This window comes from Anopheles merus, unplaced genomic scaffold (genome assembly GCF_017562075.2).
Source record: "Anopheles merus strain MAF unplaced genomic scaffold, AmerM5.1 LNR4000034, whole genome shotgun sequence".
In the NCBI taxonomy this organism is placed as follows: domain Eukaryota; kingdom Metazoa; phylum Arthropoda; class Insecta; order Diptera; family Culicidae; genus Anopheles; species Anopheles merus.
This window is the reverse complement of record NW_024427614.1, coordinates 112,209-174,294: the sequence shown is the minus strand read 5'-3', so window position 1 is coordinate 174,294 and position 62,086 is coordinate 112,209. Positions and strand designations below refer to the sequence as shown.

The 62,086-nt window shown below is 37.4% G+C and overlaps 19 protein-coding genes across 21 annotated transcripts; 8 read left to right on the top strand and 11 right to left on the bottom strand.

Annotated features, from left to right (window-relative positions):
• Positions 1-16,609: 16,609 nt before the first annotated feature.
• Positions 16,610-17,029, bottom strand: LOC121601168 (histone H4). Its single transcript, XM_041929965.1, has one exon. The coding sequence runs from the start codon at positions 16,985-16,987 to the stop codon at positions 16,676-16,678; it is 312 nt and encodes a 103-aa protein (XP_041785899.1). The 5' UTR covers positions 16,988-17,029; the 3' UTR covers positions 16,610-16,675.
• Positions 17,030-17,188: 159 nt separating this feature from the next.
• On the top strand, positions 17,189-25,151 carry LOC121601185. Its single transcript, XM_041929986.1, has 5 exons — positions 17,189-17,647; positions 19,120-19,470; positions 23,772-23,970; positions 24,059-24,077; positions 24,239-25,151. The coding sequence occupies exons 1-5, from the start codon at positions 17,243-17,245 to the stop codon at positions 24,726-24,728; spliced, it is 1,464 nt and encodes a 487-aa protein (XP_041785920.1). The 5' UTR covers positions 17,189-17,242; the 3' UTR covers positions 24,729-25,151.
• On the bottom strand, positions 18,358-18,909 carry LOC121601161 (histone H2B). The gene has a single exon (XM_041929959.1). It carries the CDS (start codon positions 18,817-18,819, stop codon positions 18,445-18,447), a length of 375 nt encoding a protein of 124 aa, XP_041785893.1. The 5' UTR covers positions 18,820-18,909; the 3' UTR covers positions 18,358-18,444.
• LOC121601159 (histone H2A) lies at positions 19,020-19,881 on the top strand. Its single transcript, XM_041929954.1, has one exon. The coding sequence runs from the start codon at positions 19,102-19,104 to the stop codon at positions 19,474-19,476; it is 375 nt and encodes a 124-aa protein (XP_041785888.1). The 5' UTR covers positions 19,020-19,101; the 3' UTR covers positions 19,477-19,881.
• On the top strand, positions 19,043-41,781 carry LOC121601160 (histone H2A). 3 transcript variants are annotated; one of them, XM_041929958.1, is made up of 2 exons: positions 19,043-19,093; positions 40,603-41,781. In XM_041929958.1, exon 2 carries the CDS (start codon positions 40,611-40,613, stop codon positions 40,983-40,985), a length of 375 nt encoding a protein of 124 aa, XP_041785892.1. In that variant the 5' UTR covers positions 19,043-19,093; positions 40,603-40,610; the 3' UTR covers positions 40,986-41,781. The 3 variants fall into 3 exon arrangements, with proteins under 3 accessions (XP_041785892.1, XP_041785891.1, XP_041785890.1); XM_041929957.1 differs by lacking the exon at positions 19,043-19,093 and adding an exon at positions 26,301-26,370; XM_041929956.1 differs by lacking the exon at positions 19,043-19,093 and adding an exon at positions 40,461-40,509 and having other exon boundaries at positions 40,580-41,781.
• Positions 23,685-24,144, bottom strand: LOC121601167 (histone H4). The gene has a single exon (XM_041929964.1). It carries the CDS (start codon positions 24,060-24,062, stop codon positions 23,751-23,753), a length of 312 nt encoding a protein of 103 aa, XP_041785898.1. The 5' UTR covers positions 24,063-24,144; the 3' UTR covers positions 23,685-23,750.
• On the bottom strand, positions 25,295-26,156 carry LOC121601163 (histone H2B). The gene has a single exon (XM_041929961.1). The coding sequence runs from the start codon at positions 26,095-26,097 to the stop codon at positions 25,723-25,725; it is 375 nt and encodes a 124-aa protein (XP_041785895.1). The 5' UTR covers positions 26,098-26,156; the 3' UTR covers positions 25,295-25,722.
• On the top strand, positions 26,379-26,753 carry LOC121601184 (histone H2A). The gene has a single exon (XM_041929985.1). The coding sequence runs from the start codon at positions 26,379-26,381 to the stop codon at positions 26,751-26,753; it is 375 nt and encodes a 124-aa protein (XP_041785919.1).
• Positions 30,785-31,202, bottom strand: LOC121601169 (histone H4). Its single transcript, XM_041929967.1, has one exon. The coding sequence runs from the start codon at positions 31,160-31,162 to the stop codon at positions 30,851-30,853; it is 312 nt and encodes a 103-aa protein (XP_041785901.1). The 5' UTR covers positions 31,163-31,202; the 3' UTR covers positions 30,785-30,850.
• LOC121601183 lies at positions 31,164-38,930 on the top strand. Its single transcript, XM_041929984.1, has 6 exons — positions 31,164-31,177; positions 31,337-31,820; positions 33,468-33,845; positions 37,921-38,119; positions 38,208-38,226; positions 38,388-38,930. The coding sequence occupies exons 1-6, from the start codon at positions 31,164-31,166 to the stop codon at positions 38,875-38,877; spliced, it is 1,584 nt and encodes a 527-aa protein (XP_041785918.1). The 3' UTR covers positions 38,878-38,930.
• On the bottom strand, positions 32,311-33,286 carry LOC121601162 (histone H2B). The gene has a single exon (XM_041929960.1). The coding sequence runs from the start codon at positions 33,193-33,195 to the stop codon at positions 32,821-32,823; it is 375 nt and encodes a 124-aa protein (XP_041785894.1). The 5' UTR covers positions 33,196-33,286; the 3' UTR covers positions 32,311-32,820.
• On the bottom strand, positions 37,834-38,273 carry LOC121601166 (histone H4). The gene has a single exon (XM_041929963.1). The coding sequence runs from the start codon at positions 38,209-38,211 to the stop codon at positions 37,900-37,902; it is 312 nt and encodes a 103-aa protein (XP_041785897.1). The 5' UTR covers positions 38,212-38,273; the 3' UTR covers positions 37,834-37,899.
• Positions 39,583-40,317, bottom strand: LOC121601164 (histone H2B). Its single transcript, XM_041929962.1, has one exon. The coding sequence runs from the start codon at positions 40,256-40,258 to the stop codon at positions 39,884-39,886; it is 375 nt and encodes a 124-aa protein (XP_041785896.1). The 5' UTR covers positions 40,259-40,317; the 3' UTR covers positions 39,583-39,883.
• A 3,043-nt stretch (positions 41,782-44,824) lies between the features above and the next one.
• On the bottom strand, positions 44,825-45,284 carry LOC121601172 (histone H4). Its single transcript, XM_041929970.1, has one exon. It carries the CDS (start codon positions 45,200-45,202, stop codon positions 44,891-44,893), a length of 312 nt encoding a protein of 103 aa, XP_041785904.1. The 5' UTR covers positions 45,203-45,284; the 3' UTR covers positions 44,825-44,890.
• A 119-nt stretch (positions 45,285-45,403) lies between these two features.
• On the top strand, positions 45,404-52,884 carry LOC121601182. Its single transcript, XM_041929981.1, has 4 exons — positions 45,404-45,862; positions 47,334-47,684; positions 51,886-52,191; positions 52,375-52,884. The coding sequence occupies exons 1-4, from the start codon at positions 45,458-45,460 to the stop codon at positions 52,840-52,842; spliced, it is 1,530 nt and encodes a 509-aa protein (XP_041785915.1). The 5' UTR covers positions 45,404-45,457; the 3' UTR covers positions 52,843-52,884.
• Positions 51,799-52,205, bottom strand: LOC121601173 (histone H4). The gene has a single exon (XM_041929971.1). The coding sequence runs from the start codon at positions 52,174-52,176 to the stop codon at positions 51,865-51,867; it is 312 nt and encodes a 103-aa protein (XP_041785905.1). The 5' UTR covers positions 52,177-52,205; the 3' UTR covers positions 51,799-51,864.
• Positions 52,885-53,558: 674 nt separating the features above from the next.
• LOC121601170 (histone H2B) lies at positions 53,559-54,061 on the bottom strand. The gene has a single exon (XM_041929968.1). It carries the CDS (start codon positions 54,006-54,008, stop codon positions 53,634-53,636), a length of 375 nt encoding a protein of 124 aa, XP_041785902.1. The 5' UTR covers positions 54,009-54,061; the 3' UTR covers positions 53,559-53,633.
• Positions 54,062-54,769: 708 nt separating this feature from the next.
• On the top strand, positions 54,770-56,188 carry LOC121601181. The gene has a single exon (XM_041929980.1). The coding sequence runs from the start codon at positions 54,770-54,772 to the stop codon at positions 56,186-56,188; it is 1,419 nt and encodes a 472-aa protein (XP_041785914.1).
• Positions 56,189-60,545: 4,357 nt separating this feature from the next.
• Positions 60,546-61,964, top strand: LOC121601180. The gene has a single exon (XM_041929979.1). It carries the CDS (start codon positions 60,546-60,548, stop codon positions 61,962-61,964), a length of 1,419 nt encoding a protein of 472 aa, XP_041785913.1.
• The last annotated feature ends 122 nt before the right edge of the window (positions 61,965-62,086 follow it).

Sequence of the window (62,086 nt, the reverse complement as noted above, 5' to 3'; positions counted from 1 at the left end):
AAAATCATGAGTAACAAAAGTATTTCTTCATCCAAAATGGCTAGAAACTAAAAAAATCATGAGTAACAAAAGTTATTTTCTTCATCCAAAATGGCTAGAAAACTAAAAACTCATGAGTAACAAAAGTTATTTTCTTCATCCAAAATGGCTAGAAAACTAAAAAATCATGAGTAACAAAGTTATTTTCTTCATCCAAATGGCTAGAAACTAAAAAATCATGAGTAACAAAAGTTATTTTCTTCATCCAAAATGGCAAACTAAAAAATCATGAGTAACAAAAGTTATTTCTTCATCCAAAATGGCAAAAACTAAAAAATCATGAGTAACAAAAGTTATTTTCTTCATCCAAAATGGCTAGAAACTAAAAAATCATGAGTAACAAAAGTTATTTCTTCATCCAAAATGGCTAGAAACTAAAAAATCATGAGTAACAAAAGTTTTCTTCATCCAAAATGGCAATAAACTAAAAATCATGAGTAACAAAAAGTTTTTCTTCATCCAAAATGGCTAGAAACTAAAAAATCATGAGTAACAAAAGTTATTTTCTTCATCCAAAATGGCTAGAAACTAAAAAATCATGAGTAACAAAAGTTAGTTTCTTCATCCAAAATGGCTAAAAACTAAAAAATCATGAGTAACAAAAGTTATTTTCTTCATCCAAATGGCTAGAAACTAAAAAATCATGAGTAACAAAAGTTATTTTCTTCATCCAAAATGGCAATAAACTAAAAAATCATGAGTAACAAAAGTTATTTTCTTCATCCAAAATGGCAATAAACTAAAAAATCATGAGTAACAAAAGTTATTTTCTTCATCCAAAATGGCTAGAAACTAAAAATCATGAGAAACAAAAGTTTTTTCTTCATCCAAAATGGCTAGAAACTAAAAAATCATGAGTAACAAAAGTTATTTTCTTCATCCAAAATGGCTAAAAACAAAAAAATCATGAGTAACAAAAGTTATTTTCTTCATCCAAAATGGCTAGAAACTAAAAAATCATGAGTAACAAAAGTTATTTTCTTCATCCAAATGGCTAGAAACTAAAAAATCATGAGTAACAAAAGTATTTTCTTCATCCAAAATGGCTAGAAACTAAAAATCATGAGTAACAAAAGTTATTTCTTCATCCAAAATGGCTAGAAACTAAAAATCATGAGTAACAAAAGTTATTTTCTTCATCCAAAATGGCAATAAACTAAAAAATCATGAGTAACAAAAGTTATTTTCTTCATCCAAAATGGCAATAAACTAAAAATCATGAGTAACAAAAGTTATTTTCTTCATCCAAAATGGCTAGAAACTAAAAAATCATGAGTAACAAAAGTTATTTTCTTCATCCAAAATGGCTAGAAACTAAAAAATCATGAGTAACAAAAGTTATTTTCTTCATCCAAATGGCAATAAACTAAAAAATCATGAGTAACAAAAGTTATTTTCTTCATCCAAAATGGCTAGAAACTAAAAAATCATGAGTAACAAAAGTTATTTCTTCATCCAAAATGGCTAGAAACTAAAAAATCATGAGTAACAAAAGTTATTTTCTTCATCCAAAATGGCAATAAACTAAAAAATCATGAGTAACAAAAGTTATTTCTTCATCCAAAATGGCAATAAAACTAAAAATCATGAGTAACAAAAGTTATTTTCTTCATCCAAAATGGCAAAACTAAAAATCATGAGTAACAAAAGTTATTTTCTTCATCCAAAATGGCAATAAACTAAAAAATCATGAGTAACAAAAGTTATTTTCTTCATCCAAAATGGCAATAAACTAAAAAATCATGAGTAACAAAAGTTATTTTCTTCATCCAAAATGGCTAGAAACTAAAAATCATGAGTAACAAAAGTTATTTTCTTCATCCAAACTGGCAATAAAACTAAAAAATCATGAGTAACAAAAGTTATTTTCTTCATCCAAAATGGCTAGAAACTAAAAAATCATGAGTAACAAAAGTTATTTTCTTCATCCAAAATGGATAGAAACTAAAAAATCATGAGTAACAAAAGTTATCCTCTTCATCCAAAATGGCTAGAAACTAAAAAATCATGAGTAACAAAAGTTATTTTCTTCATCCAAAATGGCTAGAAACTAAAAAATCATGAGTAACAAAAGTTATTTTCTTCATCCAAAATGGCAATAAACTAAAAAATCATGAGTAACAAAAGTTATTTTCTTCATCCAAAATGGCAATAAACTAAAAAATCATGAGTAACAAAAGTTATTTTCTTCATCCAAAATGGCTAGAAACTAAAAAATCATGAGTAACAAAAGTTATTTTCTTCATCCAAAATGGCAATAAAACTAAAAACTCATGAGTAACAAAAGTTATTTTCTTCATCCAAAATGGCAAGAAACTAAAAAATCATGAGTAACAAAAGTTATTTTCTTCATCCAAAATGGCTAGAAACTAAAAAATCATGAGTAACAAAAGTTATTTCTTCATCCAAAATGGCAATAAAACTAAAAAATCATGAGTAACAAAAGTTATTTTCTTCATCCAAAATGGCTAGAAACTAAAAAATCATGAGTAACAAAAGTTATTTTCTTCATCCAAAATGGCTAGAAACTAAAAAATCATGAGTAACAAAAGTGTTTTTCTTCATCCAAAATGGCTAGAAACTAAAAAATCATGAGTAACAAAAGTTATTTTCTTCATCCAAAATGGCAATAAACTAAAAAATCATGAGTAACAAAAGTTATTTTCTTCATCCAAAATGGCTAGAAACTAAAAAATCATGAGTAACAAAAGTTATTTCTTCATCCAAACTGGCAATAAACTAAAAAATCATGAGTAACAAAAGTTATTTTCTTCATCCAAAATGGATAGAAACTAAAAAATCATGAGTAACAAAAGTTATTTTCTTCATCCAAAATGGCAATAAACTAAAAAATCATGAGTAACAAAAGTTATTTTCTTCATCCAAAATGGCTAGAAACTAAAAAATCATGAGTAACAAAAGTTATTTTCTTCATCCAAAATGGCAATAAACTAAAAAATCATGAGTAACAAAAGTTATTTTCTTCATCCAAAATGGCTAGAAACTAAAAAATCATGAGTAACAAAAGTTATTTTCTTCATCCAAACTGGCAATAAACTAAAAAATCATGAGTAACAAAAGTTATTTTCTTCATCCAAAATGGATAGAAACTAAAAAATCATGAGTAACAAAAGTTATTTTCTTCATCCAAAATGGATAGAAACTAAAAAATCATGAGTAACAAAAGTTATCCTCTTCATCCAAAATGGCTAGAAACTAAAAAATCATGAGTAACAAAAGTTATTTTCTTCATCCAAAATGGCTAGAAACTAAAAAATCATGAGTAACAAAAGTTATTTTCTTCATCCAAAATGGCAATAAACTAAAAAATCATGAGTAACAAAAGTTATTTTCTTCATCCAAAATGGCAATAAACTAAAAATCATGAGTAACAAAAGTTATTTTCTTCATCCAAAATGGCTAGAAACTAAAAAATCATGAGTAACAAAAGTTATTTTCTTCATCCAAAATGGCAATAAACTAAAAACTCATGAGTAACAAAAGTTATTTTCTTCATCCAAAATGGCAAGAAACTAAAAAATCATGAGTAACAAAAGTTATTTTCTTCATCCAAAATGGCTAGAAACTAAAAAATCATGAGTAACAAAAGTTATTTTCTTCATCCAAAATGGCAATAAACTAAAAAATCATGAGTAACAAAAGTTATTTTCTTCATCCAAAATGGCTAGAAACTAAAAAATCATGAGTAACAAAAGTTATTTTCTTCATCCAAAATGGCTAGAAACTAAAAAATCATGAGTAACAAAAGTTATTTTCTTCATCCAAAATGGCTAGAAACTAAAAAATCATGAGTAACAAAAGTTATTTTCTTCATCCAAAATGGCTAGAAACTAAAAAATCATGAGTAACAAAGTTATTTTCTTCATCCAAAATGGCAATAAACTAAAAAATCATGAGTAACAAAAGTTATTTTCTTCATCCAAAATGGCTAGAAACTAAAAAATCATGAGTAACAAAAGTTATTTTCTTCATCCAAACTGGCAATAAACTAAAAAATCATGAGTAACAAAAGTTATTTTCTTCATCCAAAATGGATAGAAACTAAAAAATCATGAGTAACAAAAGTTATCCTCTTCATCCAAAATGGCTAGAACTAAAAAATCATGAGTAACAAAAGTTATTTTCTTCATCCAAAATGGCTAGAAACTAAAAAATCATGAGTAACAAAAGTTATTTTCTTCATCCAAAATGGCAAGAAACTAAAAAATCATGAGTAACAAAAGTTATTTTCTTCATCCTTACTGGCAATAAACTAAAAAATCATGAGTAACAAAAGTTATTTTCTTCATCCAAAATGGCAATAAACTAAAAAATCATGAGTAACAAAAGTTATTTCTTCATCCAAAATGGCTAGAAACTAAAAAATCATGAGTAACAAAAGTTATTTTCTTCATCCAAACTGGCAATAAACTAAAAAATCATGAGTAACAAAAGTTATTTTCTTCATCCAAAATGGATAGAAACTAAAAAATCATGAGTAACAAAAGTTATCCTCTTCATCCAAAATGGCTAGAAACTAAAAAATCATGAATAACCAAAGTTATTTTCTTCATCCAAAATGGCAATAAACTAAAAAATCATGAGTAACAAAAGTTATTTTCTTCATCCAAAATGGCAATAAACTAAAAAATCATGAGTAACAAAAGTTATTTTCTTCATCCAAAATGGCTAGAAACTAAAAAATCATGAATCAAAAAGTTATTATCTTCATCCAAAATGGCTAGAAACTAAAAATCATCAGAAACAAAAGTTATTTTCTTCATCCAAAATGGCTAGAAACTAAAAAAATCTTGAGTAACAAAAGTTATTTTCTTCATCCAAAATGGCTAGAAACTAAAAAATCATGAATCAAAAAAGTTATTATCTTCATCCAAAATGGCTAGAAACTAAAAAATCATGAATCAAAAAAGTTATTCTTCATCCAAAATGGCTAGAAACTAAAAAAATCAATCAAAAAGTTATTTTCTTCATCCAAAATGGCTAGAAACAAAAAAATTATGAATCAAAAGTTATTTTCTTCATCCAAACTGGCTAGAAACTAAAAATCATGAATCAAAAGTTATTATCTTCATCCAAAATGGCTAGAACTAAATATCATGAGAAACAAAAGTTATTTTCTTGATCCAAAATGGCTAGAAACTTAAAAATCATGAGAATCAAAAAAATATTTTCTTCATCCAAAATGGCTAGAAACTAAAAAAATCATGAATCAAAAAAGTTATTATCTTCATCCAAAATGGCTAGAAACTAAAAAATCATGAATCAAAAAAGTTATTTTCTTCATCCAAAATGGCTAGAAACTTAAAAATCATGAATCAAAAAGTTATTTCCTTCATCCAAAATGGCTAGAAACTTAAAAATCACGAGTAACAAAAGTTATTTTCTTCATCCAAAATGGCTAGAAACTTAAAAAACTTGACTCAAAAAAGTTGTGTTTCTCATCCAAAATGGCTAGAAACTAAAAAATCATGAATCAAAAAAGTTATTATTCTCATCCAAAATGGCTAGAAACTAAAAAAATCATGAATCAAAAAGTTATTATCTTCATCCAAAATGGCTAGAAACTAAAAAATCATGAGAAACAAAAGTTATTTTCTTCATCCAAAATGGCTAGAAACTTAAAAAACATGACTCAAAAAAGTTGTGTTTCTCATCCAAAATGGCTAGAAACTTAACAATCATGAATCAAAAAGTTATTATCTTCATCCAAAATGGCTAGAAACTAAAAAAATCATGAGTAACAAAAGTTATTTTCTTCATCCAAAATGGCTAGAAACTAAAAAATCATGAATCAAAAAAGTTATTATCTTCATCCAAAATGGCTAGAAACTAAACAAATCATGAATCAAAAAGTTATTATCTTCATCCAAAATGGCTAGAAACTAAAAAATCATGAGAAACAAAAGTTATTATCTTCATCCAAAATGGCTAGAAACTAAAAAATCATGAATCAAAAAAGTTATTATCTTCATCCAAAATGGCTAGAAACTAAAAAATCATCAGAAACAAAAGTTATTTTCTTCATCCAAAATGGCTAGAAACTAAAAAAATCTTGAGTAACAAAAGTTATTTTCTTCATCCAAAATGGCTAGAAACTAAAAAATCATGAATCAAAAAGTTATTATCTTCATCCAAAATGGCTAGAAACTAAAAAATCATGAATCAAAAAAGTTATTATCTTCATCCAAAATGGCTAGAAACTAAAAAAATCATGAATCAAAAAAGTTATTTTCTTCATCCAAAATGGCTAGAAACAAAAAATTATGAATCAAAAAGTTATTTCTTCATCCAAACTGGCTAGAAACTAAAAAATCATGAATCAAAAAGTTATTATCTTCATCCAAAATGGCTAGAAACTAAATAATCATGAGAAACAAAAGTTATTTTCTTGATCCAAAATGGCTAGAAACTTAAAAATCATGAGAATCAAAAAGTTATTTTCTTCATCCAAAATGGCTAGAAACTAAAAAAATCATGAATCAAAAAAGTTATTTTCTTCATCCAAAATGGCTAGAAACTAAAAAATCATGAATCAAAAAAGTTATTTTCTTCATCCAAAATGGCTAGAAACTTAAAAATCATGAATCAAAAAGTTATTTTCTTCATCCAAAATGGCTAGAAACTAAAAAATCATGAGAAACAAAAGTTATTTTCTTCATCCAAAATGGCTAGAAACTAAAAAATCATGAATCAAAAAGTTATTATCTTCATCCAAAATGGCTAGAAACTAAAAAATCATGAATCAAAAAAGTTATTATCTTCATCCAAAATGGCTAGAAACTAAAAAAATCATGAATCAAAAAGTTATTATCTTCATCCAAAATGGCTAGAAACTAAAAAATCATGAGAAACAAAAGTTATTTTCTTCATCCAAAATGGCTAGAAACTAAAAAATCATGAATCAAAAAGTTATTATCTTCATCCAAAATGGCTAGAAACTTAAAAATCATGAGAATCAAAAAGTTATTTTCTTCATCCAAAATGGCTAGAAACTAAAAAAATCATGAATCAAAAAAGTTATTTTCTTCATCCAAAATGGCTAGAAACTTAAAAAACATGACTCAAAAAAGTTGTGTTTCTCATCCAAAATGGCTAGAAACTTAACAATCATGAATCAAAAAGTTATTATCTTCATCCAAAATGGCTAGAAACTAAAAAAATCATGAGTAACAAAAGTTATTTTCTTCATCCAAAATGGCTAGAAACTAAAAAATCATGAATCAAAAAAGTTATTATCTTCATCCAAAATGGCTAGAAACTAAACAAATCATGAATCAAAAAGTTATTATCTTCATCCAAAATGGCTAGAAACTAAAAAATCATGAATCAAAAAAGTTATTATCTTCATCCAAAATGGCTAGAAACTAAAAAATCATGAATCAAAAAAGTTATTTTCTTCATCCAAAATGGCTAGAAACAAAAAAATTATGAATCAAAAAGTTATTTTCTTCATCCAAACTGGCTAGAAACTAAAAAATCATGAATCAAAAAGTTATTATCTTCATCCAAAATGGCTAGAAACTAAAAAATCATGAGAAACAAAAGTTATTTTCTTCATCCAAAATGGCTAGAAACTTAAAAAACATGAGAATCAAAAAGTTATTTTCTTCATCCAAAATGGCTAGAAACTAAAAAATCATGAATCAAAAAAGTTATTATCTTCATCCAAAATGGCTAGAAACTAAAAAAATCATGAATCAAAAAAGTTATTTTCTTCATCCAAACTGGCTAGAAACTAAAAAATCATGAATCAAAAAGTTATTATCTTCATCCAAAATGGCTAGAAACTAAATAATCATGAGAAACAAAAGTTATTTTCTTGATCCAAAATGGCTAGAAACTTAAAAATCATGAGAATCAAAAAGTTATTTTCTTCATCCAAAATGGCTAGAAACTAAAAAATCATGAATCAAAAAAGTTATATTCTTCATCCAAAATGGCTAGAAACTAAAAAAATCATGAATCAAAAAAGTTGTTTTCTTCATCCAAAATGGCTAGAAACTTAAAAATCATGAATCAAAAAGTTATTTTCTTCATCCAAAATGGCTAGAAACTTAAAAATCACGAGTAACAAAAGTTATTATCTTCATCCAAAATGGCTAGAAACTTAAAAAACATGACTCAAAAAAGTTGTGTTTCTCATCCAAAATGGCTAGAAACTTAACAATCATGAATCAAAAAGTTATTATCTTCATCCAAAATGGCTAGAAACTAAAAAATCATGAATCAAAAAAGTTATTATCTTCATCCAAAATGGCTAGAAACTAAAAAAATCATGAATCAAAAAAGTTATTATCTTCATCCAAAATGGCTAGAAACTAAAAATCATCAGAAACAAAAGTTATTTTCTTCATCCAAAATGGCTAGAAACTTAAAAAACATGAGAATCAAAAAGTTATTATCTTCATCCAAAATGGCTAGAAACTAAAAAATCATGAATCAAAAAGTTATTATCTTCATCCAAAATGGCTAGAAACTAAAAAATCATGAATCAAAAAGTTATTATCTTCATCCAAAATGGCTAGAAACTAAAAAATCATGAGAAACAAAAGTTATTTTCTTCATCCAAAATGGCTAGAAACTTAAAAAACATGAGAATCAAAAAGTTATTTTCTTCATCCAAAATGGCTAGAAACTAAAAAATCATGAATCAAAAAAGTTATTATCTTCATCCAAAATGGCTAGAAACTAAAAAAATCATGAATCAAAAAGTTATTTTCTTCATCCAAAATGGCTAGAAACAAAAAAATTATGAATCAAAAAGTTATTTTCTTCATCCAAACTGGCTAGAAACTAAAAAATCATGAATCAAAAAGTTATTATCTTCATCCAAAATGGCTAGAAACTAAATAATCATGAGAAACAAAAGTTATTTTCTTGATCCAAAATGGCTAGAAACTTAAAAATCATGAGAATCAAAAAGTTATTTTCTTCATCCAAAATGGCTAGAAACTAAAAAAATCATGAATCAAAAAAGTTATATTCTTCATCCAAAATGGCTAGAAACTAAAAAAATCATGAATCAAAAAAGTTATTTTCTTCATCCAAAATGGCTAGAAACTAAAAAATCATGAGTTACAAAAGTTATTTTCTTCATCCAAAATGGCTAGAAACTAAAAAACCATGAGTAACAAAAGTTATTTTCTTCATCCAAAATGGCTAAAAACAAAAAAATCAAAAGTAACAAAAGTTATTTTCTGCATCCTAAATGGCTAGAAACTAAAAAATCATGAGAAACAAAAGTTATTTTCTTCATCCAAAATGGCTAGAAACTAAAAAATCATGAGTAACAAAAGTTATTTTCTTCATCCAAAATGGCTAGAAACTAAAAAATCATGAGAAACAAAAGTTATTTTCTTCATCCAAAATGGCTAGAAACTAAAAAATCATGAGTTACAAAAGTTATTTTCTTCATCCAAAATGGGTAGAAACTAAAAAATCATGAGTAACAAAAGTTATTTTCTTCATCAAAAATGGCTAAAAACAAAAAAATCAAAAGTAACAAAAGTTATTTTCTGCATCCTAAATGGCTAGAAACTAAAAAATCATGAGAAACAAAAGTTATTTTCTTCATCCAAAATGGCTAGAAACTAAAAAATCATTAGTGACAAAAGTTATTTTCTTCATCCAAAATGGCTAGAAACTAAAAAATCATGAGAAACAAAAGTTATTTTCTTCATCCAAAATGGCTAGAAACTAAAAAATCATGAGTAACAAAAGTTATTTTCTTCATCCAAAATGGCTAGAAACTAAACAATCATGAGTAACAAAAGTTATTTTCTTCATCCAAAATGGCTAGAAACTAAAAAATCATGAGAAACAAAAGTTATTTTCTTCATCCAAAATGGCTAGAAACTAAAAAATCATGAGTAACAAAAGTTATTTTCTTCATCCAAAATGGCTAGAAACTAAAAATACATGAGCAACAAAAGTTATTTTCTTCATCCAAAATGGCTAGAAACTAAAAAATCATGAGTAACAAAAGTTATTTTCTTCATCCAAAATGGGTAGAAACTAAAAAATCATGAGTAACAAAAGTTATTTTCTTCATCCAAAATGGCTAGAAACTAAAAAATCATGAGAAACAAAAGTTAGTTTCTTCATCCAAAATGGCTAGAAACTTAAAAATCATTAGTGACAAAAGTTATTTTCTTCATCCAAAATGGCTAGAAACTAAAAAATCATGAGTAACAAAAGTTATTTTCTTCATCCAAAATGGCTAGAAACTAAAAAATCATGAGAAACAAAAGTTATTTTCTTCATCCAAAATGGCTAGAAACTAAAAAATCATGAGTTACAAAAGTTATGTTCTTCATTCAAAATGGCTAGAAATGAAAAAATCATGAGTAACAAAAGTTATTTTCTTCATCCAAAATGGCTAATAACTTTAAAAGCATGAGTAACAAAAGTTATGTTCTTCATTCAAAATGGCTAGAAATTAAAAAATCATGAGTAACAAAAGTTATTTTCTTCATCCAAAGAGGCTAGAAACTCAATAATCATCGATGAGAATCTTCGTTTTTCTTATCCTGACTGCTTTTGAAAGTAAAAAATTTCAATCAGTATTGTTGTTAACAATAAAATTGTTTCTTAAAAGCTGGCTGTGATATACGGATTGCCAAAAGCCGAAGAGAATGGATAAAACCATTATGTCCTTGATTGACCATTTGATTTTAGTCTATGGGTAAGCCAATCAACTGACTGGTAACCAAACGAATTATTGTATTGGCAGAGCTTAACTACCTATGGTTATTATGGCAAGTAAAGAGAAGCGCTCTTTACCCCATTTGCTCTGTAATGGAATGGGATCCGAAGCCCCTTTGAGGGATAATACAGGCTCTCCCATCCAACTCCTATTCCGACACGTCTTCGTCGTGCAGAGTGGTAACATGTGTCACCACATATCCAAGCTTGGGTACACGGGCTTGACCCAACCCCTTGGGCGGATAGTGACATATGGCGAACCAGGAGGGGGGTGGGTACCCCGGGAAACCGGTTGCCTGAACGTCGGGGGGGCAACCCGACGCTAAACAAAACGGTCACGTGGGCGCGGGGCCAGTTACCCAGTCCCATGAAGCAACCGACTACAGAAAGCCAAAGAAATTTTCGAAACGGATTCAACGCTATCGACCCTACGCAATGCCCCCGAACTACTCTAAAACTGGGCTCATGCAACGTACGCACTCTAACCGAAGCCGGAGCCTTGAAAAAACTTGATGACGTCCTAGCCACACGGATAAGAAAGTAAGTAAAGAGAAGCGATGCTTTGGGATAAAATCGTTGGAGGATTTTGTTTTCTACTGCTCGGTTTGCATATTCTTTTTTTTATTGAATCGATTCATTAACTATAACTCGTATGAGACCGGGTACATCAGCTAGTGAAACATTAAATCATACATAACTTCTTTTAATTGTGTTGCTTCAATTATAATAAGCAAATACGAAGCTTCTTTTTCTCCGCTCTTTTTTCAGCACTGTTCATCAAACTAGTATTTTGACTTAGTTGTCTTTTAATTGTTTTGATCTGTTTTCTCGCTTGAATACGTCTACTCGTTATAAATAACACGAAGTAAATGAATGTTAGAAACGTTACATTTTCCTATTACTATTCCTAGCAAATAAGTTTTTCTGAACGGGAAATCTTTTTATCCTTGAAAACATGTATAGAGAAAACAAATATTAAATCGTGACAAATATAAAAAAAGAGTAAATAAATATAATTTGTGGAAGATTTTTCATATTCTTTTTATTTTTATTTCTTAACACTTTTTAAGCACAAGCCTTTAAAGCATAACAAGAAAATGAAATTCGAACTCCGATTCTAGTGAACAAGAGGAAAAAAGGGAAGTAACAAAAATAATGAAAAGTAACAAAATATCTTGAAAATTTCACACCATTAATAACTAAAACATATTTTTGGGACTGAAAGATCTTGTCTATCTTTATATTTTAAGAAGAAAAACTAAAATAATGTTCAAAGAAAACCTTCTAGCTCTGTAAAAAATGAAACTAAAAAAAAATTGAGTGAAATAACTATCATTTTTTATAAAAAAAAAAACAAGACATAAAAAATCATGAATAAAAAATTCTAGATTTTTGTGAAAAATGAAAATAAAAACAATATATTATGGCTTTCAAAATTTTCCTACGTATTCAAAAGTGACTGAAAATATTCTTACTAAAAGGTTCAAGCGTTAAAAATGGTTAGAGAAAAATGACACCATGTATAAAAAATATTCATTATCATTAAAACAGAAATAAAAATATAACACACAAAAAAAACTAAACGCTTTCAGACTCTAGAAAAAGTGATTTGAACAGAACAAAATACGAGGATTATTAAATTAGGGAGATATTTAAAATGTGCATAGAAAAATAAATGATATTTTATACGATATATGCTGTATTGGGACTTCTGAACGGATTAAAAATTTAAAATATAACAAGACTCTTGTAGGAAAGTGTGCACAAAATGTAAATGAAAAATTTGCCTTCCTTTGGCACAAAAAGCATCATTTACTGTTTCCAATTCTCTAACCCTGCGAATTATGTAAAATGCAGCATATCAGAAGCGATGTGTTAAATTTTCCAGGTAGCTTGGTAAAGCGGGTTGGTTTAACCATAGCAAATGCAAGCAGTGATACCTGTGTGTTGACCTTTTTTCTGGAAACGCTAAGGGACACGTTTACCTGATTTATCGTTAACCACGGGAAAATGTTAAAAGTGTTGGTCGAAAAATGTTGTGTGTTCAGGTAAGGCTAGGTTCTCTCAAAAGTTTGACTTGGCAAATTTATTGGGAAACGTTGAAAATGGCTTTAAAATAGGTGGACCAAAGATTAGGAACATTCATATAAATAAACATCCTCAATAATGTTTCCCTTCACCCTTCATTTAAATAACCATATAAATATATGCAGCATTTTACACTATTTTTTTAAACAATATTTTCATTTGCAATGTAGGAATGCCAATAAAATACAATAAATTGAAATGTCCCTAACGCATGTGCAACTCCACATTCAATAACGCCATCTAGTGGGGATCAAAATCCCTACAACCAGTCGTAACGCCATCTTAATAATTGGTAAAAGTAAGGCTCAGCCCTTTACGTTGCAAAGGAGAAACGTTACTTGCCTTTTAAAATTCCCAAGCTGCATTTCATAGAGGGTTGGTCATCCACGCGACCGATCGCTGTGCATAAGTTAAATAAGAAATATTTTACATTTCGAATAAAATAACAATTATTTACTTGAGGATAAATCGATATCAGTGAGATAAAATTATTTATTTACAAGTTAAAAAAGATCAATTTTTTTCATTAATGCACTATAATTCAAGCAAAAAAGTCTTACAGTTTCAAGGTCTTAAAACCCTCTAAGCTTATAATTGGAGTACCGTTGCCAAAGTAAAAAATTTAAAGTATTTAAAGTATATCCAAAGAAATTAAATATGTGCAATTAATTTAAAGCCTATTAAGAACGTTTATGGCGATTTTGAATGATGGTTGCTTTGGATGCGAGGGCTCTTTTGAAATGGCGCTTATCGAGCTTAAAAAATCCGTTCATAATTTTCAAAATTCTAGTTTTACCAAAAGATTTGCAAATAAAAAATGAGTTGTTTGTGATAACATTTCTAAGTTTATTGATTGTTATAAACGTATTTCTTGAAGTTGTTATAACTCGCATTGATGCAAAAAATATTAAGATAATAATAGTGTTATAACTTTTCATTATCATAAATTATCAATAAGTCATATCTTTAAAAAAGCTTTTTATTTTTGTTCAAAATTGGTCTTTTCTCATTATTGCATACAAATAATCAACATTAAGACATGATTAATAATCTATCAGTTTGGTTATCCCCGATGGTAAAACCAGGCGTTAAGAAAATGCTGCTTGGGTTTGCGCTAAACAGGCGTTACGTGTAACGCTTGCGTAACGTAGAGGGCGGATGTTCATGATATCCCAGGGTGTTTGTCCTGGATAATAACTGGGAAACATTTGTATGATAACGAAAGCTGGGGAACAATCACCAATTGTAAAGATTAAAACGGAAACATCGCTTGTGGAGCTTCGCTACGTTATTATTCAAATGAAGTCAGTATCCCAATCCCATCAGTAAGAAAATATATGGAATTCAGTTAACATCCTAGATGTTGGAGGTTGAGTTAATTTCTACATCTTTATACCATCCTGCTAGCAAATCTTGCACAAAGTATTTGGCGGGAAGCTCTTGCTTGACACTTGTTAACGCTCTCTTGAGAATATGGTAAATTTGCGAATTTTTGCTCTTATAGAAAACTCGAGTGGCGAGATTTATCTTTTCTAGGGCGCAATCCTTCATAATGCTTCGTAAACTAACATATAATTTAGAATTTTTATTTACATTTATAAACTTCACACCATAATTGCGTTGAATTGCAGCCACTTTAGGCATTTTCGGCAATGAATATTGTTTTCCTTATGCAATTTCAATTGGCAAAACTATTGTATTAATCACAAACCAATTGCAAACCTTGTACTTTTGCGAAAAAATCAAGATTCTCAATTATTTTACTCGAAAAAATTTTAAATATCATTAATCTGCATGGAAATTTTGATTCGTTTCTGGACAGTTTGGAGCTCATATTTCAAACTGCAAGCGATTTGATACATATTCCGAACAGGCTTAAAATTCCTTCAAAAATCTTCAAATTAACACACAATACATATTTTCAGTTTTTTCATGGTCTGGTGATGGAAACTGCTTTAAGGTTTTGAGTTGAGGCAATGATTTGTGTGTCCGCGGAAATGGTTTTATTGTAATCAAAACTAAAGAAAAGAAATAGAATACATACAAACGAAAAACTTCGTATTTGTTGAAAATAAGCTTATTGTTACAATTATTTTTATCTATTCCGAAGGTTTTCAAGCTAACATAAGCATGCATAACATTCTCATTTCTATAATTAATGCTATAGAACAGTGGTAACAAAAACACATCGAAAGGCATAATTAGTTTGACTGTCAATTAACAACATTAATAAACAACATGACATAAACTGTGGATGCGTTTCACTTAGCTATGTAAAAAAGTCCGTAAATTTTTATGAAAGATCTTTATATCCAACATTAGTCGATCTTAATTCTATATTGAATTTGGTCCTGGTTCTTAACATTCTTATTGGGGCCTGAAAGTTCTATTTATTAAAAATAACGGGCCTTCGAAAGATCCGCTAACAAGTTTGTATATAAATAAGCACTTCTTGCTTCTATGTTGCAGAGGCTCTATTCTAAATAACAGGCACCTTGTACGGTAAGAGGGACAAACAGAATTACGAGACGTCGGGAGACGATAAAACAATGAACGAGTAAGCTTGCGTTGAACTGATTCTAGCCTATATTTTAAATGTAGCTGTGTCGGTGTCCAAATAATACTAGCAAATTCTAAAGTAGGATGGACAATTGCACAATACACAGCTTTTTTACTGAATGGATCTTTGAAGTCTTTCTCAACACGCAAAATGAATCCTAACAAACGGAAAGCTTTTGAAAGTATTGCTTCATAGTGGTTCTATAACGTTAGTCTGCTATCTAAATGAGCGCCTAAATCATGAATCACATTTTTACGCGGCTTTGATCTATCATCAATTTTATATTCGCAAATAATGGGAAATCATTTCCTTGTGAAGGATGTAACAGAACATTTTGATATGTTGAGACGCATACAATTGGAATAACACAACGCGTTAAATCGAGTTAAACAGATTTGAAGAGTTAAAGAATTGGTTTGATCTGATACCGGTAGGAACATTTTCATATCACCTGCATAAAACAATTCTTCGCAATCCGGCATAACGTGAATAACATCATTTATGAAAATGTTAAAGAGAAAAGGGCCGAGAATGCTGCATTGTGGAACCCTGGACGGGTTGGCGAATGGTGCAGATAGAGAGGAGGAAATAATCACAGTAATATGCTTATCACTTAAATAATACGAGAGCAAATGAACGAGCGCGCTATTAACTCCGTAGCTTGATAGTTTTGAAATTAGCATTGAGTGATTTACGGATTCAAAGGCAGCATTGACGCTGTTAGCTGTTGCTGTATAATAAATTCACAAACCTCATGTGAACAGTGTTGTTTTTTTCACCCGTTTTCCTTCTTTTGATGAATTATCCCAAGTATCAATGAACGATGCGCATGTGTTGGTCAGATTTGAGCTGATGCAAAAAAACGGTATGTTCCACGCGGCGATTATTGCTTCAAGAGGATGAAAGGTTTGCCCTGAAAAAGAAAATGATTTTTATTAGAAAATATAATATTAATCAATCTTTAAATAAATAAATAAAAATTATTTCTTTTGAGTAACGCTTCAATCGTCGTTTTTAAGTACGATTCAAACGCATACGTATAAGTTAAAAAAGCACATTTACAAAACGCCATTTCATATAAATGCACTGCATATACAGCAGTGTGAGTGCTTGTTATGCGAGTAATATATCATAGAATTTTTTTTCTCAAATAAGAATTGTCGCATGTTGCGAAAGACACAGCTCTTGAGTAATGTATTGTGGTCCTGAAAAGGACCGTTTGATTTGAGACTCCATTTGGAGGTTTGTTAGAGCACGTTGAATTTAACCTCCGAAACCGTACAGAGTACGGCCCTGACGCTTCAGAGCATACACCACATCCATAGCGGTGACGGTTTTACGCTTGGCGTGTTCAGTGTAAGTGACCGCATCACGGATCACATTCTCCAGAAACACTTTCAGCACGCCACGGGTTTCCTCGTAGATGAGGCCGGAGATACGTTTCACTCCTCCGCGCCGAGCCAAACGGCGGATGGCGGGCTTGGTAATGCCCTGGATGTTATCCCGCAGCACTTTTCGGTGACGCTTGGCTCCTCCTTTACCCAGACCTTTTCCTCCCTTTCCTCTTCCAGTCATGATGAGCACAGGATTGCACGTTCACGATGTTCACACTTTAAATTGACGATCACGAATGAGCGTTTTCGAGCTCAACGTCCCTATTTATACTTTTTCATCCACGCATTCCCTCTTGCTCTTAAGATGAGAGAAAATGAGGGTTGACAAGCGCATAAATAGAGCTGTTGTTCGAGCAGTTTCATCATTCAACGTTCAACTTTTGTTAAAGAAACAAGTTCGCTCCGTGCCCAACGAAACCTACGCTCCCGAAGTGAAATGGCTCGTACCAAGCAAACCGCTCGTAAATCGACTGGAGGTAAGGCTCCTCGCAAGCAGCTGGCCACCAAGGCTGCTCGTAAAAGTGCCCCGGCCACCGGAGGAGTGAAGAAGCCGCATCGTTACCGTCCGGGAACGGTGGCCCTCCGAGAAATCCGTCGCTACCAGAAGTCGACCGAGCTGCTCATCCGCAAGCTGCCCTTCCAGCGCTTGGTGCGTGAGATCGCCCAGGACTTCAAGACTGATCTCCGCTTCCAGAGCTCAGCCGTGATGGCGCTGCAGGAAGCCAGCGAGGCGTACCTGGTTGGTCTGTTCGAAGACACGAATCTGTGCGCCATCCACGCCAAGCGCGTCACCATCATGCCCAAGGACATCCAGCTGGCCCGTCGCATCCGCGGAGAGCGTGCCTAAATCGTCCATGCATCCGGAAGCGGTCCCTGTCTAAACGGGGCATTTCCTTCTCAAAACGGTCCTTTTCAGGACCACCAATACTGTTGAACATATCAAGAATTATCTTTCGATTACTATTATGAAATGGTACATGTGAAGGCAAGCTAACACGTATGTCGTTTTGTTTTTACGAGATAATGATGAAAAGGTGGAATATTCGTTTCAAACAATCATCGTTATGGGAGGTAGTTTAACTTTTTCTTGACAAAGTTTTGTTGTTTTCAAAGCATTTAAAGCTTTGATTATGTTAACCAATACTATATTACCATCTATATTACCTATGAGTATAGTACCAACATCGCAGCTTACAACAAACCACGAACGAATAGTATGACATTATATTTTACAACAAATGTTCGACACAACCAGCTTAACTGTGACTCATAGGCACGAAAATGAAAACGCGTACCAAAACGATCCTTCAATACTTATAAAGCAACATTAAAATCGAACAAATCTATTACAACATTTAACTCACGACATATAAGCTGCAATTGGTTGCTTTGTCGATAAATTATCCTCGTACGCGCGAGGAAAACTTAAATTAAAAAAATGATTTTCATACAACGAGCGAAACGACTTCTACTCATAAATTATGATACACGAAACTCCATTTACAATTCCACTTCGGAAAACGCTTCCAACCATTGCGGATGAAATGAAGGATAATTCTTTGCTTGAATGCGGTTTGTGGTCCTGAAAAGGACCGATTTGAGAGATGTTCATGAAAAGAAGCCAATCATTTCAGTGGCTTACTTCGAGCTGGTGTACTTTGTGACAGCCTTCGTTCCTTCGGAGACGGCGTGCTTGGCAAGCTCACCAGGCAGCAGCAGACGAACAGCGGTTTGGATTTCGCGGGACGTGATCGTCGAACGTTTGTTGTAGTGCGCCAAGCGGGACGCCTCAGCAGCAATGCGTTCGAAGATATCGTTGACGAAACTGTTCATGATGCTCATGGCCTTCGAAGAGATGCCAGTATCCGGGTGGACTTGCTTCAACACTTTGTAGATGTAAATAGCGTAGCTTTCCTTGCGGGTCTTGCGCTTCTTTTTCTTGTCGGACTTGGAAATATTTTTCTGGGCTTTGCCAGACTTCTTCGCAGCTTTTCCACTGGTTTTGGGTGCCATTTCGACGGAAAAATTCACTCAACACTGGGACACGATGTGTTCGATTCAACGGGTGATTGCGTTCTAGACAAATTCCAAGCTCTCCGATCGCTTATAACGGGCCGTGAGAGAGGATACGTATCGTGCAGCTCGAAAAATTCCAAACGAGTATCGCGCAGCTCGAATAAGCTGCTATATAAGCATCGGTCGAGTCAAAATTGCTCCATTATAAAAAGACCCTTCTCAAAGAGAACATCGTGTTGTTCGTGATCCCTTACAAACGTTCCCCAATCAAATCTAACCATGTCTGGCCGTGGAAAGGGAGGAAAGGTAAAGGGAAAGGCAAAGTCCCGCTCCAACCGTGCCGGTCTTCAGTTCCCCGTTGGCCGTATTCATCGTCTCCTGCGCAAGGGTAACTATGCCGAGCGCGTCGGTGCCGGAGCGCCCGTGTATCTGGCAGCCGTCATGGAGTACTTGGCCGCTGAAGTGCTTGAGTTGGCCGGAAACGCTGCCCGTGACAACAAGAAGACGCGCATCATCCCGCGTCATCTGCAGCTGGCCATCCGCAACGACGAGGAGTTGAACAAGCTGCTGTCCGGAGTAACCATCGCTCAGGGTGGTGTGCTGCCCAACATTCAGGCCGTGCTGCTGCCCAAGAAGACCGAAAAGAAGGCTTAAACTGTGTAACAAAGCTTCCTTCATCTCAAACCCAAAACCGTCCTTTTCAGGGCGACAAATAACTTTGCCAAAGACATTTTATTCGATTTATGCTGATATGGGACAACCAGAAGTAAGAACATTTTCTAATATAGAACGGTGCTTGAAAGTGTGCACAAAATGTAAATGAAAAAATGTGCCTCCTTTGGGCACAAAAAGCATCATTTACTGTTTTCAATTCTCTAACCCTGCGAATTATGTAAAATGCAGCATATCAGAAGCGATGTGTAAAATTTTCCAGGTAGCTTGGTAAAGCGGGTTGGTTTTACCATAGCAAATGCAAGCAGTGATACCTGTGTGTTGACCTTTTTTCTGCAAACGGTAAAGGACACGTTTACCTGATTTATCGTGAACCACGGGAAAATGTTAAAAGTGTTGGTCAAAAATGTTGTGTGTTCAGGTAAGGCTAGGTTCTCACAACAGTTTGGCTTTCAATATTTCGGGAAACGTTGGAAATGGCTTTAAAAAAGTTGGACCAAAGATTAGGAACATTCATATAAATAAACATCCTCAATAATGTTTCCCTTCACCCTTCATTTAAATAACCATGTGAATATTTTTGGCATTTTATAGTATTTTTTTAATCAATATTTTCATTTGCAATGTAGGAATGCCAATAAAATACAATAAATTGAAATGTCCCTAACGCATGTGCAACTCCACATTCAATAACGCCATCTAGTGGGGATCAAAATCCCTACAACCAGTCGTAACGCCATCTTAATAATTGGTAAAAGTAAGGCTCAGCCCTTTACGTTACAAAGGAGAAACGTTACTTGCCTTTTAAAATTCCCAAGCTGCATTTCATAGAGGGTTGGTCATCCACGCGACCGATCGCTGTGCATAAGTTAAATAAGAAATATTTAACATTTCGAATAAAATAACAATAATTTGCTTTGGGATAGATCGATACCAGTGAGATTAAATAGTTTAATTACAAGTTAAAAAAAGAATAAGTGTTTTCATTCATGCACTATAGTTCAAGCAAAAAAGTCTTACAGTTTAAAGGTCTTAAAACCCTCTAAGCTTATAATTGGAGTAACGTTGCCAAAGTAACAAATATAAATTATTTAAAGTATATCCAAAGAAATTCAATATGTGCAATCAATTTGTAGCCTATTTAGAACGTTTATGGCGATTTTGAATGATCGTTGCTTTGGATGCGAGGGCTCTTTTGAAATGGCGCTTATCGAGTTTAATAGATCCTTTCATAATTTTCAAAATTCTAGTTTTACCAAAAGATTGGAATAAAAAATGAGTTGTTTGTGATAACATATCGAAGTTTATTGAATGTTATAAAAGTATTTCTTGAAGTTGTTATAACTCGCATTGATGCAAAAAATATTAAGATAATAATAGTGTTATAACTTTTCATTATCATAAATTATCAATGAGTCATATCTTTCAAAAAGCTTTTTATTTTTGTTCAAAATAGGTCTTTTCTCATTATTGCATACAAATATTCAATATTAAGACATGATTAATAATCTATCAATTTGCTTATCTACGATGGTAAAACCAGGCGTTAAAAAATGCTGCTTGGGTTTGCGCTAAACAGGCGTTACGTGTAACGCTTGCGTAACGTAGAGGGCGGATGTTCATGATATCCCAGGGTGTTTGTCCTGGATAATAACTGGGAAACATTTGTATGATAACGAAAACTGGGGAACAATCACCAATTGTTAAAATGCAAACGGAAACATCGCTCGCGGAGCATCGCTTAGCCAGTATCGCAAATGAAGTATCCCAAGAAAATATATGGCATTCAGTTAACATCCTAGATTTTGGAGGTTGAGTTAATTTCTACATCTTTATACCATCCTGCTTGCAAATCTTGCACAAAGTATTTGGCGGGAAGCTCTTGCTTGACACTTGTTAACGCTCTCTGGAGAATATGGAAAATTTGCGAATTTTTGCTCTTATAGAAAACTCGAGTGGCGAGATTTATCTTTTCTAGGGCGCAATCCTTCATAATGCTTCGTAAACTGAAATATAATTAAAAAATTATTTACATTCATAAACTTCAAACCATAATTGCGTTGAATTGAAGCCACTTTAGGCATTTTCGGCAATTAATATTGTTTTACTTATGCAATTTCAATTGGCAAAACTATTGTATTAATCAAACCAATCGCAAACCTTGTACATTTGCCAAAAATCAAGATTCTCATTATTTTACTCGAAGCATTATTAAACATCATTAATCTGCATGGAAATTTTGATTCGTTTTTGGACAGTTTCGAGCTCATGTTTCAAATTGCAAACGATTTGAAACATATTCCGAACAGGCTTAAGATTCCTTCAAAAATCTTCAAATTAACACACAATACATATTTTAAGTTTTTTCTTGGTCTGGTGATGGAAACTGTTTTAAGGTTTTGAGTTGAGGCAATGATTTGTGTGTGCGCGGAAATGGTGTTATTGTGATCAAAAATAAAGAAAAGAAATAGAATATTTAGAAACGAAAAAACGAATTTGTTGGAAAGAAGCTTTTTGTTAAAATTATTTTTATCTATTCCGAAAGTTTTCAAGCTAACATAAGCATGCATAACATTCTCGTTTCTATAATTAATGCTATAGAACAGTGCTAACAAAAACGCATCGAAAGGCATAATTAGTTTAAACTGTCAATTAACCAAATAAATAAACAACATAACATAAACTGTGGATGCGTCTCACTTAGCTATGTAAAAAAGTCCGTTAATTGTTATAAAAGATCGTTATATGCAACATTAGTCGATCTTAATTCTATATTGAATTTGGTCCTGGTTCTTAACATTCTTATTGGGGCCTGAAAGTTCTATTTATTAAAATGACGGGCCTTCGAAAGATCCGCTAACAAGTTTGTATGTAAACAAGCACTTCTTGCTTCTATGTTGCAGAGGTTCTATTCCAAATAACAGGCACCTTGTACGGTAAGAGGGACCAACAGAATTACGAGACGTTGGGAGACGATAAAACAATGAACGAGTAAGCTTGCGTTGAACCGATTCTAGCCTATATTTTAAATGTAGCTGTGTCGGTGTCCAAATAATACTAGCAAATTCTAAGGTAGGACGGACAATTGCACAATACACAGCTTTTTTACTGAATGGATCTTTGAAGTCTTTCTTAACACGCAAAATGAATCCTAACAAACGGAAAGCTTTTGAAAGTATTGCTTCATAGTGGTTCTATAACGTTAGTCTGCTATCTAAATGAGCGCCTAAATCATGAATCACATTTTTACGCGGCTTTGATCTATCATCAATTTTATATTCGCAAATAATGGGAAATCATTTCCTTGTGAAGGATGTAACAGAACATTTTGATATGTTGAGACGCATACAATTGGAATAACACAACGCGTTAAATCGAGTTAAACAGATTTGAAGAGTTAAAGAATTGGTTTGATCTGATACCGGTAGGAACATTTTCATATCACCTGCATAAAACAATTCTTCGCAATCCGGCATAACGTGAATAACATCATTTATGAAAATGTTAAAGAGAAAAGGGCCGAGAATGCTGCATTGTGGAACCCTGGACGGGTTGGCGAATGGTGCAGATAGAGAGGAGGAAATAATCACAGTAATATGCTTATCACTTAAATAATACGAGAGCAAATGAACGAGCGCGCTATTAACTCCGTAGCTTGATAGTTTTGAAATTAGCATTGAGTGATTTACGGATTCAAAGGCAGCATTGACGCTGTTAGCTGTTGCTGTATAATAAATTCACAAACCTCATGTGAACAGTGTTGTTTTTTTCACCCGTTTTCCTTCTTTTGATGAATTATCCCAAGTATCAATGAACGATGCGCATGTGTGGTCAGATTTGAGCTGATGCAAAAAAACGGTATGTTCCACGCGGCGATTATTGCTTCAAGAGGATGAAAGGTTTGCCCTGAAAAAGAAAATGATTTTTATTAGAAAATATAATATTAATCAATCTTTAAATAAATAAATAAAAATTATTTCTTTTGACAAACGCTTCAATCGTCGTTTTTATGTACGATTCAAACGCATACGTATAAGTTAAAAAAGCACATTTACAAAACGCCATTTCATATAAATGCACTGCATATACAGCAGTGTGAGTGCTTGTTATGCGAGTAATATATCATAGAATTTTTTTTCTCAAATAAGAATTGTCGCATGTTGCGAAAGACACAGCTCTTGAGTAATGTATTGTGGTCCTGAAAAGGACCGTTTGATTTGAGACTCCATTTGGAGGTTTGTTAGAGCACGTTGAATTTAACCTCCGAAACCGTACAGAGTACGGCCCTGACGCTTCAGAGCATACACCACATCCATAGCGGTGACGGTTTTACGCTTGGCGTGTTCAGTGTAAGTGACCGCATCACGGATCACATTCTCCAGAAACACTTTCAGCACGCCACGGGTTTCCTCGTAGATGAGGCCGGAGATACGTTTCACTCCTCCGCGCCGAGCCAAACGGCGGATGGCGGGCTTGGTAATGCCCTGGATGTTATCCCGCAGCACTTTTCGGTGACGCTTGGCTCCTCCTTTACCCAGACCTTTTCCTCCCTTTCCTCTTCCAGTCATGATGAGCACAGGATTGTACGTTCACGATGTTCACACTTTAAATTGACGATCACGAATGAGCGTTTTCGAGCTCAACGTCCCTATTTATACTTTTTCATCCACGCATTCCCTCTTGCTCTTAAGATGAGAGAAAATGAGGGTTGACAAGCGCATAAATAGAGCTGTTGTTCGAGCAGTTTCATCATTCAACGTTCAACTTTTGTTAAAGAAACAAGTTCGCTCCGTGCCCAACGAAACCTACGCTCCCGAAGTGAAATGGCTCGTACCAAGCAAACCGCTCGTAAATCGACTGGAGGTAAGGCTCCTCGCAAGCAGCTGGCCACCAAGGCTGCTCGTAAAAGTGCCCCGGCCACCGGAGGAGTGAAGAAGCCGCATCGTTACCGTCCGGGAACGGTGGCCCTCCGAGAAATCCGTCGCTACCAGAAGTCGACCGAGCTGCTCATCCGCAAGCTGCCCTTCCAGCGCTTGGTGCGTGAGATCGCCCAGGACTTCAAGACTGATCTCCGCTTCCAGAGCTCAGCCGTGATGGCGCTGCAGGAAGCCAGCGAGGCGTACCTGGTTGGTCTGTTCGAAGACACGAATCTGTGCGCCATCCACGCCAAGCGCGTCACCATCATGCCCAAGGACATCCAGCTGGCCCGTCGCATCCGCGGAGAGCGTGCCTAAATCGTCCATGCATCCGGAAGCGGTCCCTGTCTAAACGGGGCATTTCCTTCTCAAAACGGTCCTTTTCAGGACCACCAATACTGTTGAACATATCAAGAATTTTCTTTCGATTACTATTATGAAATGGTACATGTGAAGGCAAGCTAACACGTATGTCGTTTTGTTTTTACGAGATAATGATGAAAAGGTGGAATATTCGTTTCAAACAATCATCGTTATGGGAGGTAGTTTAACTTTTTCTTGACAAAGTTTTGTTGTTTTCAAAGCATTTAAAGCTTTGATTATGTTAACCAATATTATATTACCACTTATATTACCTATGACTATATTACCAACATCGCAGCTTACAACAAACCGCGAAAGAATAGTATGGCTTTATATTTTACAACAAATTTTCGACACAACCAGCTTAACTGTGACTCATAGGCACGAAAATGAAAACGCGTACGAAAGCGATCCTTCAATACTTTTAAAGCAACATTAAATCGAACAAATCTATTACAACATTTATACACCAGCTGCAATTGGTTGCTTTGTCGATAAATTATCCTCGTATGCGCGAGGAAAATTTAAATTAAAATAATGATTCTCATACCACGAGCGAAACGACTTCTATTCATAATTCATGATACACGAAACTCCATGTACAATTTCACCTCGCAAAACGCTTCCAACCAGTGCGGACTTTTTTGTAATGTTTTTGTAAACGTGCTAAGGTTCTATTTAACAATAATATTTACAATGAACAACGCAGAACTTTAATGTCAATCACAGCATCATTGTTTCCAATGATGTGGAAGACATAGTTCGCAAACAAACTACATTACAGGCAAACGCAACAAACTGAACAATAACGTTGACGAAGACGGACACCCTGAAATTACAGCGCTAATTCGCTGGTGCAGATGAAACGAAGGATAATTCTTTGTTTGAATGCGATTTGTGGTCCTGAAAAGGACCGATTTGAGAGAACGAAGCCAATCATTTCAGTGGCTTACTTCGAGCTGGTGTACTTTGTGACAGCCTTCGTTCCTTCGGAGACGGCGTGCTTGGCAAGCTCACCAGGCAGCAGCAGACGAACAGCGGTTTGGATTTCGCGGGACGTGATCGTCGAACGTTTGTTGTAGTGCGCCAAGCGGGACGCCTCAGCAGCAATGCGTTCGAAGATATCGTTGACGAAACTGTTCATGATGCTCATGGCCTTCGAAGAGATGCCAGTATCCGGATGGACTTGCTTCAACACTTTGTAGATGTAAATAGCGTAGCTTTCCTTGCGGGTCTTGCGCTTCTTTTTCTTGTCGGACTTGGAAATATTTTTCTGGGCTTTGCCAGACTTCTTCGCAGCTTTTCCACTGGTTTTGGGTGCCATTTCGACGGAAAAATTCACTCAACACTGGGACACGATGTGTTCGATTCAACGGGTGATTGCGTTCTAGAAAATTCCAAGCTCTCCGATCGCTTATAACGGGCCGTGAGAGAGGATACGTATCGTGCAGCTCGAAAAATTCCAAACGAGTATCGCGCAGCTCGAATAGGCTGCTATATAAGCATCGGTCAGGTCAAAATTGCTCCATTGTAAAAAGACCCTTCTCAAAGAGAACATCGTGTTGTTCGTGATCTCTTACAAACGTTCCCCAATAGAATCTAACCATGTCTGGCCGTGGAAAGGGAGGAAAGGTAAAGGGAAAGGCAAAGTCCCGTTCCAACCGTGCCGGTCTTCAGTTCCCCGTTGGCCGTATTCATCGTCTCCTGCGCAAGGGTAACTATGCCGAGCGCGTCGGTGCCGGAGCGCCCGTGTATCTGGCAGCCGTCATGGAATACTTGGCCGCTGAAGTGCTTGAGTTGGCCGGAAACGCTGCCCGTGACAACAAGAAGACGCGCATCATCCCGCGTCATCTGCAGCTGGCCATCCGCAACGACGAGGAGTTGAACAAGCTGCTGTCCGGAGTAACCATCGCTCAGGGTGGTGTGCTGCCCAACATTCAGGCCGTGCTGCTGCCCAAGAAAACCGAAAAGAAGGCTTAAACTGTGTAACAAAGCTTCCTTCATCTCAAACCCAAAACCGTCCTTTTCAGGGCGACAAATAACTTTGCCAAAGACATTTTATTCGATTCATGCTGATATGGGACAACCAGAAGTAAGAACATTTTCTAATAAAGAACCGTGCTTGAAAGTGTGTACAAAATGTAAATGAAAAAATGTGCCTTCCTTTGGCACAAAAAGCATCATTTACTGTTTTCAATTCTCTAAACCTTCAAATTCAGTAAAATGCAGCATATCATAAGCGATGTGTTAAACTTTCCAGGTAGCTTTGTCAAGAGGGTTGGTTTTACCATAGCAAATGCAAGCAGTGATACCTGTGTGTTGACCTTTTTTCTGGAAACGCTAAAGGACACGTTTACCTGATTTATCGTTAACTACGGGAAAATGTTAAAAGTGTTGGTTGTCGAAAAATGTTGTGTGTTCATGTAAGGCTAGGTTCTCACAACAGTTTGGCTTTCAATATATCGGGAAACGTTGGAAATGGCTTTAAAAAAGTTGTACCAAAGATTAGGAACATTCATATAAATAAACATCCTCAATAATGTTTCCCTTCACCCTTCATTTAAATAAGCATATAAATATATGTAGCATTTTATAATATTTTTTAAACAATATTTTCATTTGCAATGTAGGAATGCCAATAAAATACAATGTAATGACATGCCCCTAACGCATATGAAACTCCACATTCAATAACGCCATCTAGTTGTGATCAAAGTCCCTGCAACCAGTAGTAACGCCATCTAAATAATTGGTAAAAGTAAGGCTCAGCCCTTGACGTTACAAAGGAGAAACGTTACTTGTCTTTTAAAATTCCCAAGCTGCATTTCATAGAGGGTAGGTCATCCACGCGACCGATCGCTGTGCATAAGTTAAATAAGAAATATTTTACATTTCGAATAAAATAACAATAATTTGCTTTGGGATAGATCGATATCAGTGAGATTAAATTATTTAATTACAAGTTAAAAAAGATCAGGTTTTTCATTAATGCACTATAATTTAAGCAAAAAAGTCTTACAGTTTAAAGGTCTTAAAACCTTCAAAGCTTTTAATTCGAGTTACGTTGCCAAAGCAAAAAATATAAATTATTTCAAGTATATCCAAAGAAATTCAATATAAGAAATAAAATTAAAGCCTATTAAGATAACGTTAATGGCGATTTTGAATGATGGTTGCTTTGGATGCGAGGGCTCTTTTGAAATGGCGCTTATCGAGTTAAAAAAATCCTTTCATAATTTTCAAATTCCTAGTTTTACCAAAAGATTGGCAAATTAAAAATGAGTTTTTTGTGATAACATATAACTTAACTTAACATAACTTAACATAACTTAGAGTTTATTGATTGTTATATAAGTTTTTCTTGAAGTTGTTATAACTCGCATTGATGCAAAAAATATTAAGATAATAATAGTGTTACAACTTTTCATAATCATCAGTAATAAATGATTCATATCTTTAAAAAAGCTTTTTATTTTTGTTCAAAATTGGTTGTTCTCAGTATTGCATACAAATAATTAATATTAAGACATGATTAATAATCTATCAGTTTGCTTATCCCCGATGGTAAAACCAGGCGTTAAAAAAATGCTGCTTGGGTTTGCGCTAAACAGGCGTTACGTGTAACGCTTGCGTAACGTAGAGGGCGGGTGTTCATGATATCCCAGGGTGTTTGTCCTGGATAATAACTGGGAAACATTTGTATGATAACGAAAGCTGGGGAACAATCACCAATTGTAAAAATTAAAACGGAAACATCGCTCGCGGAGCATCGCTTAGCCAGTATCGCAAATGAAGTATCCCAAGAAAATATATGGCATTCAGTTAACATCCTAGATGTTGGAGGTTGAGTTAATTTTACCATCCTGCTAGCAAATCTTGCATAAAGTATTTGGCGGGAAGCTCTTGCTTGACACTTGTTAACGCTCTCTGGAGAATATGGAAAATTTGCAAATTTTTGCTCTTATAGAAAACTCAAGTGGTGAGATTTATCTTTTCTAGGGCGCAATCCTGCATAATGCTTCGTAAACTAAAATTTAATTAAAATTTTTATTTACATTCATAAACTTCAAACCATAATTGCGTTGAATTGAAGCCACTTTAGGCATTTTCGGCAATGAATATTGGTTTACTTATGCAATTTCAATTCAAAAATCTTCAAATTAACACACAATACATATTTTAAGTGTTTTCAAAGTCTGATGATGGAAACTGTTTTAAGGTTTTGAGTTGAGGCAATGTTTTGTTTGTGCGCGGAAACGGTGTTATTGTGATCAAAAATAAAGAAAAGAAATAGAATATGTAGAAAAGAAAAAACCTTATTTGTTGAAAAGAAGCTTTTTGTTATTATTTTTATCTATTCCGAAAGTTTTCAAGCTCACATCAGCATGAATAACATTCTCGTTTCTATAATTAATGCGATAGAACAGTGCTAACAAAAACGCATCGAAAGGCATAATTAGTTTAACTGTCAATTAACCACATTAATAAACAACATAACATAAACTGTGGATGCGTCTCACTTAGCTATGTAAAAAAGTCAGTTAATTTTTATAAAAGATCGTTATATCCAACATTAGTCCATCTTAATTCTATATTGAATTTGGTCCTGGTTCTTAACATTCTTATTGGGGCCTGAAAGTTCTATTTATTAAAAATGACGGGCCTTCGAAAGATCCGCTAACAAGTTTGTATATAAATAAGCACTTCTTGCTTCTATGTTGCAGAGGTTCTATTCCAAATAACAGGCACCTTGTACGGTAAGAGGGACAAACAGAATTACGAGACGTCGGGAGACGATAAAACAATGAACGAGTAAGCTTGCGTTGAACCGATTCTAGCCTATATTTTAAATGTAGCTGTGTCGGTGTCCAAATAATACTAGCAAATTCTAGAGTAGGATCGACAATTGCACAATACACAGCTTTTTTACTGAATGGATCTTTGAAGTCTTTCTTAACACGCAAAATGAATCCTAACAAACGGAAAGCTTTTGAAAGTATTGCTTATAGTGGTTCTATAACGTTAGTCTGCTATCTAAATGAGCGCCTAAATCATGAATCACATTTTTACGCGGCTTTGATCTATCATCAATTTTATATTCGCAAATAATGGGAAATCTTTTCCTAGTGTGGGATGTAACAGAACATTTTGATACGTTGAGACGCATAGAATTGGAATTACACAACGCGTTAAATCGAGTTAAACAGATTTGAAGAGTTCAAGAATTGGTTTGATCTGATACCGGTAGGAACATTTTCATATCACCTGCATAAAACAATTTTTCGCAATCCGGCATAACGTGAATAACATCATTTATGAAAATGTTAAAAAGAAAAGGGCCGAGAATGCTGCATTGTGGAACCCCAGACGGGTTGGTGAATGGTGCAGATAGAGAGGAGGAAATATTCACTGTAATATGCTTATCACTTAAATTATAGGAGAGCAAATGAACGAGCGCCCTATTAACTCCGTAGCTTGATAGTTTTGAAATTAGCATTGAGTGATTTACGGATTCAAAGGCAGCATTGACGCTGTTAGCTGTTGCTGTATAATAAATTCACAAACCTCATGTGAACAGTGTTGTTTTTTTCACCCGTTTTCCTTCTTTTAATGAATTATCTCAAGAATCAATGAACGATGCGCATGTGTAAGTCAAATTTGAGCTGATGCAAAAAAAAACGGTTTGTTCCACGCGGCGATTATTGCTTCAAGAAGATGAGAGTTTGGCCCTGAAAATGAAAATATTTTTATTAGAAAATATAAAATTTATCAATCTTTAAATAAATAAATAAAAATTATTTCTTTTAACAAACGCTTCAGTCGTCGCTTTTATGTACGATTCAAACGCATACGTATAGGTTTAAAAAGCACATTTACAAAACGCCATTTCATATAAATGCACTGCATATACAGCAATGTGAGTGCTTGTTATGCGAGTAATATATCATAGATTTTTTTTCTCAAATAAGAATTGCCGCATGTTGCGAAAGACACAGCTCTTGAGTAATGTATTGTGGTCCTGAAAAGGACCGTTTGATTTGAGACTCCATTTGGAGGTTTGTTAGAGCACGTTGAATTTAACCTCCAAAACCGTACAGAGTACGGCCCTGACGCTTCAGAGCATACACCACATCCATAGCGGTGACGGTCTTGCGCTTGGCGTGTTCAGTGTAAGTGACCGCATCACGGATCACATTCTCCAGAAACACTTTCAGCACGCCACGGGTTTCCTCGTAGATGAGGCCGGAGATACGTTTCACTCCTCCACGCCGAGCCAAACGGCGGATGGCGGGCTTGGTAATGCCCTGGATGTTATCCCGCAGCACTTTTCGGTGACGCTTGGCTCCTCCTTTACCCAGACCTTTTCCTCCCTTTCCTCTTCCAGTCATGATGAGCACAGGATGGTACGTTCACGATGTTCACACTTTAAATTGACGATCACGAATGAGCGTTTTCGAGCTCAACGTCCCTATTTATACTTTTTCATTCACGCATTCCCTCTTGCTCTTAAGATGAGAGAAAAAGGGTTGACAAGCGCATAAATAGAGCTGTTGTTCGAGCAGTTTCATCATTCAACGTTCAACTTTTGTCAAAAGAACACGTTCGCTCAGTGCTCAACGAAACCTACGCTCCCGAAGTGAAATGGCTCGTACCAAGCAAACCGCTCGTAAATCGACTGGAGGTAAGGCTCCTCGCAAGCAGCTGGCCACCAAGGCTGCTCGTAAAAGTGCCCCGGCCACCGGAGGAGTGAAGAAGCCGCATCGTTACCGTCCGGGAACGGTGGCCCTCCGAGAAATCCGTCGCTACCAGAAGTCGACCGAGCTGCTCATCCGCAAGCTGCCCTTCCAGCGCTTGGTGCGTGAGATCGCCCAGGACTTCAAGACTGATCTCCGCTTCCAGAGCTCAGCCGTGATGGCGCTGCAGGAAGCCAGCGAGGCGTACCTGGTTGGTCTGTTCGAAGACACGAATCTGTGCGCCATCCACGCCAAGCGCGTCACCATCATGCCCAAGGACATCCAGCTGGCCCGTCGCATCCGCGGAGAGCGTGCCTAAATCGTCCATGCATCCGGAAGCGGTCCCTGTCTAAACGGGGCATTTCCTTCTCAAAACGGTCCTTTTCAGGACCACCAATACTGTTGAACATATCAAGAATTTTCTTTCGATTACTATTATGAAATGGTACATGTGAAGGCAAGCTAACACGTATGTCGTTTAGTAATAACGAGATAATGATGAAAAGGGGAATATTCGTTTCAAACAATCATCGTTATGGGAGGTAGTTTAACTTTTTCTTGACAAAGTTTCGCTTTTTAATAAGCAGCTAAGGATTTTGACAATATTAACCAATACTATATTACCACTTATATTACCTATGACTATATTACCAACATCGCAGCTTACAACAAACCGCGAAAGAATAGTATGGCTTTATATTTTACAACAAATTTCGACACAACCAGCTTAACTGTGACTCATAGGCACGAAAATGAAAACGCGTACGAAAGCGATCCTTCAATACTTTTAAAGCAACATTAAAATCGAACAAATCTATTACAACATTTATACACCAGCTGCAATTGGTTGCTTTGTCGATAAATTATCCTCGTATGCGCGAGGAAAATTTAAATTAAAATAATGATTCTCATACCACGAGCGAAACGACTTCTATTCATAATTCATGATACACGAAACTCCATGTACAATTTCACCTCGCAAAACGCTTCCAACCAGTGCGGACTTTTTTGTAATGTTTTTGTAAACGTGCTAAGGTTCTATTTAACAATAATATTTACAATGAACAACGCAGAACTTTAATGTCAATCACAGCATCATTGTTTCCAATGATGTGGAAGACATAGTTCGCAAACAAACTACATTACAGGCAAACGCAACAAACTGAACAATAACGTTGACGAAGACGGACACCCTGAAATTACAGCGCTAATTCGCTGGTGCAGATGAAACGAAGGATAATTCTTTGTTTGAATGCGATTTGTGGTCCTGAAAAGGACCGATTTGAGAGAACGAAGCCAATCATTTCAGTGGCTTACTTCGAGCTGGTGTACTTTGTGACAGCCTTCGTTCCTTCGGAGACGGCGTGCTTGGCAAGCTCACCAGGCAGCAGCAGACGAACAGCGGTTTGGATTTCGCGGGACGTGATCGTCGAACGTTTGTTGTAGTGCGCCAAGCGGGACGCCTCAGCAGCAATGCGTTCGAAGATATCGTTGACGAAACTGTTCATGATGCTCATGGCCTTCGAAGAGATGCCAGTATCCGGATGGACTTGCTTCAACACTTTGTAGATGTAAATAGCGTAGCTTTCCTTGCGGGTCTTGCGCTTCTTTTTCTTGTCGGACTTGGAAATATTTTTCTGGGCTTTGCCAGACTTCTTCGCAGCTTTTCCACTGGTTTTGGGTGCCATTTCGACGGAAAAATTCACTCAACACTGGGACACGATGTGTTCGATTCAACGGGTGATTGCGTTCTAGACAAATTCCAAGCTCTCCGATCGCTTATAACGGGCCGTGAGAGAGGATACGTATCGTGCAGCTCGAAAAATTCCAAACGAGTATCGCGCAGCTCGAATAGGCTGCTATATAAGCATCGGTCAGTCAAAATTGCTCCATTGTAAAAAGACCCTTCTCAAAGAGAACATCGTGTTGTTCGTGATCTCTTACAAACGTTCCCCAATAGAATCTAACCATGTCTGGCCGTGGAAAGGGAGGAAAGGTAAAGGGAAAGGCAAAGTCCCGTTCCAACCGTGCCGGTCTTCAGTTCCCCGTTGGCCGTATTCATCGTCTCCTGCGCAAGGGTAACTATGCCGAGCGCGTCGGTGCCGGAGCGCCCGTGTATCTGGCAGCCGTCATGGAATACTTGGCCGCTGAAGTGCTTGAGTTGGCCGGAAACGCTGCCCGTGACAACAAGAAGACGCGCATCATCCCGCGTCATCTGCAGCTGGCCATCCGCAACGACGAGGAGTTGAACAAGCTGCTGTCCGGAGTAACCATCGCTCAGGGTGGTGTGCTGCCCAACATTCAGGCCGTGCTGCTGCCCAAGAAAACCGAAAAGAAGGCTTAAACTGTGTAACAAAGCTTCCTTCATCTCAAACCCAAAACCGTCCTTTTCAGGGCGACAAATAACTTTGCCAAAGACATTTTATTCGATTCATGCTGATATGGGACAACCAGAAGTAAGAACATTTTCTAATAAAGAACCGTGCTTGAAAGTGTGTACAAAATGTAAATGAAAAAATGTGCCTTCCTTTGGCACAAAAAGCATCATTTACTGTTTTCAATTCTCTAAACCTTCAAATTCAGTAAAATGCAGCATATCATAAGCGATGTGTTAAACTTTCCAGGTAGCTTTGTCAAGAGGGTTGGTTTTACCATAGCAAATGCAAGCAGTGATACCTGTGTGTTGACCTTTTTTCTGGAAACGCTAAAGGACACGTTTACCTGATTTATCGTTAACTACGGGAAAATGTTAAAAGTGTTGGTTGTCGAAAAATGTTGTGTGTTCATGTAAGGCTAGGTTCTCACAACAGTTTGGCTTTCAATATATCGGGAAACGTTGGAAATGGCTTTAAAAAAGTTGTACCAAAGATTAGGAACATTCATATAAATAAACATCCTCAATAATGTTTCCCTTCACCCTTCATTTAAATAAGCATATAAATATATGTAGCATTTTATAATATTTTTTAAACAATATTTTCATTTGCAATGTAGGAATGCCAATAAAATACAATGTAATGACATGCCCCTAACGCATATGAAACTCCACATTCAATAACGTCATCTAGTTGTGATCAAAGTCCCTGCAACCAGTAGTAACGCCATCTAAATAATTGGTAAAAGTAAGGCTCAGCCCTTGACGTTACAAAGGAGAAACGTTACTTGTCTTTTAAAATTCCCAAGCTGCATTTCATAGAGGGTAGGTCATCCACGCGACCGATCGCTGTGCATAAGTTAAATAAGAAATATTTTACATTTCGAATAAAATAACAATAATTTGCTTTGGGATAGATCGATATCAGTGAGATTAAATTATTTAATTACAAGTTAAAAAAGATCAGGTTTTTCATTAATGCACTATAATTTAAGCAAAAAAGTCTTACAGTTTAAAGGTCTTAAAACCTTCAAAGCTTTTAATTCGAGTTACGTTGCCAAAGCAAAAAATATAAATTATTTCAAGTATATCCAAAGAAATTCAATATAAGAAATAAAATTAAAGCCTATTAAGATAACGTTAATGGCGATTTTGAATGATGGTTGCTTTGGATGCGAGGGCTCTTTTGAAATGGCGCTTATCGAGTTAAAAAAATCCTTTCATAATTTTCAAATTCCTAGTTTTACCAAAAGATTGGCAAATTAAAAATGAGTTTTTTGTGATAACATATAACTTAACTTAACATAACTTAACATAACTTAGAGTTTATTGATTGTTATATAAGTTTTTCTTGAAGTTGTTATAACTCGCATTGATGCAAAAAATATTAAGATAATAATAGTGTTACAACTTTTCATAATCATCAGTAATAAATGATTCATATCTTTAAAAAAGCTTTTTATTTTTGTTCAAAATTGGTTGTTCTCAGTATTGCATACAAATAATTAATATTAAGACATGATTAATAATCTATCAGTTTGCTTATCCCCGATGGTAAAACCAGGCGTTAAAAAAATGCTGCTTGGGTTTGCTTTAAACAGGCGTTACGTGTAACGCTTGCGTAACGTAGAGGGCGGGTGTTCATGATATCCCAGGGTGTTTGTCCTGGATAATAACTGGGAAACATTTGTATGATAACGAAAGCTGGGGAACAATCACCAATTGTAAAAATTAAAACGGAAACATCGCTCGCGGAGCATCGCTTAGCCAGTATCGCAAATGAAGTATCCCAAGAAAATATATGGCATTCAGTTAACATCCTAGATGTTGGAGGTTGAGTTAATTTCTACATCTTTATACCATCCTGCTAGCAAATCTTGCATAAAGTATTTGGCGGGAAGCTCTTGCTTGACACTTGTTAACGCTCTCTGGAGAATATGGAAAATTTGCAAATTTTTGCTCTTATAGAAAACTCAAGTGGTGAGATTTATCTTTTCTAGGGCGCAATCCTGCATAATGCTTCGTAAACTAAAATTTAATTAAAATTTGTTATTTACATTCATAAACTTCAAACCATAATTGCGTTGAATTGAAGCCACTTTAGGCATTTTCGGCAATTAATATTGGTTTACTTATGCAATTTCAATTCAAAAATCTTCAAATTAACACACAATACATATTTTAAGTGTTTTCAAAGTCTGATGATGGAAACTGTTTTAAGGTTTTGAGTTGAGGCAATGTTTTGTTTGTGCGCGGAAACGGTGTTATTGTGATCAAAAATAAAGAAAAGAAATAGAATATGTAGAAAAGAAAAAACCTTATTTGTTGAAAAGAAGCTTTTTGTTATTATTGTTTTTATCTATTCCGAAAGTTTTCAAGCTCACATCAGCATGAATAACATTCTCGTTTCTATAATTAATGCGATAGAACAGTGCTAACAAAAACGCATCGAAAGGCATAATTAGTTTAACTGTCAATTAACCACATAAATAAACAACATAACATAAACTGTGGATGCATCTCACTTAGCTATGTAAAAAAGTCAGTTAATTTTTATAAAAGATCGTTATATCCAACATTAGTCCATCTTAATTCTATATTGAATTTGGTCCTGGTTCTTAACATTCTTATTGGGACCTGAAAGTTCTATTTATTAAAAATGACGGGCCTTCGAAAGATCCGCTAACAAATTTGTAAATAAATAAGCACTTCTTGCTTCTATGTTGCAGAGGTTCTATTCCAAATAACAGGCACCTTGTACGGTAAGAGGGACAAACAGAATTACGAGACGTCGGGAGACGATAAAACAATGAACGAGTAAGCTTGCGTTGAACCGATTCTAGCCTATCTTTTAAATGTAGCTGTGTCGGTGTCCAAATAATACTAGCAAATTCTAGAGTAGGACGGACAATTGCACAATACACAGCTTTTTTACTGAATGGATCTTTGAAGTCTTTCTTAACACACAAAATGAATCCTAACAAACGGAAAGCTTTTGAAAGTATTGCTTTAAAGAGGTTCTGAATCACATTTTTACGCGGCTTTGATCTATCATCAATTTTATATTCGCAAATAATGGGAAATCTTTTCCTAGTGTAAGATGTAACAGAACATTTTGATACGTTGAGACGCATACAATTGGAATTACACAACGCGTTAAATCGAATTAAACAGATTTGAAGAGTTAAAGAATTGGTTTGATCTGATACCGGTAGGAACATTTTCATATCACCTGCATAAAACAATTTTTCGCAATCCGGCATAACGTGAATAACATCATTTATGAAAATGTTAAAAAGAAAAGGGCCGAGAATGCTGCATTGTGGAATCCCAGCCGGGTTGGTGAATGCTGCAGATAGAGAGGAGGAAATATTCACTGTAATATGCCTATCCCTTAAATAATAGGAGAACAAATGAACTAGCGCCCTATTAACTCCTTGAAATTAGCATTGAGTGATTTTATGGATTCAAAAGCAGCATTGACGCTGTTAGCTGTTGCTGTATAATAAATTCACAAACCTCATGTGAACAGTGTTGTTTTTTTCACCCGTTTTTCTTCTTTTGATGAGTTATGAACGATGCGCATGTGTAAGTCAAATTTGAGCTGATGCAAAAAAAAACGGTTTGTTCCACGCGGCGATTATTGCTTCAAGAAGATGAGAGTTTGGCCCTGAAAATGAAAATATTTTTATTAGAAAATATAAAATTTATCAATCTTTAAATAAATAAATAAAAATTATTTCTTTTAACAAACGCTTCAGTCGTCGCTTTTATGAACGATTCAAACGCATACGTATAGGTTTAAAAAGCACATTTACAAAACGCAATTTCATATATATGCACTGCATATACAGCAGTGTGAGTGCTTGTTATGCGAGTAATATATCATAGAATTTTTTTTCTCAAATATAATTGTCGCATGTTGCGGAAGACATAGCTCTTGAGTAATGTATTGTGGTCCTGAAAAGGACCGTTTGATTTGAGACTCCATTTGGAGGTTTGTTAGAGCACGTTGAATTTAACCTCCGAAACCGTACAGAGTACGGCCCTGACGCTTCAGAGCATACACCACATCCATAGCGGTGACGGTCTTACGCTTGGCGTGTTCAGTGTAAGTGACCGCATCACGGATCACATTCTCCAGAAACACTTTCAGCACGCCACGGGTTTCCTCGTAGATGAGGCCGGAGATACGTTTCACTCCTCCGCGCCGAGCCAAACGGCGGATGGCGGGCTTGGTAATGCCCTGGATGTTATCCCGCAGCACTTTTCGGTGACGCTTGGCTCCTCCTTTACCCAGACCTTTTCCTCCCTTTCCTCTTCCAGTCATGATGAGCACAGGATTGTACGTTCACGATGTTCACACTTTAAATTGACGATCACGAATGAGCGTTTTCGAGCTCAACGTCCTTATTTATACTTTTTCATCCACGCATTCCCTCTTGCTCTTAAGATGAGAGAAAACAAGGGTTGACAAGCGCATAAATAGAGCTGTTGTTCGAGCAGTTTCATCATTCAACGTTCAACTTTTGTCAAAAGAACAAGTTCGCTCCGTGCTCAACGAAACCTACGCTCCCGAAGTGAAATGGCTCGTACCAAGCAAACCGCTCGTAAATCGACTGGAGGTAAGGCTCCTCGCAAGCAGCTGGCCACCAAGGCTGCTCGTAAAAGTGCCCCGGCCACCGGAGGAGTGAAGAAGCCGCATCGTTACCGTCCGGGAACGGTGGCCCTCCGAGAAATCCGTCGCTACCAGAAGTCGACCGAGCTGCTCATCCGCAAGCTGCCCTTCCAGCGCTTGGTGCGTGAGATCGCCCAGGACTTCAAGACTGATCTCCGCTTCCAGAGCTCAGCCGTGATGGCGCTGCAGGAAGCCAGCGAGGCGTACCTGGTTGGTCTGTTCGAAGACACGAATCTGTGCGCCATCCACGCCAAGCGCGTCACCATCATGCCCAAGGACATCCAGCTGGCCCGTCGCATCCGCGGAGAGCGTGCCTAAATCGTCCATGCATCCGGAAGCAGTCCCTGTCTCAACGGGACATTTCCTTCTCAAAACGGTCCTTTTCAGGACCACCAATACTATTGAACATACCAAGAATTATCTTTCGATTGCTATTATGAAATGGTACATGTGAAGGCAAGCTAACACGTATGTCGTTTAGTAATAACGATATAATGATGAAAAGGTGGAATATTCGTTTCAAACAATCATTGTTATGGGAGGTAGTTTAACTTTTTCTTGACAAAGTTTCGCTTTTTAATAAGGCAGCTAAGGATTTTGACAATATTAACCAATACTATATTACCATCTATATTACCTATGAGTATATTACCAACATCGCAGCTTACAACAAACCGCGAAGGAATAGTATGGCTTTATATTTTACAACAAATGTTCGACACAACCAGCTTAACTGTGACTCATAGGCACGAAAATGAAAACGCGTACGAAAGCGATCCTTAAATACTTATCAAGCAACATTAAAATCGAACAAATCTATTACAACATTTAACTCACGACACATAAGCTGCAATTGGTTGCTTTGTCGATAAATTATCCTCGTATGCGCGAGGAAAATTTAAATTAAAAAAATGATTCTCATACCACGAGCGAAACGACTTCTATTCATAGTTCATGATACACGAAACTCCATGTACAATTTCACCTCGCAAAACGCTTTCAACTAGTGCGGAATTTTTTTAAATGTTTTTTGTAAACGTGCTAAGGTTCTATTTAACATTAATATTTACAATGAACAACGCAGAACTTTAATGTCAATCACAGCATCATTGTTTCCAATGATGTGGAAGACATAGTTCGCAAACAAACTACATTACAGGCAAACGCAACAAACTGAACAATAACGTTGACGAAGACGGACACCCTGAAATTACAGCGCTAATTCGCTGGTGCAGATGAAACGAAGGATAATTCTTTGTTTGAATGCGGTTTGTGGTCCTGAAAAGGACCGATTTGAGAGAACGAAGCCAATCATTTCAGTGGCTTACTTCGAGCTGGTGTACTTTGTGACAGCCTTCGTTCCTTCGGAGACGGCGTGCTTGGCAAGCTCACCAGGCAGCAGCAGACGAACAGCGGTTTGGATTTCGCGGGACGTGATCGTCGAACGCTTGTTGTAGTGCGCCAAGCGGGATGCTTCGGCAGCAATGCGTTCGAAGATATCGTTGACGAAACTGTTCATGATGCTCATGGCCTTCGAAGAGATGCCAGTATCCGGGTGGACTTGCTTCAACACTTTGTAGATGTAAATAGCGTAGCTTTCCTTGCGGGTCTTGCGCTTCTTTTTCTTGTCGGACTTGGAAATATTTTTCTGGGCTTTGCCAGACTTCTTTGCAGCTTTTCCACTGGTTTTGGGTGCCATTTCGACGGAAAAATTCACTCAACACTGGGACACGATGTGTTCGATTCAACGGGTGATTGCGTTCTAGAAAAATTCCGAGCTCTCCGATCGCTTATAACGGGCCGTGAGAGAGGATACGTATCGTGCAGCTCGAAAAATTCCAAACAAGTATCGCGCAGCTCGAATAAGCTGCTATATAAGCATCGGTCGAGTCAAAATTGCTCCATTATAAAAAGACCCTTCTCAAAGAGAACATCGTGTTGTTCGTGATCCTTTAGAGGCGAAAGAACTCCGCAGGAGCCAAAGCCTCTCTAAACCATACTAACAACATTGTTCGTGATCCCTTACAAACGTTCCCCAATAAAATCTAACCATGTCTGGCCGTGGAAAGGGAGGAAAGGTAAAGGGAAAGGCAAAGTCCCGTTCCAACCGTGCCGGTCTTCAGTTCCCCGTTGGCCGTATTCATCGTCTCCTGCGCAAGGGTAACTATGCCGAGCGCGTCGGTGCCGGAGCACCCGTGTATCTGGCAGCCGTCATGGAATACTTGGCCGCTGAAGTGCTTGAGTTGGCCGGAAACGCTGCCCGTGACAACAAGAAGACGCGCATCATCCCGCGTCATCTGCAGCTGGCCATCCGCAACGACGAGGAGTTGAACAAGCTGCTGTCCGGAGTAACCATCGCTCAGGGTGGTGTGCTGCCCAACATTCAGGCCGTGCTGCTGCCCAAGAAGACCGAAAAGAAGGCTTAAACTGTGTAACAAAGCCTCCTTCATCTCAAACCCAAAACCGTCCTTTTCAGGGCGACAAATAACTTTGCCAAAGACATTTTATTCGATTCATGCTGATATGGGACAACCAGAAGTAAGAACATTATCTAATATAGAACCGTGCTTGAAAGTGTGTACAAAATGTAAATGAAAAAATGTGCCTTCCTTTGGCACATAAAGTATCATTAACTGTTTTCAATTCTGTTACCCCTCACTTCGATTTCTACAAAATGCAGCATATCAGAAGCGATGTGTTAAATTTTCCAGGTAGCTTTGTCAAGAGGGTTGGTTTTACAATTACAAATGCAAGCAGTGATACCTGTGTCCTTTTTTCTGGAAACGCTAAAGGACACGTTTACCTGATTTATCGTTAACTACGGGAAAATGTTAAAAGTGTTGGTTGTCGAAAAATGTTGTGTGTTCAGGTAAGGCTAGGTTCTCACAACAGTTTGGCTTTCAATTTATCGGAAAACGTTGGAAATGGCTTTAAAAAAGTTGGACCAAAGATTAGGAACATTCATATAGATAAACATCCTCAATAATGTTTCCCTTCACCCTTCATTTAAATAACCACATAAATATATAAATATAAATATGTAAAAAGTAAGTTTCAGCCCTTTACTTTACAAAGGAGAAGCGTTACTTGCCTTTCAAAATTCCCAAGCATCATTTAATAGAGGTTGTGTCAGCTTGGCGACCGGCCAGTGTACACCTTATAAATTTTAAAATATTTTACATTTCGATGAAAGTATAAATTATTTGTTTCAGGATAAATCGATACCAGTGAGATTAAATTATTTAATTACAAGTTAAAAAAGATCAGGTTTTTCATTAATGCACCATAATTTAAGCAAAACAGTCTTACAGTTTAAAGGTCTTAAAACCTTCAAAGCTTTTAATTCGAGTTACGTTGCCAAAGCAAAAAATATAAAGTATTTCAAGTATATCCAAAGAAATTCAATATAGGAAATAAATTTAAAGCCTATTAAGATAACGTTAATGGCCATTTTGAATGATGGTTGCTTTGGATGCGAGGGCTCTTTTGAAATGGCGCTTATCGAGTTTAAAAAATCCTTCCATAATTTTCAAATTCCTAGTTTAACCAAAAGATTGGCAAATAAAAAATGAGTTTTTTGTGATAACATATAACTTAACTTAACATAACTTAACATAACTTAGAGTTTATTGATTGTTATATAAGTTTTTCTTGAAGTTGTTATAACTCGCATTGATGCAAAAAATATTAAAATAATAAAAATGTTACAACTTTTCATAATCATCAGTAATAAATGATTCATATCTTTAAAAAAGCTTTTTATTTTTGTTCAAAATTGTTCGTTCCTCATTATTGCATACAAATAATCAATATTTAGACATGATTAATAATCTATCAATTTGCTTATCAACGATGGTAAAACCAGGCGTTAAAAACATGCTGCTTGGGTTTGCGCTAAACAGGCGTTACGTGTAACGCTTGCGTAACGTAGAGGGCGGGTGTTCATGATATCCCAGGGTGTTTGTCCTGGATAATAACTGGGAAACATTTGTATGATAACGAAAGCTGGGGAACAATCACCAATTGTAAAAATTGAAACGGAAACATCGCTCGCGGAGCATCGCTACGTTATTAAAAAAAATGAAGTCAGTATCCCAAGAAAATATAAGGAATTCAGCTAACATCCTAGAAGTTGGAGGTTGAGTTAATTCATCCTGCTAGCAAATCTTGCATAAAGTATTTGGCGGGTAGCTCTTGCTTGACACTTGTTAACGCTCTCTGGAGAATATGGAAAATTTGCAAATTTTTGCTCTTATAGAAAACTCAAGTGGTGAGATTTATCTTTTCTAGGGCGCAATCCTGCATAATGCTCGTAAACTAAAATATAATTTAGATTTTTTATTTACATTTATAAACTTCACACCACAATTGCGTTAAATTGCAGCCACTTTAGGCATTTTCGGCAATGAATATTGTTTTACTTATGCAATTTCAATTCAAAAATCTTCAAATTAACACACAATACATATTTTAAATGTTTTCAAAGTCTGATGATGGAAACTGTTTTAAGGTTTTGAGTTGAGGCAATGTTTTGTGTGTGCATGGAAACGGTGTTATTGTGATCAAAAATAAAGAAAAGAAATAGAATGTGAAGAAAAGAAAAAACCTTATGTGTTGAAAAGAAGCTTTTTGGTATTATTATTTTTATCTATTCCGAAAGTTTTCAAGCTCACATCAGCATGAATAACATTCTCGTTTCTATAATTAATGCGATAGAACAGTGCTAACAAAAACGCATCGAAAGGCATAATTAGTTTAACTGTCAATTAACCACATAAATAAACAACATAACATAAACTGTGGATGCATCTCACTTAGCTATGTAAAAAAGACCGTTAATTGTTATAAAAGATCGTTATTTCCCACATTAGTCGATCTTAATTATATATTGAATTTGGTCCTGGTTCTTAACATTCTTATTGGGGCCTGAAAGTTCTATTTATTAAAAATGACGGGCCTTCGAAAGATCCGCTAACAAGTTTGTATATAAATAAGTACTTCTTGCTTCTATGTTGCAGAGGTTCTATTCCAAATAACAGGCACCTTGTACGGTAAGAGGGACAAACAGAATTACGAGACATCGGGAGACGATAAAACAATGAACGAGTAAGCTTGCGTTGAACCGATTCTAGCCTATCTTTTAAATGTAGCTGTGTCGGTGTCCAAATAATACTAGCAAATTCTAGAGTAGGACGGACAATTGCACAATACACAGCTTTTTTACTGAATGGATCTTTGAAGTCTTTCTTAACACACAAAATGAATCCTAACAAACGGAAAGCTTTTGAAAGTATTGCTTTAAAGTGGTTCTGAATCACATTTTTACGCGGCTTTGATCTATCATCAATTTTATATTCGCAAATAATGGGAAATCTTTTCCTAGTGTAGGATGTAACAGAACATTTTGATATGTTGAGACGCATACAATTGGAATTACACAACGCGTTAAATCGTATTAAACAGATTTGAAGAGTTAAAGAATTGGTTTGATCTGATACCGGTAGGAACATTTTCATATCACCTGCATAAAACAATTGTTCGCAATCCGGCATAACGTGAATAACATCATTTATAAAAATGTTAAAAAGAAAAGGGCCGAGAATGCTGCATTGTGGAACCCCAGATGGGTTGGAGAATGGTGCAGATAGAGAGGAGGAAATAATCACAGATATATGCTTATCACTTAAATAATACGAGAGCAAGTGAACGAGCGCGCTATTAACTCCGTAGCTTGATAGTTTTGAAATTAGCATTGAGTGATTTACGGATTCAAAGGCAGCATTGACGCTGTTAGCTGTTGCTGTATAATAAATTCACAAACCTCATGTGAACAGTGTTGTTTTTTTCACCCGTTTTTCTTCTTTTGATGAGTTATCCCAAGTATCAATGAACGATGCGCATGTGTAAGTCAAATTTGAGCTGATGCAAAAAAACGGTATGTTCCACGCGGCGATTATTGCTTCAAAAGGATGATAGTTTTGCCCTGAAAAAGAAAATATTTTTATTAGAAAATATAAAATTAATCACTATATAAATAAATAAAAAAAATTATTTCTTTTAACAAACGCTTCAATCGTCGCTTTTATGTACGATTCAAACACATACGTATAAGTTAAAAAAGCACATTTACAAAACGCCATCTCATGTAAATGCACTGCATATACAGCAGTGTGAGTGCTTGTTATGCGAGTAATATATCATAGAATTTTTTTTCTCAAATAAGAATTGTCGCATGTTGCGAAAGACACAGCTCTTGAGTAATGTATTGTGGTCCTGAAAAGGACCGTTTGATTTGAGACTCCATTTGGAGGTTTGTTAGAGCACGTTGAATTTAACCTCCAAAACCGTACAGAGTACGGCCCTGACGCTTCAGAGCATACACTACATCCATAGCAGTGACGGTCTTGCGCTTGGCGTGTTCAGTGTAAGTGACCGCATCACGGATCACATTCTCCAGAAACACTTTCAGCACGCCACGGGTTTCCTCGTAGATGAGGCCGGAGATACGTTTCACTCCTCCACGCCGAGCCAAACGGCGGATGGCGGGCTTGGTAATGCCCTGGATGTTATCTCGCAGCACTTTTCGGTGACGCTTGGCTCCTCCTTTACCCAGACCTTTTCCTCCCTTTCCTCTTCCAGTCATGATGAGCACAGGATTGTACGTTCACGATGTTCACACTTTAAATTGACGATCACGAATGAGCGTTTTCGAGCTCAACGTCCCTATTTATACTTTTTCATCCACACATTCCCTCTTGCTCTTAAGATGAGAGAAAATGAGGGTTGACAAGCGCATAAATAGAGCTGTTGTTCGATCAGTTTAAACATTTAACGTTCAACTTTTCTCAAAACAACACCTTCGCTCAGTGCTCAACGAAACCTACGCTCCCGAAGTAAAATGGCTCGTACCAAGCAAACCGCTCGTAAATCGACTGGAGGTAAGGCTCCTCGCAAGCAGCTGGCCACCAAGGCTGCTCGTAAAAGTGCCCCGGCCACCGGAGGAGTGAAGAAGCCGCATCGTTACCGTCCGGGAACGGTGGCCCTCCGAGAAATCCGTCGCTACCAGAAGTCGACCGAGCTGCTCATCCGCAAGCTGCCCTTCCAGCGCTTGGTGCGTGAGATCGCCCAGGACTTCAAGACCGATCTCCGCTTCCAGAGCTCAGCCGTGATGGCGCTGCAGGAAGCCAGCGAGGCGTACCTGGTTGGTCTGTTCGAAGACACGAATCTGTGCGCCATCCACGCCAAGCGCGTCACCATCATGCCCAAGGACATCCAGCTGGCCCGTCGCATCCGCGGAGAGCGTGCCTAAATCGTCCATGCATCCGGAAGCGGTCCCTGTCTAAACGGGGCATTTCCTTCTCAAAACGGTCCTTTTCAGGACCACCAATACTGTTGAACATATCAAGAATTTTCTTTCGATTGCTATTATGAAATGGTACATGTGAAGGCAAGCTAACACGTATGTCGTTTAGTAATAACGAGATAGTGATGAAAAGGGGGAATATTCGTTTCAAACAATCATTGTTATGGGAGGTAGTTTAACTTTTTCTTGACAAAGTTTTGTTGTATTCAAAGCATGTAAAGCTTTGATTATGTTAACCAATACTTTATTACAACTAATATTACCTATGAGTATATTACCAGCATCGCAGCTTACAACAAACCACGAACGAATAGTATGGCTTTATATTTTACAACAAATGTTCGACACAACCAGCTTAACTGTGACTCATAGGCACGAAAATGAAAACCCGTACCAAAACGATCCTTCAATACTTATAAAGCAACATTAAAATCGAACAAATATATAACAATGTTTAACTCACGACACATAAGCTGCAATTGGTTGCTTTGTCGATAAATTATCCTCGTACGCGCGAGGAAAATTTAAATTAAAAAAATGATTTTCATACAACGAGCGAAACGACTTCTATACATAAATCATGATACACGAAACTCCATTTACAATTCCACTTCGGAAAACGCTTCCAACCATTGCGGATGAAATGAAGGATAATTCTTTGCTTGAATGCGGTTTGTGGTCCTGAAAAGGACCGATTAAAGAGACGTTCATGAAAAGAAGCCAATCATTTCAGTGGCTTACTTCGAGCTGGTGTACTTTGTGACAGCCTTCGTTCCTTCGGAGACGGCGTGCTTGGCAAGCTCACCAGGCAGCAGCAGACGAACAGCGGTTTGGATTTCACGGGACGTGATCGTCGAACGCTTGTTGTAGTGCGCCAAACGGGACGCCTCAGCAGCAATGCGTTCGAAGATATCGTTGACGAAACTGTTCATGATGCTCATGGCCTTCGAAGAGATGCCAGTATCCGGGTGGACTTGCTTCAACACTTTGTAGATGTAAATAGCGTAGCTTTCCTTGCGGATCTTGCGCTTCTTTTTCTTGTCGGACTTGGAAATATTTTTCTGGGCTTTGCCAGACTTCTTCGCAGCTTTTCCACTGGTTTTGGTGCCATTTCGACGGAAAAATTCACTCAACACTGGGACACGATGTGTTCGATTCAACGGGTGATTGCGTTCTAGAAAAATTCCAAGCTCTCCAATCGCTTATAACGGGCCGTGAGAGAGGATACGTTTCGTGCAGCTCGAAAAATTCCAAACAAGTATCGCGCAGCTCGAATAAGCTGCTATATAAGCATCGGTCAGCTCAAAATTGCTCCATTGTAAAAAGACCCTTCTCAAAGAGAACATCGTGTTGCTCGTGATCCGTTACAAACGTTCCCCAATAAAATCTAACCATGTCTGGCCGTGGAAAGGGAGGAAAGGTAAAGGGAAAGGCAAAGTCCCGCTCCAACCGTGCCGGTCTTCAGTTCCCCGTTGGCCGTATTCATCGTCTCCTGCGCAAGGGTAACTATGCCGAGCGCGTCGGTGCCGGAGCACCTGTGTATCTGGCAGCCGTCATGGAATACTTGGCCGCTGAAGTGCTTGAGTTGGCCGGAAACGCTGCCCGTGACAACAAGAAGACGCGCATCATCCCGCGTCATCTGCAGCTGGCCATCCGCAACGACGAGGAGTTGAACAAGCTGCTGTCCGGAGTAACCATCGCTCAGGGTGGTGTGCTGCCCAACATTCAGGCCGTGCTGCTGCCCAAGAAGACCGAAAAGAAGGCTTAAACTGTGTAACAAAGCCTCCTTCATCTCAAACCCAAAACCGTCCTTTTCAGGGCGACAAATAACTTTGCCAAAGACATTTTATTCGATTCATGCTGATATGGGACAACCAGAAGTAAGAACATTATCTAATATAGAACCGTGCTTGAAAGTGTGTACAAAATGTAAATGAAAAAATGTGCCTTCCTTTGGCACATAAAGTATCATTAACTGTTTTCAATTCTGTTACCCCTCACTTCGATTTCTACAAAATGCAGCATATCAGAAGCGATGTGTTAAATTTTCCAGGTAGCTTTGTCAAGAGGGTTGGTTTTACAATAGCAAATGCAAGCAGTGATACCTGTGTCCTTTTTTCTGGAAACGCTAAAGGACACGTTTACCTGATTTATCGTTAACTACGGGAAAATGTTAAAAGTGTTGGTTGTCGAAAAATGTTGTGTGTTCAGGTAAGGCTAGGTTCTCACAAAAGTTTGACTTGGCAAATTTATTGGGAAACGTTGGAAATGGCTTTAAAAAAGTTGGACCAAAGATTAGGAACATTCATATAGATAAACATCCTCAATAATGTTTCCCTTCACCCTTCATTTAAATAACCACATAAATATATAAATATAAATATGTAAAAAGTAAGTTTCAGCCCTTTACTTTACAAAGGAGAAGCGTTACTTGCCTTTCAAAATTCCCAAGCATCATTTAATAGAGGTTGTGTCAGCTTGGCGACCGGCCAGTGTACACCTTATAAATTTTAAAATCTTTTACATTTCGATGAAAACATAAATTATTTGTTTGAGGATAAATCGATACCAGTGAGATTAAATTATTAAATTACAAGTTAAAAAAGATGAGGTTTTTCGTTAATGCACTAGAATTTAAGCAAAAAAGTCTTGCAGTTTAAAGGTCTTAAAACCTTCAAAGCTTTTAATTCGAGTTACGTTGCCAAAGCAAAAAATATAAATTATTTCAAGTATATCCAAAGAAATTCAATATAAGAAATAAATTTAAAGCCTATTAAGATAACGTTAATGGCGATTTTGAATGATGGTTGCTTTGGATGCGAGGGCTCTTTTGAAATGGCGCTTATCGAGTTTAAAAACTCCTTTCATAATTTTCAAATTCCTAGTTTTACCAAAAGATTGGCAAATAAAAAATGAGTTTTTTGTGATAACATATAACTTAACTTAACATAACTTAACATAACTTAGAGTTTATTGATTGTTATATAAGTTTTTCTTGAAGTTGTTATAACTCGCATTGATGCAAAAAATATTAAAATAATAATAGTGTTACAACTTTTCATAATCATCAGTAATAAATGATTCATATCTTTAAAAAAGCTTTTTATTTTTGTTCAAAATTGGTCGTTTCTCATTATTGCATACAAATAATCAATATTAAGACATGATTAATAATCTATCAATTTGCTTATCCCCGATGGTAAAACCACGCGTTAAAAAATGCTGCTTGGGTTTGCGCTAAACAGGCGTTACGTGTAACGCTTGCGTAACGTAGAGGGCGGGTGTTCATGATATCCCAGGGTGTTTGTCCTGGATAATAACTGGGAAACATTTGTATGATGACGAAAGCTGGGGAACAATCACCAATTGTAAAAATTAAAACGGAAACATCGCTCGCGGAGCATCGCTACGTTATTAAAAAAAATGAAGTCAGTATCCCAAGAAAATATATGGAATTCAGCTAACATCCTAGATGTTGGAGGTTGCGTTAATTTCTACATCTTTATACCATCCTGCTAGCAAATCTTGCATAAAGTATTTGGCGGGTAGCTCTTGCTTGACACTTGTTAACGCTCTCTGGAGAATATGGAAAATTTGCAAATTTTTGCTCTTATAGAAAACTCAAGTGGTGAGATTTATCTTTTCTAGGGCGCAATCCTGCATAATGCTTCGTAAACTAAACTGTAAACTAAAATATAATTTAGATTTTTTATTTACATTTATAAACTTCACACCACAATTGCGTTAAATTGCAGCCACTTTAGGCATTTTCGGCAATGAATATTGTTTTACTTATGCAATTTCAATTCAAAAATCTTCAAATTAACACACAATACATATTTTAAGTGTTTTCAAAGTCTGATTATGGAAACTGTTTTAAGGTTTTGAGTTGAGGCAATGTTTTGTGTGTGTGCGGAAACGGTGTGATTGTGATCAAAAATAAAGAAAAGAAATAGAATATATAGAAACGAAAGCACGAATTTGTTGAAAAGAAGCTTTTTGTTACAATTATTTTTATCTATTCCGAAAGTTTTCAAGCTAACATTAGCTTGCATAACATTCTCGTTCCTATAATTAATGCTATAGAACAGTGCCAACAAAAACGCATCGAAAGGCATAGTTAGTTTAACTGTCAATTAACCAAATAAATAAACAACATAACATAAACTGTGGATGCGTCTCACTAAGCTATGTAAAAAAGTCAGTTAATTGTTATAAAAGATCGTTATATCCAACATTAGTCGATCTTAATTATATATTGAATTTGGTCCTGGTTCTTAACATTCTTATTGGGGCCTGAAAGTTCTATTTATTAAAAATGACAGGCCTTCGAAAGATCCGCTAACAAGTTTGTACATAAATAAGCACTTCTTTCTTCTATGTTGCAGAGGTTCCATTCCAAATAACAGGCACCTTGTACGGTAAGAGGGACAAACAGAATTACGAGACGTCGGGAGACGATAAAACAATGAACGAGTAAGCTTGCGTTGAACCGATTCTAGCCTATATTTTAAATGTAGCTGTGTCGGTGTCCAAATAATACTAGCAAATTCTAGAGTAGGACGGACAATTGCACAATACACAGCTTTTTTACTGAATGGATCTTTGAAGTCTTTCTTAACACGCAAAATGAATCCTAACAAACGGAAAGCTTTTGAAAGTATTGCTTTATAGTGGTTCTGAATCACATTTTTACGCGGCTTTGATCTATCATCAATTTTATATTCGCAAATAATGGGAAATCTTTTCCTAGTGTAAGATGTAACAGAACATTTTGATACGTTGAGACGCATACAATTGGAATTACACAACGCGTTAAATCGAATTAAACAGATTTGAAGAGTTAAAGAATTGGTTTGATCTGATACCGGTAGGAAAATTTTCATATCACCTGCATAAAACAATTTTTCGCAATCCGGCATAACGTGAATAACATTCTTCTTCTTCTTCTTTGGCTCAACAACCGATGCCGGTCAAGGCCTGCCAACACACTTGTGGGGTTGGCTTTCAGTGACTTATTGATTTCCCCCCATAGCAGGATAGTCAGTCCTACGTATGGCGGCACGGTCTATTTGGGGCTTGAACCCATGGCGGGCATGTTGTTAAGTCGTACGAGTTGACGACTGTACCATGAGACCGGCCAAGAATAACATTATTTATGAAAATTTTAAAAAGAAAAGGGCCGAAAATGCTGCATTGTGGAATCCCAGCCGGGTTGGTGAATGCTGCAGATAGAGAGGAGGAAATATTCACTGTAATATGCTTATCACTTAAATAATACGAGAGCAAGTGAACGAGCACGCTATTAACTCCGTAGCTTGATAGTTTTGAAATTAGCATTGAGTGATTTACGGATTCAAAGGCAGCATTGACGCTGTTAGCTGTTGCTGTATAATAAATTCACAAACCTCATGTGAACAGTGTTGTTTTTTTCACCCGTTTTTCTTCTTTTGATGAGTTATCCCAAGTATCAATGAACGATGCGCATGTGTAAGTCAAATTTGAGCTGATGCAAAAAAACGGTATGTTCCACGCGGCGATTATTGCTTCAAGAGGATGAGAGTTTTACCCTGAAAAAGAAAATATTTTTATTAGAAAATATAAAATTTATCAATCTTTAAATAAATAAATAAAAATTATTTCTTTTAACAAACGCTTCAATCGTCGCTTTTATGTACGATTCAAACGCATACGTATAGGTTTAAAAAGCACAATTACAAAACGCAATTTCATATAAATGCACTGCATATACAGCAGTGTGTGTGCTTGTTATGCGAGTAATATGTTATACGCACGCCATTCGAAACCATCATAGCTCTTTTCCCTTAAATAAGAATTGTCGCATGTTGCGAAAGACACAGCTCTTGAGTAATGTATTGTGGTCCTGAAAAGGACCGTTTGATTTGAGACTCCATTTGGAGGTTTGTTAGAGCACGTTGAATTTAACCTCCGAAACCGTACAGAGTACGGCCCTGACGCTTCAGAGCATACACCACATCCATAGCGGTGACGGTCTTGCGCTTGGCGTGTTCAGTGTAAGTGACCGCATCACGGATCACATTCTCCAGAAACACTTTCAGCACGCCACGGGTTTCCTCGTAGATGAGGCCGGAGATACGTTTCACTCCTCCACGCCGAGCCAAACGGCGGATGGCGGGTTTGGTAATGCCCTGGATGTTATCTCGCAGCACTTTTCGGTGACGCTTGGCTCCTCCTTTACCCAGGCCTTTTCCTCCCTTTCCTCTTCCAGTCATGATGAGCACAGGATGGTACGTTCACGATGTTCACACTGTAAATTGACGATCACGAATGAGCGTTTTCGAGCTCAACGTCCCTATTTATACTTTTTCATCCACACATTCCCTCTTGCTCTTAAGATGAGAGAAAATGAGGGTTGACAAGCGCATAAATAGAGCTGTTGTTCGATCAGTTTAAACATTTAACGTTCAACTTTTCTCAAAACAACACCTTCGCTCAGTGCTCAACGAAACCTACGCTCCCGAAGTGAAATGGCTCGTACCAAGCAAACCGCTCGTAAATCGACTGGAGGTAAGGCTCCTCGCAAGCAGCTGGCCACCAAGGCTGCTCGCAAAAGTGCCCCGGCCACCGGAGGAGTGAAGAAGCCGCATCGTTACCGTCCGGGAACGGTGGCCCTCCGAGAAATCCGTCGCTACCAGAAGTCGACCGAGCTGCTCATCCGCAAGCTGCCCTTCCAGCGCTTGGTGCGTGAGATCGCCCAGGACTTCAAGACTGATCTCCGCTTCCAGAGCTCAGCCGTGATGGCGCTGCAGGAAGCCAGCGAGGCGTACCTGGTTGGTCTGTTCGAAGACACGAATCTGTGCGCCATCCACGCCAAGCGCGTCACCATCATGCCCAAGGACATCCAGCTGGCCCGTCGCATCCGCGGAGAGCGTGCCTAAATCGTCCATGCATCCGGAAGCGGACCCTGTCCAAACGGGGCATTTCCTTCTCAAAACGGTCCTTTTCAGGACCACCAATACTGTTGAACATATCAAGAATTTTCTTTCGATTGCTATTATGAAATGGTACATGTGAAGGCAAGCTAACACGTATGTCGTTTAGTAATAACGAGATAATGATGAAAAGGTGGAATATTCGTTTCAAACAATCATCGTTATGGGAGGTAGTTTAACTTTTTCTTGACAAAGTTTTGTTGTTTTCAAAGCATTTAAAGCTGTGATTATGTTAACCAATACTTTATTACAACTAATATTACCTATGAGTATATTACCAGCATCGCAGCTTACAACAAACCACGAACGAATAGTATGACATTATATTTTACAACAAATGTTCGACACAACCAGCTTAACTGTGACTCATAGGCACGAAAATGAAAACGCGTACAAAAACGATCCTTCAATACTTATAAAGCAACATTAAAATCGAACTAATATATAACAATATTTAACTCACGACACATAAGCTGCAAGTGGTTGCTTTGTCGATAAATTATCCTCGTACGCGCGAGGAAAATTTAAATTAAAAAAATGATTCTCATACCACGAGCGAAACGACTTCTATTCATAATTCATGATACACGAAACTCCATTTACAATTCCACTTCGGAAAACGCTTCCAACCATTGCGGATGAAATGAATGATAATTCTTTGTTTGAATGCGGTTTGTGGTCCTGAAAAGGACCGATTAAAGAGACGTTCATGAAAAGAAGCCAATCATTTCAGTGGCTTACTTCGAGCTGGTGTACTTTGTGACAGCCTTCGTTCCTTCGGAGACGGCGTGCTTGGCAAGCTCACCAGGCAGCAGCAGACGAACAGCGGTTTGGATTTCACGGGACGTGATCGTCGAACGCTTGTTGTAGTGCGCCAAACGGGACGCCTCAGCAGCAATGCGTTCGAAGATATCGTTGACGAAACTGTTCATGATGCTCATGGCCTTCGAAGAGATGCCAGTATCCGGGTGGACTTGCTTCAACACTTTGTAGATGTAAATAGCGTAGCTTTCCTTGCGGGTCTTGCGCTTCTTTTTCTTGTCGGACTTAGAAATATTTTTCTGGGCTTTGCCAGACTTCTTCGCAGCTTTTCCACTGGTTTTTGGTGCCATTTCGACGGAAAAATTCACTCAACACTGGGACACGATGTGTTCGATTCAACGGGTGATTGCGTTCTAGAAAAATTCCAAGCTCTCCAATCGCTTATAACGGGCCGTGAGAGAGGATACGTTTCGTGCAGCTCGAAAAATTCCAAACAAGTATCGCGCAGCTCGAATAAGCTGCTATATAAGCATCGGTCAGCTCAAAATTGCTCCATTGTAAAAAGACCCTTCTCAAAAAGAACATTATAAAAAGACGTCATTCTTGTGCGAGCGGTTAACCCGGACGGACGTGGTTTTGTTCAACTCCAGCGTCTACGCCAACGGTCTCGGGAGAGAACGTTGGCAAGAAGTGAAAATACCGTTACTTTTTGTGTGTGATCTCGGGAGAGAAAAAACCACAGTGCCAGCTGCGCGCGTTGATATTTGTTCAGTGAGAGTGACACATACACACGCACACACGACACAGTTTGGTACGTGCGACAAGCACAGCGCTTTGGCGCCAAGAACGTCGTTCGCTGCGTAAGCAGTGAAGCCGGTGTTTTCGTGCCATTTTACCCCGCTACTCGGGAGAGTAACGAGTGAAATTATCTTACTTGTCTTGCATTAAAATTTATTGTTTTTATTATTCCGAAATTGTAAATATTAGTCTTAAATTTAATTGAACTTTCGCTTTTCAGGAACACTTTTTAACTTTATCTTTTTTTATATATATACCTCATATACATTATATACATTGCATTGAACTAAATAATACTAACCAACCCGGCAAAATGCCGGGACCCTCGCATCCTGTACGGGATGCACTTCCGCCCGAGCCTCCCCAGAGAGCTCGATCATTACCACCATGGATGGACCGTAATAACGAGTTTGGGGACATGAAGTTCCTCGTTCTCGAGCCGTTGAAAGGCTTTAAGCTCCCGCAAAACCCATGGATCATTTCAAAGAGCATTACCAACGTGGTTGGAGAGCTTACCGAAAGCAGCCACTCGATGGAATTTGGGCAGAAATATCTCATCAAAACCCGAAACCTTGCGCAGTACACAAAAATGCAAAGCATCACGCAACTCATCGACGGTACGAAAGTATCCATCACCCCTCACGCTACGTTGAACACAGTCCAGTGCGTAATATTCGCCCCGGAGCTGAAAGGACTGAAGGACGAAGAAATTCTGCTGAACATGGAAAGTCAAAACGTCAAGCAAGTCCGACGATTCACCCGAAAGGTGAATGACGAAATACAACCAACGAACTCTTTCCTGATACGCGTGGAAGCTGGAAAAATACCGGAATCCCTTCGCGTAGGGCTGTTGCAGGTGCGAACGAAACCATACTACCCAAAACCAATGCTGTGCTACAAATGCGCCAGCTTTGGGCACACAAAAGTACGCTGCTCAAAGGGACAGGTCTGTGGAAACTGCGGAACCGCAGCACACGGAGAATGTTCGACCCATCCCGCTTGCGTGAACTGCAAAGGCGAACACAGCGCGTTCTCTCGCGAATGCCCTGCGTTCCAATTTGAAGAACAAGTCATAAAAATAAAAGTCGACCACAACTGCACCTACAAGGAAGCTCGGCAAATGGCACTCCAACAACATCAGCAAACAAGTGCTGTACAGCAGCGAATCACATTTGCGCAACAAACTACAACGGTGGATGAAAAAGACATCAAAATCAAGCGGCTCGAAGAAGAACAGAACGAACTGAAGAAAACGATCCTAGAACAGATGAAAAAAATGGATACCCAGAGCAAGCTCATCGAAGCTCTTCTGAAGAAACTGAAAGAACCAAATGTAAATTTACAGAATAATAAGAATAACACAACTAACGAAGCCACAACACAAATCGAAGAAAATCAAAGCAAGACCCAATCCAACAATGTCTGCAACAGCAACAACAATATTGAAGCAACGGATAACCCCGAAACCGACAACGAAACGAATGACCAGGAAACGATGTCTACATCCGACACAGAATCAGAAAATTCGGCCGCATCCATCATTTCAGCACAATCCCGCAAACGAAACCACAACCTGGAAAACGTTTCATCAGAAGAAGAAGAATTAAGAAATGCAGTGAAAAACATGGCATCCAACGAAATCGCAGTCATCTCGCCCATCGCTTCTCCCACTCTTCCCTCGGAACAACGATCACCAACTGCCAAACCATCGAAGAAAAAACATCGCCACTGAATTTATTCTCCTTTCCTCTTACCCCAATTGTTTACTGACCTAAACCATAATAATGCTCTCCTCAACCAATAATACTAATGACACAAACAAACCATTCCTACTAAACTGGAACATAAGAGGAATGAACACTAACCTCTACGAACTTCAACTACTAATAAACGAATACAAACCTGCCGTCATAACACTTCAAGAAGTTCGCGATCCGCCTAATACCAACCATTCTCCACTTAACCACTACAATTGGTCCTACAAGCTTTCTCCAACTAACCCACATCACAGTGTTGCAATAGGTGTACATAAATCTATTCCCTTCAAATTAATAAAAACTAACACCAATCTTTCCGCAACAGCAGTCAACATAAAGTCTCCCATAGACATGACCATTGTCTCACTCTACATGCCCCCTAGAGCTACCTTCAACCAATCCGAACTTAACTCTTTTCTTAACCTTTTTTCCCATCCCTTGCTAATAGCAGGAGATCTTAATGCAGAAGATAAAAACCTTAGAATCTCTAAAACTAACAGAAAATTCAATAGACTCAATAACATTTTTACTAACCATAATCTCTCTTTCATTTCTAACCCTAACCCAACCCGACTATGTATCTCATCAGGTACAGAATCCTTCCTTGACTATGTCATCTCATCCTTCTCCCTTCTTAACGAACTTAAACTATACGTATTGGCGGACACACATGGCAGTGATCACTATCCGATCATCGTGAAAAGTAAACCATCGCTTCCGGAAAACAAACAACGACCAAAATGGAAATATGAAAATGCCGATTGGACATCATACCAAATTAATGTACTGATACACCTACATTCAGACCCCCAGCCCTCAGAAGGAAACATCATTAAAATCATAAACGATGCAGCAGCGAAATCAATACCAAAATCAAAGGGCAAACCTGGCAAGCGAAGTGTTCACTGGTGGAACGACACTGTCGCTAAAGCCATAAAAAAGAGACGTAAAGCGCTCCGAAAACTGCAGAATGCCAAGAAAAACCAAGACCACACCCATATCCCTACCCTCTCCGAGGAATTTCAAATTGCCCATCGCATTGCAAGAGAGGAAATCAAAAAGGCAAAACAAGAATCATGGAATAGATTCAAAGATAGCATAAGTCCCGAAATGTCTGGAAAAGACATGTGGAGAAATGTAAAATGCCTTACAGAACGCAAGCAAGACATCGCTCATATCATCATCAAAACCGATGATGACACAATAGTCCCAGTTGAGTCAACACCAGAGGTACTTGCCACTCATTTTGCCACCATATCCGCCACAAATAGTTATTCCCCAGAATTTAAGACTATCAAAGCAACAACCGAGTCCATCCCACTAAATTTCAATAGCAGACCCAACATTCATTACAACAGATCCTTTTCCATAGCCGAACTGAATTGTGCTCTTGCAAAGTGCAAAGGCAACTCAGCCGGACCAGACGACATTGGCTATCCACTGCTAAAAAACCTTCCTTCTGAAGGAAAATACCTACTCTTAAAGCTATACAACTTCATCTGGCAGAGTGGCAAAATTCCTCCTCACTGGAAGAAAAGTTTAACAATTCCCATATTAAAGCCCGACAAATCAAAACACAGCCCAAATAGCTACCGACCAATAAGTTTACTAAACTGCATCGGAAAAGTTTTGGAAAGAATGGTAAACCGACGTCTTACCCAAGAACTGGAAGGCAGGAAACTCCTCAGCATAAGTCAACATGCGTTTAGATGCGGATTAGGCACGGAAACTTACTTTGTGCAACTCGAAGAACTACTGGCCAAAGTAAAATCCGATAAACATCATGCCGACTGTGCTATCATCGACTTGGCTAAAGCTTTCGATCGGACATGGAAATACGCAATCATGCGCCAGCTAGCCAGATGGAATTTCGGAGGTAACATGATCACATTCCTCGATGATTTCCTCTCAGACCGTACCTTCGAGGTTCTGATTGGAACGAACAAATCTAGCACTAAAACGCTCGAAAACGGAGTTCCTCAGGGAGCCATCCTTTCTCCAACATTATTTCTGATCAGCATCGAAAGTCTTCTCCGCTCACTACCACCATCCATCACTCCATTGGTGTACGCTGATGATATCGTTCTGATCTCGAGCAATGCAGATAATGGAGTTGCGCGATACAATCTGCAACAGGGACTGCACATCTTATGGGAATGGTCAAAACGTATTGGTTATGACATCGCTGCTGAAAAAAGCAATATAATGCACATCTGCAACAAACCACATCCAACCGTACCGCTTTGCCTTAATCAAAGACAAATTCCAGACTGCAAAAAAGCAAAGATACTCGGGATCACAATAGACCAAAAACTCACATTCCAAGCCCACATTAAACAGCTAAAAACTACAGCTACCAAGAAAATCAACCTTTTCCAAATGCTCAGCACAGGAACCCACAAAGCTTCAAAAGATACACTTATCTTCATTATTAATCACTGGTTGCTTCCAAAACTACTGTACGGTATAGAAATAGTATCGATTAAAAAGGAACAGTTTGAAAAAGCAATAAGCCCCATCTACCATGCCGTTCTACGATATGCCATAGGCGCCTTCCGAACCAGCCCCATCGTCTCTATGCTAAGTGAGAGCGGACTTCTTCCACTTAGCCATATAATAACAACTAAATTAGCCGCAACAGCAACAAGAATTAAAGAAAAGAATATCCAAGCACCATCATTCCTCAATAGAGCCAACTCCAAACTTTTCGCTATAACAAACTGCAATATCCCGGATATCACAACACTGTTACATCTTGGCACTAGGCCGTGGTACCATGAACCCCCTAACATAGACTGGCATTTTAAAAACAACCTTAAAGCAGGTTGCAATAGTACAATAGCACAAAAACATTTCATAGAACACACAAACAACAAATACATGAAGCACAACCACATTTACACCGATGGATCCGTCGATGGAGCAGCAGCAGGATTCGGGATTTACTCACCCATTGATAAAGTAGCGTCCAAACTGCCGGATCACACTTCCATCTTTACGGCAGAAACGTTGGCAATAATCCAGGCAGTTGAAGATACTCTGCGCTCTGACCTGGAAAACGTCATCTTTACCGACAGCGCAAGTGTCCTCTCGGCACTAGAGCATGGAACATGTAAGGACCCAAACATCCAAAAGCTCTACCAGGTCACTAGCCCACACATAAACCAGGATCAACAACTCACCATCTGTTGGATACCTGGTCACGCTGGTATCAAAGGCAACGAGATCGCTGACCGCCTCGCCAACAAAGGCCGAAGAAAAACATCAACCTACAACACCTCGCTGCCTAAAAGAGACTCAATTATCTATATAAATGGAAAAATAAGAGAGGCGTGGGAAAAGGAATGGTTTAAAACCAAGAACAACTTCCTTCGCCTAGTGAAATCAACAACTACACCATGGCCATCAGTAATAAAACATCGAGACCAAAAGATCCTTACTCGATTAAGAATAGGCCACACTAGACTGACCCACAGCCATCTCATCGAACGATCCAGTCCTCCTCTCTGCCAATTCTGCGGGACCACTATAACAATATTCCACCTCTTAACAGAATGCCACGGATACACACAACTTCGTAAGACTTGCCATCTTGACTCCAACATAGACTCAATACTTTCACTTCACCCTCAGAAACAAGAAAATCTACTAAAATTTCTAAAACTATCACATTTATTCCATCAACTATAACAATCTAATAGTCTAACTTTTCCCCACAAAGAGGCGAAAGAACTCCGCAGGAGCCAAAGCCTCTCTAAACCATACTAACAACAACAACAACATTATAAAAAGACCATAAAAAGACCCTTCTCAAAATCATTCTTGTGCGAGCGGTTAACCCGGACGGACGTGTTTTTGTTCAACTCCAGTGTCTACGCCAACGGTCTCGGGAGAGAACGTTGGCAAGAAGTGAAAATACCGTTACTTTTTGTGTGTGATCTCGGGAGAGAAAAAACCACAGTGCCAGCTGCGCGCGTTGATATTTGTTCAGTGAGAGTGACACATACACACGCACACACGACACAGTTTGGAACGTGCGACAAGCACAGCGCTTTGGCGCCAAGAACGTCGTTCGCTGCGTAAGCAGTGAAGCCGGTGTTTTCGTGCCATTTTACCCCGCTACTCGGGAGAGTAACGAGTGAAATTATCTTATTTGTCTTGCATTAAAATTCTATTGTTTTTATTATTCCGAAATTGTAAATATTAGTCTTAAATTTAATTGAACTTTCGCTTTTCAGGAACACTTTTTAACTTTATCTTTTTTTTATATATATACCTCATATACATTATATACATTGCATTGAACTAAATAATACTAACCAACCCGGCAAAATGCCGGGACCCTCGCATCCTGTACGGGATGCACTTCCGCCCGAGCCTCCCCAGAGAGCTCGATCATTACCACCATGGATGGACCGTAATAACGAGTTTGGGGACATGAAGTTCCTCGTTCTCGAGCCGTTGAAAGGCTTTAAGCTCCCGCAAAACCCATGGATCATTTCAAAGAGCATTACCAACGTGGTTGGAGAGCTTACCGAAAGCAGCCACTCGATGGAATTTGGGCAGAAATATCTCATCAAAACCCGAAACCTTGCGCAGTACACAAAAATGCAAAGCATCACGCAACTCATCGACGGTACGAAAGTATCCATCACCCCTCACGCTACGTTGAACACAGTCCAGTGCGTAATATTCGCCCCGGAGCTGAAAGGACTGAAGGACGAAGAAATTCTGCTGAACATGGAAAGTCAAAACGTCAAGCAAGTCCGACGATTCACCCGAAAGGTGAATGACGAAATACAACCAACGAACTCTTTCCTGATACGCGTGGAAGCTGGAAAAATACCGGAATCCCTTCGCGTAGGGCTGTTGCAGGTGCGAACGAAACCATACTACCCAAAACCAATGCTGTGCTACAAATGCGCCAGCTTTGGGCACACAAAAGTACGCTGCTCAAAGGGACAGGTCTGTGGAAACTGCGGAACCGCAGCACACGGAGAATGTTCGACCCATCCCGCTTGCGTGAACTGCAAAGGCGAACACAGCGCGTTCTCTCGCGAATGCCCTGCGTTCCAATTTGAAGAACAAGTCATAAAAATAAAAGTCGACCACAACTGCACCTACAAGGAAGCTCGGCAAATGGCACTCCAACAACATCAGCAAACAAGTGCTGTACAGCAGCGAATCACATTTGCGCAACAAACTACAACGGTGGATGAAAAAGACATCAAAATCAAGCGGCTCGAAGAAGAACAGAACGAACTGAAGAAAACGATCCTAGAACAGATGAAAAAAATGGATACCCAGAGCAAGCTCATCGAAGCTCTTCTGAAGAAACTGAAAGAACCAAATGTAAATTTACAGAATAATAAGAATAACACAACTAACGAAGCCACAACACAAATCGAAGAAAATCAAAGCAAGACCCAATCCAACAATGTCTGCAACAGCAACAACTATATTGAAGCAACGGATAACCCCGAAACCGACAACGAAACGAATGACCAGGAAACGATGTCTACATCCGACACAGAATCAGAAAATTCGGCCGCATCCATCATTTCAGCACAATCCCGCAAACGAAACCACAACCTGGAAAACGTTTCATCAGAAGAAGAAGAATTAAGAAATGCAGTGAAAAACATGGCATCCAACGAAATCGCAGTCATCTCGCCCATCGCTTCTCCCACTCTTCCCTCGGAACAACGATCACCAACTGCCAAACCATCGAAGAAAAAACATCGCCACTGAATTTATTCTCCTTTCCTCTTACCCCAATTGTTTACTGACCTAAACCATAATAATGCTCTCCTCAACCAATAATACTAATGACACAAACAAACCATTCCTACTAAACTGGAACATAAGAGGAA

What these genes read in the sequence shown, in the direction of transcription:
- LOC121601167 (XM_041929964.1), bottom strand. Translation starts at nt 24,062, where the DNA reads ATGACTGGAAGAGGAAAGGGAGGAAAAGGTCTGGGTAAAGGAGGAGCC.
- LOC121601163 (XM_041929961.1), bottom strand. Translation starts at nt 26,097, where the DNA reads ATGGCACCCAAAACCAGTGGAAAAGCTGCGAAGAAGTCTGGCAAAGCC.
- LOC121601173 (XM_041929971.1), bottom strand. Translation starts at nt 52,176, where the DNA reads ATGACTGGAAGAGGAAAGGGAGGAAAAGGCCTGGGTAAAGGAGGAGCC.
- LOC121601185 (XM_041929986.1), top strand. Translation starts at nt 17,243, where the DNA reads ATGGCTCGTACCAAGCAAACCGCTCGTAAATCGACTGGAGGTAAGGCT. An exon ending in GTCGCATCCGCGGAGAGCGT is followed by an intron (nt 17,648 to 19,119) that starts GCCTAAATCGTC and finishes GGCCGTGGAAAG; the next exon opens with GGAGGAAAGGTAAAGGGAAA. An exon ending in CCAAGAAGACCGAAAAGAAG is followed by an intron (nt 19,471 to 23,771) that starts GCTTAAACTGTG and finishes GAAACCGTACAG; the next exon opens with AGTACGGCCCTGACGCTTCA.
- LOC121601172 (XM_041929970.1), bottom strand. Translation starts at nt 45,202, where the DNA reads ATGACTGGAAGAGGAAAGGGAGGAAAAGGTCTGGGTAAAGGAGGAGCC.
- LOC121601161 (XM_041929959.1), bottom strand. Translation starts at nt 18,819, where the DNA reads ATGGCACCCAAAACCAGTGGAAAAGCTGCGAAGAAGTCTGGCAAAGCC.
- LOC121601182 (XM_041929981.1), top strand. Translation starts at nt 45,458, where the DNA reads ATGGCTCGTACCAAGCAAACCGCTCGTAAATCGACTGGAGGTAAGGCT. An exon ending in GTCGCATCCGCGGAGAGCGT is followed by an intron (nt 45,863 to 47,333) that starts GCCTAAATCGTC and finishes GGCCGTGGAAAG; the next exon opens with GGAGGAAAGGTAAAGGGAAA. An exon ending in CCAAGAAGACCGAAAAGAAG is followed by an intron (nt 47,685 to 51,885) that starts GCTTAAACTGTG and finishes GAAACCGTACAG; the next exon opens with AGTACGGCCCTGACGCTTCA.
- LOC121601170 (XM_041929968.1), bottom strand. Translation starts at nt 54,008, where the DNA reads ATGGCACCAAAAACCAGTGGAAAAGCTGCGAAGAAGTCTGGCAAAGCC.
- LOC121601160 (XM_041929958.1), top strand. Translation starts at nt 40,611, where the DNA reads ATGTCTGGCCGTGGAAAGGGAGGAAAGGTAAAGGGAAAGGCAAAGTCC.
- LOC121601180 (XM_041929979.1), top strand. Translation starts at nt 60,546, where the DNA reads ATGCCGGGACCCTCGCATCCTGTACGGGATGCACTTCCGCCCGAGCCT.
- LOC121601164 (XM_041929962.1), bottom strand. Translation starts at nt 40,258, where the DNA reads ATGGCACCCAAAACCAGTGGAAAAGCTGCAAAGAAGTCTGGCAAAGCC.
- LOC121601183 (XM_041929984.1), top strand. An exon ending in GTCGCATCCGCGGAGAGCGT is followed by an intron (nt 31,821 to 33,467) that starts GCCTAAATCGTC and finishes GTTCCCCAATAG; the next exon opens with AATCTAACCATGTCTGGCCG. An exon ending in CCAAGAAAACCGAAAAGAAG is followed by an intron (nt 33,846 to 37,920) that starts GCTTAAACTGTG and finishes GAAACCGTACAG; the next exon opens with AGTACGGCCCTGACGCTTCA.
- LOC121601162 (XM_041929960.1), bottom strand. Translation starts at nt 33,195, where the DNA reads ATGGCACCCAAAACCAGTGGAAAAGCTGCGAAGAAGTCTGGCAAAGCC.
- LOC121601169 (XM_041929967.1), bottom strand. Translation starts at nt 31,162, where the DNA reads ATGACTGGAAGAGGAAAGGGAGGAAAAGGTCTGGGTAAAGGAGGAGCC.
- LOC121601181 (XM_041929980.1), top strand. Translation starts at nt 54,770, where the DNA reads ATGCCGGGACCCTCGCATCCTGTACGGGATGCACTTCCGCCCGAGCCT.
- LOC121601184 (XM_041929985.1), top strand. Translation starts at nt 26,379, where the DNA reads ATGTCTGGCCGTGGAAAGGGAGGAAAGGTAAAGGGAAAGGCAAAGTCC.
- LOC121601159 (XM_041929954.1), top strand. Translation starts at nt 19,102, where the DNA reads ATGTCTGGCCGTGGAAAGGGAGGAAAGGTAAAGGGAAAGGCAAAGTCC.
- LOC121601168 (XM_041929965.1), bottom strand. Translation starts at nt 16,987, where the DNA reads ATGACTGGAAGAGGAAAGGGAGGAAAAGGTCTGGGTAAAGGAGGAGCC.
- LOC121601166 (XM_041929963.1), bottom strand. Translation starts at nt 38,211, where the DNA reads ATGACTGGAAGAGGAAAGGGAGGAAAAGGTCTGGGTAAAGGAGGAGCC.